The following is a 72,089-nucleotide window of genomic DNA, read 5'->3' as shown; positions in this document are numbered from 1 at the left end:
AAAAAAGACTGAAATATGAAACGCTTAACTAAATATTGAAAGGTTAGAAGTTTGTTTTCAATAACAGCCTCCATTCTATTTCCGAAACAATTACTGTCTTTGCGATTTGGTAACCGCGCCTACTCAAATTGTGATTTTGATTTGAGTGTGACATATTGTACAGACTCTTCTTAAGATAAATATAAAAAGCTATAAGTATTTTTCTTACTCTGCCTCTCAGTTCTGTCCCTGTTAATATGAAGTATTGATAAACTCTCCACTCATTCCCCTACAGCTGTAACATGTGTATATGAAACTGAAAACATACGGGGGATTGATTTGGAGTCGTGAACCTCAATTATTCCCTGGCCTCCACTGGTCGATCATCCCGGTGTGTCCTGTGGGCTTTGGGGATTTGATCAGCAAAATCAGTAGAATCACTGATCCGGTCCAGTCTAGTCCAGCCCGGTGTGATCAGCTGCAGTCTGTGGTCAGATGTCTTCCATAGAGTTTGCACGGTTCACCAGACACCGTTGGGTTTGCATAGATAAACAGGTGAAGAGTTTCAGTCTGTTCTCAGGTCTCACTGTCAGACTGCAGTGTCAGGAAACGGAGAGGAGCCAGCACACTGGGGTTTCAATGTTTTCTGTTTGTTTGTTTGTTTATTGAGCATTTTGAGAATTTTGATAGTAATATGTAATCATTCTCCATAAATTGCTGCTACTACTAGTACTATTAGTACCGTATCACTACTACCACTAGTGACTTTGTAAATATTTACTGCTGCGGTCTTGCTCGGTCAAAGTGTACTACTACTAGTTTTCTACTACTACTACTGCTACTACTACTTCTACCAGTGTGCATTTTGTCCAACATACAGACAAAAGCTCAGGGGAACAGTTAATTTCTTTGGTATTATAATTGTTTCTTTGATTGTTTTTATAATACTACTACTACTGCTACTACTACTGCTACTACTACTACTACTACTACTACTACTACTACTGCTACTGCGACTGTTACTACTACTACTGCTACTACAACTACTAGTAGCATACCACTACTATAACTAGTGTTTTTATTACCTCCGCCAAGGAGGTTATGTTTTGCTGGCGTTTGTCTGTTTGTCTGTTTGTTTGTCTGTTAGCAACATAACTCAAAAAGTTATGGACCGATTTCGATGAAATTTTCAGGATTTGTTGGAAATGTGAAAAGAAAGAACTGATTTCATTTTGGGGGTGATCCGGAAGAAATCCTGGATTCTGGATCACTTTGAAATGTTAGTTAACATTGTGGTAAATGGGGCCAAAACTTTTGTTTCTTTGTTAATTATTGACCAAACCCCATGAAATTTGACTCAGGGATGGACAATGGGATCCTCTTTCATATTCCAAAGGCTGATCCAGATCTGATCCAGAAGACTTTTAATATAAAAAATGGGGGTAGTCCTTGGCGAAGGTCTGCGCTCTCTGAGTGCTTTTCTAGTTTATAATTTTTTACTGCTGCACTTTTGCTCAATAACTGTATTTTGTACTACTACCACTACCACAACTACTACTTCTACTATAACTACTACTACTGCCAGTGTGTAATTTGTGCAAAATACAAATGAAAGCTCAGGGGAGTAGGCCATTTTTTTGGCATTATAAGGGTTTCTTTGATCATTTTATAATAATTATAATGTAACTACTACTATTAATACCACTACTACTACAACTACAATTACTACTACTACTAATAATACTGCTACTACTTCAGTTACTCTGAGCATCCTAATTATTCACCACAATTAGTTCATGAACGCTTCACAACTTTCAGACCCCAGAGTGGAGTTTGCCATCACACTAAAGAGGACAACAACTTTCTGATTCTAGGACAATAAAACGATGCAGACATTCATGCAGCAGACCTATAATTCTTTTTTTTTTTTTTTTGGTAACCTTTTATCCCTCTATATCCCCCTCTCTGTAACTCCTGCTGTTATTTTCCTCATTTTGGTCTTAAAATGTTCGCATTAAACCGCACTCAACTTTGCCCCATAACCTCAAGCCTCGATGAGCTTCATTTGACTGGAGCCGAACGCTGCGGGCGACATCACGCTCCCTTAGTCCACTTTTTTATACAGTTTATGATCTACACCCGTTCAAACCTCTGTCCTCCTTCTCTACACACTTCACCTTCACCGGAACAAAAAAAAAACACAAATCTGAAAGAACTACGCCGCTCTGAGAAATGTACAAACTGACCCGTGCTCCAGGCGACACCGACCTGCTCACTTCCTCTGCTATGATTCATGGTTACAGTGCGACGGGGCTCGTATACAAAGTGGTACATGGTGTGTGTGTGTGTGTGTGTGTGTGTGTACGTGCGTGTGTGTGTGAGAAGGTATGGCCCGGGGAGGTGTGTGAATGTATATTGTTGTTGTGCTCCGGTGAACTGCCTCCTCTGAATGTGAATGAATGTCACGTTTTAGGGACTATATTCTGAGCAGAGGCGCCCCGGGATACGAGATGGTTAATAGTCTGTTAAATACCAGTAGAGGGCAAAGGAAATATATATGAGTAGTATTTGATTATACTCCAACTACAGTATATGAACCATAACTATGGCTTTGAAAATACTATTGGATTAGAATAGGTTCTTTGTCTTTGTGCCTCTCAACTTTTCAATACGGTTGGTATTTTTGTAGTATTTCTGTTTGTAATTGTATGTTAAAAGTACCACTACTACTGCTACTACTATTACAACTGCTCCTACTAATGCTACTACTATTACAATTACAACCACTTCTACTACTACAACTACTACTACACTATAATTTCTTCTACTACTACTCCTACTACAACTGCTACTACCACTATAGGTCATTTTGTAGTATTTGTGTTTGTAATTGTATATTAAAAGTACCACTACTACTACTACTACTACTACTACTACTACTAATAATAATAATAATAATAATAATAATAATAATAATAATAATACTGCTTCTACCACTACTACTACAGCTAGAGGTGCTAGTGCAACTGGTACCACTACTGCTACTACAACAACAACTACTACTACTGCTACTACTACTACTACAACCACTACTATTTCTACAACTGCTACTATGACTGCTACAACTAGAGGTGCTACTGCAGCTGATACTGCTGCTGCTACTGCTACAACAATAACTACCACTACTACTACAACTTCTACAACTACTACTACTTCTACTACTACTACTACTACTACTACTACTACTACTACTACTACTGCTGCTGCTACGACTACTATTAATACTACTACTACTACTACAGTTACTTCTCAATACATTTCTAAATGTTGGAGTATTTTTGTTAGTAATTGTATATTAAGACTACAACAACTACTACTACTACTGCTACCACTACCACTACAACAACTACTACTGAAACAACAACAACAACTACTACTACTACTACTACTACTACTACTACTACTACTACTACTACTACAATTGATTAAAATAGGTTAACTCTTCATGCCTCTCTACTTTTCAGTAGATTTGAAAATGTTGTAGTATTTTTGTTTCTAAATGTGTATTAAAACTACTACTACTACTACTACTACTACTACTACTACTACTACTACTACTACTGCTTCTACAACTGCTAAAACCCCAACTTCTGCAACTGGTACTACTACTGCTACTACTGCCACAATAACAACCATTACTGCTACTGTTACTACTACTACTACTACTAGTACTGCTATTTATTAAAATATGTTACCTCTTCATCACTCTCTACTTTTCAATACATTTCAAAATGTTGTAGTATTTTTGATGGTAAATATATGTTAAAATTACTACTACTAATAATAATAATATGTACATCCTGCATATTATAGTATTATATCACATTTACTTGCAGCTGATGGCCGATATGTAGGGTAGTTCAGTTTATTTAGTTTATTTGACAGGGACCATGTACAGTTTACATGATTTTCCCCAAATTATATAATTTCACTTTACTACAAACACATCTGTAATACCGTTTTACTACAAACTGTGAAACAATTTTCAAATAAAGCTTTACAAATACTCTTTAGTCAGCTAGTTGGCCCAAACAAAAAAAACAAAACAAAAATTACCTCTGTTGGAGACCGAAAGCCAAACCAGACACGCTAAAAAGTGCAAAAAAACGTCAAATAGTTTATCTCCAGTCCTCATCACTCCACTTGTCCATGACCTCTCTGCCCAGACATCTCCACTGTAAACGAAACCACCACTTTAACAAAGCCAGTGTGTGTTTCTATAGGCAGACACTGAATCCTGCAGCCAGAGCTCGGAGCATCTCTCCGCTTTTTCCGTATTGGGGTCGTTTTTCTATCAGATAATTACGGCTCATTAGCTCTAAAAGTGCGCTGCGGACAGGGGACCGGCTACAGCTATGGAACGGTTACTGCAGACTAAGCATACATGGTAGTCTCAATTATAAACTGTATTGTGGTATAATTATCCTTCATTCAAATGCACACACCAGTAGGCAAAACATGAAAACCCAGTCCTGGTTTAGTCCTGGTCTAATCATAGTGTTTGAAATTATTGGAGCGTGAATGGTGTTATTAGAATCCATTTAGAAACAAGAAAAAATATACATTATTTATTTCCCTAACCGCTGGTCCAGGGCCTAAAATCTGACCTAGATTTGTGATATAGTTTGTTTAATTTGCTGTTTGTAACTTTCTGATGCTAGCACACTTTTAAAGCCATATTATGAGACATTTCCAGCAAAGCAACAACATATCCAAAGTTGTTTTTTGTATCATTGATAGGTTTTGTTGTGTCATATTTACGTAGATCTACGTAAAACGTCTAAAACAGATCTACCTCGTCTGTGTTCGATTACAGGTGGTTTTATTGCAAAAAAAAAACCAGAAAAACAAGCATTCTGATTGTGCCACTCCACAGATCTGACCTGTAACTTGGTCTGGTTTGGTCTCTGCTGTATAATGATAGAGGTTTAATGACAATTTTTGTTAGTATTTGTATATTAAAACTACTACTACTACTACTACTGCTAAACTACTACTACAGCAACAACTACTACTACTACTACTACTACAACCAGTAATACCACAACTTCTACAACTAGAAGTGGTCCTGCAACTGGTACTACTTCTGCTACTACTGCAAAAATAACAACAACTATTACTACTATTACTTCCACTACAATGACAACAACAACTACTACTACCACTACAATAACTACTACTACTGCTACTACAACTGGTAAAATCATAACTTCTACAACTAGAGGTGGTCCTCCAACTGGTACTACTACTGCAACAACAACAACTATTACTACTACTACTACCACTACAACAACAACAACTACTAATACTACTACTACTACTGCTATTACGATTACAATTGCTACTACCACTACAACAACAACAACAACTATTATTACTAATACTACTACTATCACAACAATGGCTACTACTACTGTTACTACATATGGTAAAACCACAACTTCTACAACGAGAGGTGGTCTTGCAACTGGTACTACTACTGTAACAACAACAACTATTACTATTACTACAACTACTACCACTACAACAGCTACTACTACTACTACTACTACTACTACTACTACTACAACTACTACACAACAACAACTACTACTGCTGCTACAACTTGTAAAACTACAACTTCTACATCGAGATGTGGTCCTGCAACTGGTACTCCTACTGCTATTACTGCAAAAACAACAACTATTACTACTGCTACTAATACTACTACTACTACTACTACTACTACTACTAATACTAATACTACTACTAATACTAATACTAATACTACTACAATTGATTAAAATAGGTTAACTCAATAGATATAGATAGAATAGATTTCAAAATGTTGCAGTATTTTTGTTTCTAAATGTATATTGAAACTACTACTAGTACTAGTACTACTACTACTACTACTACTACTACTGCTACTACTACTGCTACTGCTACATTATTAAAACACTGTGAAACATTTCGGAGAAAAGCAGATGGAGGACCCCTCATCAGAAAAGACACATTTAAACATTTAAAGCTCACAAAAATCCGTTTTGTGTAATATAACATCTTTAATATCATACCTGATGTACTTCTTGAATGTAAATACTGTTTGGTCACATTTACTTTTACAAACCCAGTGTCAGCCCTGTATGTAGTCAGCAAAAAAAAACAAAAAAACGCATAACTTCTGCTCCTGCTCAAAACAACTGTCAAACCCAATCAGTTCGTCTTAAGGGAAAACACATTCTTTCCTGTTGGAGTAATTAGACAAATAAGTTTTCTTGAATCCTCATTAGTCTTCCCCTTCTCTTAAGCCAGAAGACTTTTAACACCTCATAGTTCATAGATTTTGGCTGGTAGCGTGTCCCGGGCCCCGCAGTGTTCGTGTGTGTGCTAAATAGAATGTGACAGGACTTTTAAGGCCCTGTTTAACTCAAAGCTCACGGCACAGAGCAGAGGTGGGGCCGTGGTTTGGTACATCGCATTAGATCGTCCCTCATCAAAGATTCATGGAGTTCTCTGGGACTTCTTTGTCTCACGTGGCCTGGTTTATTTGGGCAACGTTTTGACATCAGATATGAAAGTACAGACTGTAATTATAGTAAAATGTGGTAATTTAAATGGCCCCGATTACGCATGTTTAACACACAAATCCTGCATACTGAGACTGAATTCTTCTCTCAAACGGAAAACTAACAACATAGGTCTGGTGGTGAGTGCATGGACAATTCTTCTGTCTCCAGTTAATGACAAGAAATACAAACAAACTAAAAATTGCGTTTGCAACACAATGTAAAAGTATTCAAAGATTCAAAATACAGTACTCTTATTGGACCAGATGTAACCGGATATATTACAACATTGTCCTGGTTTAGTCCTGGTTTTAGACCTGGTTTTGTCCTGGTTTATTCTTTGTTTAGTCCTGGTTTTAGACCTGGTTTATTCCTTGTTTAGTCCTGGTTTTAGTCCTGGTTTTAGTCCTGGTTTATTCCTTGTTTAGTCCTGGTTTTAGACCTGGTTTAGTCCTGGTTTATTCTTTGTTTAGTTCTGGTTTAGTCCTGGTTTAGCCCAAAATGTGTAAACAGGAAAATACTGCTATGTAATCCATTTATTTCAACAAAGTAAAAGTAATCCAATTGTAAATTGTACTCTGATTATGTAATCCCGGTACATGTAATCTGTTACTCCCCAACACTGATTACAAGATACATTTTAATGCAGGTACAAGTTTAAAAGTGTTAAATTCACAGTGTTGGTGTTGTTGTTGTTGTGAGTTGAGTGAAGAAACTCCACACGGCAAAAAAAAAAAACTTAAAATGACTTAAATTAAGAACATTTCACTTTATTTGAGTAGATTTAACTTGACAAGTCAAAGTATCTACCGATGGAATAAGTGTGTATTTCTTCATTCAAGCAACTTTAGATTTTGTTTCATATTTTAAGTGCAAAAAGTTGTTGTTTTTCTTATTTCCAGTGCAGCAAGATGTGTTTTCATATTTTAAGTACAAAAAGTCTTGTTCCACTGGCAGATATTTTTACTCTGTCACTTTTCGGTTGGGGGTCTATCACATTCTTGTTTCTGTGGATATGACATTGCTTTGGTAAATAGTGACATTTTTATATAGCGCTTTTGCACCTTCAAGGCACTCTAAGCACTTTACAACAACAAATGTACATTTTAAGCATTCTTCCCATCACTTGTTATTAATAAACAGCCTAAGTTAACATTTGTGTTTTTACCTGTTTGAATATTTCATAGTAAAATACAATGTAATCAATATGAAAATCGGTCTCCTGCCCCCGTCTGGGAGCACGACATCATCGCATTCAAGAATAAACTGCCAATACACCAGGACCATATTTGGGTGGTTTTGAATTGCGTAAGGCCATTAGCGCATGTAGCCTTGCGAGTGCTAAGAGAATGTGTGGTTATGGAAGATCTGGCAGTGTCTTCGTGCTTGTAAATGAGACGAGCGCTTACGTAACCGCCTGTTTTCGTGGCTGCTGATCAAAACTGCAGCACCGTAACGTTTATTTAGAAGACAGCGAGAGGGATCGGAATCGGAATCGCGAGGACATCTCAAAGGCTGTAATTTTTTATCATCGTTTCCTCCGCGAACTGGTGTTGGCACGGTACTAACGTTTCAAACTTTTATCAGTACTAAAGAATTCATACTTTGCAGCTGATGTCATTAACATTTCCTGGGGTTGTGATGCTAACTGGAGGCTCTGCTCTGTCTGTGGCTTTGTTAGACTTTAATCTGTGCTTTATTTGAACATAATTTGACCATTTCATAATTTGATTGATTTGTGCTGTTAAAAATGAAAATGAAAAAAAAAGAAAAAAAAAAAACAAAAAAAGACATGACATGGAAAAAAATAAAAATAAATAAATAAAAATAAATAAAATAAAATTTAATAATAATAATAATAATAATAATAATAATAATAATAATAATAATAATAATAATAACAAACAAAATAAAACAAAAAACTATATCTAGGTAAGTTAAATTACTTAAATTAAAAACACTTTATGTTATTTTAGTAGATTAAACTTGACAAGTAAAATTATTTACCAATGCAGTAACAATTGAAGCAGTATTAAATTTTGGTTTTAGACTAGCTCTGATGAACTCAAATTTTATTCAGTTGTGTGATTTTCTTTTCGATATTGATACTTGCTCAAATACAGTAGGTATCTAGTTTTAATACTACATTTAGTATTAGTTAGAGTTTGATTTCAGATACTTTTGACAACCACAAACAACAAAAGAGCCTGTCTTATTCTTCTTCTGCTGCTAACCCTGTATAGAAGTTTAGATCTGTACTAAAGCTGTGCAATTTTCTATCTATCGATCTATCTATCTGTCTATCTCTCTATCTATCTCTCTATCTATCTATCTATCTATCTATCTATCTATCTATAGTGTTGGGAAGGTGACTTTTAAAATGTATTCCCCTACAGATTACAGATTACATATCCCCAGCACTGTCTGTCTATCTATCTATCTATCTATCTATCTATCTATCTATCTATCTATCTATCTATCTATCTATCTATCTATCTATCTATCTATCTAGAGTAAAACAGCTGGATATATAGTTTATTTTGGATACACTGATGTTTTTCAATGCCTTGTTTCATGTTTAAAATATATTTTACTCATGTTTTAGCGCCAAACTGCTCTAAGGTTCATATTTGTAACCTGAATCTAAACTAAAGTTTAGTGTAAATTATCAATAAAGTGTTTTTTTTTTTTTTTTTTGTTGAGAAAAATGCTGAATAAATGCATTGTATAACTAAAAAATAATCGTTGAATAATCATGATTTCAGTATTGACCAAAATAACTGTGATAATGTTTTTTTTTCCCATAATCGAGCAGCTCTAATCTGTACCATAGACTGTATTTATAAATGATCATAGCTGAATCCAAATAGGAAGTTCACATTCAGGCTCCTCTGGCTCCTTTTGACTCTGGCTCCCATTGACTTACATTAGAATATTGTCGCCCTCTCTGTAACTCATCATTTTGGTCTTAAAATGTTCGTATTAACCCGCTCTATGTGATCCTGTTGTTTTTTTTCATTTCACTATTTTGTCCATAAAATCCTAGGAGGAATTCGCCCCATAACCGCCGGCCTCATGAGCTTCATTTGACTGGTTATTCCACTTCTGTACAAGCTGAGCTGTACAACATATTCTTGTATTCGTTTGTCAGTTCACATTTCAGCTTTTATGTCAGTTCTTCTGGACGTGCTTCAGCTGTGAACTCTGAACAGAATCCTATTATTAAAACATAAATCATAAATCGAACCTCAATGCTTGTCAGAAAAAAATCACACTTCTACTTTTTTTTTCCCCAATTTGTGCAGCCCTACCTGTTTATTTGCTTGTTAGCTTCGTTACCCCGGTGCATCGCCGAGCTTCTCCTCACGGCGCCGACGCTGAGATCTGAAGGTGCCGGTGCGATGGGCTAAAAATAATGAACAGGAACAATTCACCGTGAGACGCGCCAAGAGCAGGTGATACCAAGAGGTGTCAAGATGTTTGCCTTCAAATAGATGAAAGAAAGAAAGTTGTGAGAGGAAGATTGTATTAATTCCACTCACGTTTCGGATCTTCAGTTGGTTCTCAGGTTTTTATCTGTGGTCAAATACTGTTTAGTGCACGTTATAGTCAAGGTCTTGTATTACGCATAACTAACTCTTGAGCTTAAAGGTGCACTACGTAACATTTCTACTGGAGGGTGTGCTACCTGCTGGTCTCCGTGGAAATGTTGTTGCTTTGTCTATATCGGGGTGGGCAATTCTTTTTTCCATGGGGCCTCATGAGAAACAGAAAATATTGTGGAGTGCCGTGCCAAAATGCTTAACGCAATTCCACATAATATTAATTGTATTTCTTTAGAAAAAGCAGTAAATATTATTGTTTTGATGCGCTGGTCATTATGTTATGACTAAGCAGTCGAAAAAGTGAGGTTGCCTTACCTTTACACCTTTAAAGCTTTACGGTTCGATTATCCATCTGACTTGGAGGTCCGAGGATGTTGCCTAGTGACACACTAGTGACACATACTCGCACGGCCCTTTTCCTCGGACGGTGTAACTTGGAAAAGCTCAAAGGAGACCGAGCAAGGATTCCAAGATAGAATCCAAGATGTCTGCACCTAGTGTCACTTTTAAGAATGAAGTATTGTCATTGTATTTGGACGCTTTGGTGGTTTAAATGACAATTTCAGCCACTCGTATTACTGCAATACCTTACTATATCTGTATTACTGTCTGTGGGTTTGGTGGTCGGTTGTTGTGTTGTGGTGAGGCCAATACTGAACACACACTTGTTTTAAATGGGTGTTGCTAACAGAAGATAAACAATAACAATAACAGCTTTCCTGTTGGCATCCATGTTTTTCTTCAAGTTGGTCAAGCGAAACCGAAACAAAGAGGCTAGTGCATTTGCTATGTCCATTCATATATACCATCTGAAACATAATAGGGGATGTGACGTCATGTCAGAGATCCGAGTGAGAGACCGATGGATAATCGAACACACTGTTAGTCCGTGCAATGTAAAATGATAAAATATGTTTATTTTGTAATTCCACATGATCTTAACTCTTCCCCCCTTGGACGCCTACTTGGAACAACCCATACATATATTAGTATGTGTGGGTTGTAGTGGCCCCCACCTTTCACAGCCTCTGATTACATGTGAAAAAACCGAGCCGTTTCTAATGGTCGTCAAATCACGTCTTTAGTGACACAGCGGAGGTGTCAAAAGACGTCATTAAGGAAACAAGGGAGGGTCGTCAAACGTCGTCTTCATGGGGGAAAGAGTTAAACGGGACAGTCAGAGTCAACCAAAGAGCCAATGTCCAGGTCTGGTCTTGAATGTATAGATTAAACCTATAAGCATTTTACAGTACTACGCTACATTACAGTTCAGATCTGTGGAAAGTCGCCCCATTTACAGAAGGAATTATTGTGTTTTTGAGAAACAAAAGCACCCATAATGAATAAATGTAAGATGAATATGTTTAATGTGATGTCATGGAACATTCCAGACAAAGCAATAACATCTCCATGGAGACAAGTACTGAAGAATGCACCTTTAAACCATCTTAGAATGTTCTTACCTCATCAGAAACAGACCTGGAGATGTGTTTTGTTTCATTCACATGTTTGAGTAACTCTTTATTATTAGTCTGTCTACATCTCCAAATCTTAAAATGCTGTGTCCAACCTTGTGATGTCATGAAGTGGTAGTTTTCAAGTTAAAAGCTAGTTCAGTAGAATAAACGGTAAACGGCAAATAATTCTAGCGTGGTATATGGAGTTTATTGTATTACCACGTGACATCACAAGGTGGAATAGAGCGTTTTCTATTTGAGAGATGAACTCAGCCTTAATGTAAAGATTTTTTTTTTTTTTGTGAGAATGAAACGAAAAACACAACTCCAGGTCTGTTTGTGATGAGGAAATAACATTATAACATAGATCAGAACATTGCTCAACATTAAATGAAAAAAATTAAATGTTATTGAGAAACTAAAATGACTGTAGTGTTATGTTAGTAATATATTAGCTGATTATCATATTTGTTTTACATTACTGCATTACTGTACACCTCATTTCATGCACATTTTTGTCTATAAAACCATTAGCTGTTATCGTAACTTTTTTTAAAATAACTGAGAAAGTGACCTCAATATTCAAATCCCCTGCAGGTTAAATCGTGCGTTAAGTTTGTGCGTTACGAGAGATACGAGTCTGCTGCCGGTTGATCCTTCGCTTCCCACAGATTTTATGCAAATGACTCCGCTCCAGGTGCATTCTGGGAGCTGTGACAAGTTTGTTTTTGCTGTCACGTCGAGGCTTGTGCTGTCAATCTCCCCCGCTCGGAAAAGTCAACAAATATGGAGTCAGTGTGTAACTAAAACGTAACAGTATTATGGGTGTAATCACTGCAGATGAAATGATCACAATTACTAGATTACTAATGAACTGGAGGGTGTGATAGAGGTTTAAAGGTGCATTGTGTAACTTTTCTGGTTGAGGGACTTCCACACCACTAGCTTTTGTGCATCAAGATGTCATTGCGTTGTCTGGAATGTTTCACGGTATGGTATTAAACCTTTCTATCTTCATTAGAGGTGTGCACAAATATTGAAACATCGATGATACAGTATCGACATTGTGGGCTGCTCTATCTATTTTTGGTATATTTTATTAAACTATTTTGTGACAGTGCTACAGTTTTGTTGCTTGTTTAGAGGAAGGAAACTCTTTTGAGCGACACTTTTGACATTTTTGTTGATTAAAATGGGCGTGTATGAGCGTTGTATTAATTATATTTTGCACAAGAAGTGGTTTAACAAAGACTTTTAGTGTCACAGCCGTGATTTAACCTTTATTTTTTATTGAACCATACTGAATTGATTTGAAATACATCATATTGAATCACATCACATCAAAAACTCACTGTACCGATATTTGTGTCGTATCTAGGGGTGTGCAAAAATTCGAAATATCAATATAACATATTGTTTAATGTGATGATACAGTATCAGTATCGTGGGCTGCTGTATCGCCAAGAGTATTTTTACCTCTGCCAAGGAGGTTATGTTTTTTCCGGCATTTGTCTGTTTGTTTGTTTGTTTGTTTGTTTGTTTTGATGAAATTTTCAGGATTTGTTGGAAATGTGAAAAGGAAGAACTGATTTCATTTTGGGGGTGATCCGGAAGAAATCCTGGATTCTGGATCACTTTGAAATTTTAGTTAATATTGTGGTAAATGGGGCCAAAAATTTAGTTTCTCAATATCTCGGTTAATTATTGACCAAACCCCATGAAATTTGACTCAGGGATGGACAATGGGATCCTCTTTCATATTCCAAAGGCTGATCCGGATCTGATCCAGAAGACTGATTTTATCGCAATTTATATAAAAAATGGGGGTAGTCCTTGGCGGAGGTCTGCGCTCTCTGAGTGCTTTTCTAGTTTAGTATATTTTATTTCATTGTTTGTTACAGCGCTACAGTTTTGTTGCTTGTTTAGTGAAAGGAAACTTGTTTATGCTGCACATTTGGCATTTTCACTGTTTTGATGATAAAAAAAAGGGCGTGTTTTATATTCACTTTGCACAAGAAATGGTTTAACAAAGACTTTTAGTATCACAGACATGATTTAGCCTTTTTTTTTTTTAGATCATACTGAATCATAAGCTCACTGTATTGAGATATGTATCGTATCATGGCTTATGTATCAAGATATGTATCGTATCGGCAGCTTCTGAATGATACCCAGCTCTAATCTTCACGGAAATCAAACTAGACTAAGTTACAGGTCAGATCTGTGGAGAGGCGACTCTGCTCACAGTCAGAATGCCTCATTTTCTTAGTACGTTTGAGCTGTAAAATCACCTGTAATTGAATAAATGTAAGGTACAGCTGTTTAATGTCATACTGTGGAACATTCCATGCACATCAATGACATCTCCATAGAAACAAAAAGGTGATGAAAGGTGATAATTTTGAAACTTCCTATGTAGTTTTTCATCATGCAATGTTTTTAAAAAATAAGGCATTTTATGTGTGAAATCAGACCAAATTTACCCTATTGAGACATTCAAAACAAAAACATGAAATGTCAGGTTTAAATTTCTTGAGTCTTTTTGTTGACATACTAAAGACGCTGTAAATAGTTAAGATGGTAAAAATATACAGAGGACATTGGGAAATATCTTTTTTAGTATTTGTGTAAACTACATCTGACTGAAAATGTACCTAAAAATTCAAATTTCACCTAATTTTTCGAGTTAAACTTTATTATTCGAGCTTTCCACTGGGTCACCTCCACCGCCCTGTAACACCGCACCATGCCTTGTTAAGTATCCATTTGCTCCGCTTGTCCAGCTCTGAACCCGACCGTCTGGACACCTGAAGGCGTCTAACCCCTCTGCCGCGCTTCACGGGGACAGCACCTGGTCCCCGTCCGCCCCTGTCCGCACCTGTCCGCTCCCGCCTCTCAGATCCACCCGTCCTGCAGGATTAGGGCTCTGCTGTCCATCTGTCTGTGACCAGCTTAAGCCCGGTCATTTCGCAGAGCTCTCTCGAACCAGACGGCACGGGGCGGATTAGTGCGCGGTGAACAGAGACTAACCTAGAGACGGACTCAGAGGCCAACCTTCAGGCTGACCTAGGGGTTAACCTAAAGACATTATAGCTCTGTGAAAGTGATCGCCCTCCAGGAGCAGAGGTCGCGTCCTGCTTTAGAAGGATTTAACCAACGTCTGGCTCCTTCAGGGAATTGGAAACAAAACAAAGACAAACCGATCTGATCCTTTATACGTGTGGATGAACTGGCATTAGTGACTCTATATTCAGTCGAAATATTTTTGAAAGACAGACATTCAAAAACTGTTGGGTGATTGATACTTGGCAATTAATAATAACATTTTTACTGTAGTTGTAGAAGCAATAGTGTCATTTATATTATTGGTTCATGTTAGAGTAGCAATAGCGATAGTAGTAGTAGTAGTAGTAGTAGTAGTAGTAGTAGTAGTAGTAGTAGTAGTAGTAGTACTAGTAGAAGTAGCAGGTCAGAAGACAGGAGGAGATAAAGCAGTGTCTTGTCCTGGGCCCCAGAATTGGACCCTATTCCTATTAACATATATTCATGGGGGCCCTTGTGAGACTCCTTGCCTCCTCCCATCCTTGATAGCAGTAGTAGTAGTAGTAGTAGTAGTAGTAGGAGTGACAGCAGTAGCAGTGATAGCAATAGTAATGATTGTAGTCGTAGTAGTAGTGATAACAGTAGTAGTGATAGCAGTAGTAGTAGTAGTAATAGTGATATCAGTAGTAGAGATAGTAGTAGTAGTAGTAGTATTAGTAGCAGCAGTAGTAGTGATAGTAGCAGTAGTGATAACTGCAGTAGTAGTAGTAGTAGTAGTAGTAGTAGTAGTAGTAGTAGTAGTAGTAGTAGTAGTAGTAGTAGGAGTAGTAGTAAGAGTAGTGAAAGCAGCAGCAGTAGTAGGAGTAGGAGGAGTGATAGCAGTAGTAGTGATAGCAGTAGTAGTAGTAGTAATAGTGATAGCAGTAGTACAAATAGTAGTAGTAGTAGTATTAGTAGCAGCAGTAGTAGTGATAGTAGCAGTAGTGATAACTGTAGTAGTAGTAGTAGTAGTAGTAGTAGTAGTAGTAGTAGTAGTAGTAGTAGTAGTAGTAGTAGTAGTAAGTAGTAAGTAGCAGTAGTAGTAGTAGTAGTAGTAGTGATAGCAGTAGTAGTAGCAGTAGTAGTAGTAGTGTAGCAGTAGTATAGTAGTAGTAGTAGTATAGTAGCAGCAGTAGTAGTGATAGTAGCAGTAGTGATAACTGTAGTAGTAGTAGTAGTAGTAGTAGTAGTAGTAGTAGTAGTAGTAGTAGTAGTAGTAGTAACTGCAGTGTAGTAGTAGTAGTAGTAGTAGTAGTAGTAGTAGTAGTAGTAGTAGTAGTAGTAGTAGTAGTAGTAGTAGTAGTAGTAGTAGTAGTAGTAGTAGTAGTAGTGATAGTAGTGATAGTAGTAGTAGTAGTAGTAGTGATAACTGCAGTGGTAGTAGTAGTAGTAGTAGTAGTAGTAGTAGTAGTAGTAGTAGTAGTAGTAGTAGTAGTAGTAGTAGTAGTAGTAGTAGTGATAGTAGTAGTATAGTAGTAGTAGTAGTAGTAGTAGTAGTAGTAGTAGTAGTAGTAGTAGTAGTAGTAGTAGTAGTAGTAGTAGTAGTAGTAGTAGTAGTAGTAGTAGTAGTAGTAGTAGTAGTAGTAGTAGTAGTAGTAGTAGTAGTAGTAGTAGTAGTAGTAGTAGTAGTAGTAGTAGTAGTAGTAGTAGTAGTAGTAGTAGTAGTAGTAGTAGTAGTAGTAGTAGTAGTAGTAGTAGTAGTAGTAGTAGTAGTAGTAGTAGTAGTAGTAGTAGTAGTAGTAGTAGTAGTAGTAGTAGTAGTAGTAGTAGTAGTAGTAGTAGTAGTAGTAGTAGTGATAGTAGTGATAGTAGTAGTAGCCTAATTGTAGTGGGAAAATGCAGCAATTGTTGAAACAAACGTAATAAAAGTAATATTAGTGTTTATTTTATTTCATAAATAAGGTACATTGATAAATATATTTAAATAGATGAAATCTGCCACTATATGACATCACAAGGTGGTACAGAGCATTGTGAGCTTTGGAAATGCAAACAGACTAATACTAAAACACACAACTCCAGGTCTGTTTTTGAGGAGGTCACAACATTCTAACATGACTTAAAGCTCACAAGAGTCAGTTTTGTATAATCTAGTCTTTTTAAAGCAGTTTGTTTGAGGATACAGTTCACATGGAGCTGGTTCAGTCTCTGGTAGTACATGCTCCCAGTGCTTCCTCAGCTCACAGGTATTTAAACGTGGTATTTATCACACGGCTCTGTCTCTAATGTGTTCTGACAGGGAAACTCAGGCTTAAAGTGATTGTCTTAAGAACGGACAAGTCTAATTACTGTTTTCACTGCAGATGACCCAATGGTGAGTGACAGGCCTCTCTGCACAAAACACGTCCAGGTCCACTTTAAACCACCGCTCTTTTGTATTCTTGAACGTTTTAAGACAGCAGAAATTAAAGGATGCTTTTAAAATAATCGGCAAAGTATCAATACTTCTATTCTAGTGTCAGTACTTGTTTTAGTATACATTCAAAACTGGACATACGTATTCTTAGTAGGGGTGTGCAAAAATATCGGAATATTGATATATCGTATCGTTTAATGCGATGATACAGTATCGATATCCTGGGCTGCTGTATCGATATATCACCAAGAGTAGTTTTAGGTGTGTTTTACAAAATTATTTTGTTACAGTGCTACAGTTTTGTTGCTTTTTGAGTGAAAGGAAACTCATTTATGCGACACATTTGACATTTTGACAGTTTTGATGATTAAAATGTTTGTGTTTCATATGAACTTTGCACAGGAAGTGGTTTAACAAAGACTTTTACTATCACAGCCATGATTTAGCCTTTATTTTTTATTGAACCGTATCGAATCAATTTGAAATATTTGTATCAAATTGAAAGTGCACTGTATCGAGATACGTATCGTATCGTGGCCTGTGTATCTAGGTATGTATCGTATCGGCAATTTCTTAATGATACCCAGCCCTAATTCTTAGTAACCCTCTGTAACTTTTTCATTAGGGTCCGTCATCTTTGACGTGGGGGGCAGACTGTTCCAGAGCTTAGGTTCGGCCAAAAAGAAAGCTTGGTCCCCCCTGGTTTTAAGTCTCGTCTTCAGTCCCACGAGCTGGAGCTGACCCTCCGACCTCAGATCTTGATGAGATGTTAAAAACAAACAATAAAATCTTAAAATCGACTCTAAAATGAACAGGAAGCCAGTGCAAAGACGCAAGAATTGGAGCAATGTGACGGATCCTCCACCAGAAAAGTGACACAATGAACCTGTAAAGATAATCCAGTGTCATTTTAAGCAGCCCTTTCTATTCACACTGTCTGTACACCAATTACAACATTCTATCTCTCTCTCTTATCTTTATATACTTGTTGCCAAATTAACCCTTTAACCCTCTCCAAAACCATTTCAAGTCCTCGTGTAAGCCTGCTGGTCTCTGGGGATTCCTTCTCATTGTTCATTTAATTACGGCCATAAATCCACTGATGAGGAGTGGTCCCTTTGACAGTGATGAAGAGCAGAGAGAGCCTTCCACTTCCTGATATCAAACTACGCTCTTAAGTCTTCAGTTGAGGTTTGACACAGGACCATTAATCTCCCCATTCGCCCAGAGACGCTGTGTTACCCAACCAGATCACCACCATCCACCACGGTTAGACGTTGAAAGGTTCTGTTCTGATTTTTACTATTTTTATTTTATTTTCTATTCCTATATTACACAAAATCGACTCTTGTCAGCTTTAAACTAGCTTTATCTCATCAAAAACAGACCCGGAGTTGTGTTTTGTTTCATTCACACCATGTCTGAGTAATCCTTTATTATTAGTCTGTCTAACATTTCCAAAGCTTGAAATGCCGTGTTCCACCTAGTGATGTCATAAAGTGGAAGTTTTACCTTTTGTTCAACAGAGATGGGCAAGTCCAGAGCTTAAATCATCCAAATGATTCTAGAGAAGGTGTAGGGAGTTAAAAACTAAACAAAACAAAACAAAACAAAACAAAAAACAGTGGAGGACTTCCTGTATCACCCGTGGCAAAAATTGTTATCGTGTCATTAGGCGAGACACTTCACCTACATTGCCTAGTAGTAGTAGCAGTAGTAGTATTGCCTAGTGGAGTGTGCTTGAGTGTTGGCGGTGGTCGGAGGTAGTCAGGTTGGTGTCACCTAGTCCCCCGCTCAATTTCATTTCTCTCCAGCGACTAGGTCAGGAATCAGAATACACTAGACGGTTTGCAGGAACCTCGCAAGTTGTGGAAGATGACGTCAAACTCATCGTGTCTGTCTGCGTCCCTTTTTGTGGTACAGCATAACAGTAAACAAAGCGGTCGAGATGGATGTAGATGAAGACAGACATTCTGTGTTGGCAACGATTCCAGAATTCGAGGATTTAAAGCCGGAACAAAGAAAATGTTTGGTGAATTTTATCAAGGGGAAAGATGTTATTGCCCTTCTTCCTACGGGATTTGGTGCATTACATACGTCACGAACAAATAGCAGCGAGTGATTAAATATTTAAAAAATTACCCGCCTACCGTCGAGCAAACGAAACCTAATGCTGAGAGGTCAGATAGTTTCACTTTGTGGAAACCAGCTGATGAATCAGGCTAGGTCAGAGGGGCCAATGGCACAGATTGGCAGTCTCACTTCCGTCAGTCTCCCCCAGGGCAGTTGTGGCTACAATAGTAGTTTACCACCGCCAAGTGTGGAGTGGATGAATAATGAACTGCAAAGTGCTTTGTGTGTCTCAAAATGCTATGATTAATTCATTAATTAAATGACATCACAAGTTGGAGCAGAGTGTTTTCCATTTGAGAGAAGAACTCAGCCTAAATCTGCAGGATCTGTGTGTTAAACATGTGCGAATGAAACGAAACACGACTCCAGGTCTGTTTGTGATGACGAAACTTTACATTTTAACATAGATCAGAAAAAAGCGTAACATGGACACTTTAAAATGTGAAAAAACAAAACTAATTTTGGGTCCAAAGGGTCCAAAGTTATTCCTTTCTAACCTTATTCACGGCATGGAGTGTTGCTGTGACAGTAACAGTCAACAGCAACTAGCATGCTAACACACACTTCCTGATTATTGACTAAATCCTTTCTAATTCGATGCAGCAGTGTTGTCGCAGTACTAAAAGTGAACAAAAACAACAAAAAAGTGATTCTCAAACTTGTTCTGATGCAGCTCAAGATCATTCTAAAGCTTTTTTCAGTATCGATACCTCCTCAAACGAGTCTCTAGTTTCGGTACTAGTTTTAATATCTTCCAACGTCTGAGTTTTTTTGGACACTTTTGACGCCGCAGACAGCACGCAGCAGACTTACATTGACGTCAAGAGCTGATTATACAATACAATCTATCTGCGCCGGGGTAAATACACGGAAAAACATCAGTACAAAGCCTTTTAAAATAACTGTCTATTACTCAGCCACTATTAAATGAAGTCTGTGAGGAGGCTGTTGATTGAATGAAGGAGCACTGAAGCTGCAGCCTGCAAAACTCTGATAACAACAGATCATTAACCAACAAGAGTGGAGGCTGTTATCCGTGCTTATGTTAATGTGCAGCCACTGTGACTATGTGAAGATACAAGAAAGAGGAATGAGGAGGGACCATATATAGCAACATGTATTTCATTTTTTTAATTCTTTTTACAACAAAGTGATTGAAGATGGTAGCCTTTTTTTTGAAAATTCATTGCTTTCGTACATGGTTGCAGTGATTAAAGAGCACATTTTACGCTGTTTTCTGATCTAAGTTATAGTTTTCTCGTCAAAAACAGACCTGGAGTTGTGTTTTGTTTCATTCGCACACAAATCCTGCATATTTAGGCTGAGTTCTTCTCTCAAACTGAAATGATTCGGTTGCACTTTGTGATGTCATGTGTTAATACAGGAAATGCTCTGCTGTTTTTTTAAACTCCTTACGTCCACACTAGAATCATTCGGATGATTTCAGACTTGGAATTTTCAATTTCTACTGAAGCAAAGATAAAAAGAAGCTGTTAACTTGAAAACTACCTCTTCATGACATCACAAGGTGGAACAGAGCATTTTGAGCTTTGGAGATGTAGACAGACTCATAATAAAGAGAAACGAAACAGAACTCCAGGTCTGATTTTGAGGAGGTAACAACATTCGAACAATGGTTTAAAGCTCACAAAAGTTAATTTTGTATATTATGGGACCTTTAAATAAAAAAAAAAAATAAAAAAATCCACTTTAAATCACAAGAACAGTAAATGGAACTTAAAAAATGACCTTAAAAAAAATCAATCTAGACGTATTTTGGATAAGTTTAAGTAATGACCTGGTTCAGTCCTGATTCAGTTCTGCTTTAGTCCTGCTTTTATTTCTGGTTTAGTCCTGGTTTAGTCAAGGTTTGGTCCAGGTTTGGTCCAGGTGTGGTCCAGGTTTGGTCCAGGTTTGGTCCAGGTTTGGTCCAGGTTTGGTCCAGGTTTGGTTTGGTCCAGGTTTGAGGTTTGGTCCAGGTTTGGTCCAGGTGTGGTCCAGGTTTGGTCCAGGTTTGGTCCAGGTTTGGTTTGGTCCAGGTTTTGGTCAAGGTTTGGTCCAGGTTTGGTCCAGGTTTGGTCCAGGTTTGGTCCAGGTTTTGTCCAGGTTTTTTGTCCAGGTTTCCAGGTTTAGGTTTAGGTTTGGTCCAGGTTTGAGGTTTTGGTCCAGGTTTAGGTTTAAGGTTTGGTCAGGTTTGTGTCTAGGTTTAATCTTTACTGAATCTATTTTTTTCTTACATCCCTACCTCAAGCAAAAAACACCACCTATATTTGCTTTTTAGATGCTTGTCCTCTGATCCGAACGTTGCCGGTTCAAATCCCGCTCTCAACATCTCAAAAACATCATTGGTAGAGCAGATCCACTGAATTGCGAGTTGGTGCGATTCCGGCTCCTATAGATGAATCGTGCATTTATGTCCTTGCTCAAAACACCTATCTTCTCATCTTCAGTGTCTGCAAACACAAATATTATAACTTTCTAAACATCTCCCACCTCAGTCTTATCTTTTACACACACTAGTTCCTTTAGTTTTGCTTTATTACACTGTTGTATCTTGTAATTCCACACTTCTTTACTATAGGCACCGTTTTAAACCGAGCATATCTGATAGAGACAGAAGCAGCTAATCCCATTATAATCCAATTTTATATCAAAATCAATTGGCTTCAGTGTCCCTGAAACTGTCAACACCATCATCAGTGACCTTTGATCCCTGCCGGAATAAAACGCCATTTCGCAATATCTGTCTCGATCTATGTCGGATTACTCTTGAGATTCAATTTTCCGCAGGTTTGGAGTGAAAAAAGAAAGAAATTACTTGTTACCACGCCACTGCAACGTGTCTCGTCTCGCCTCGTCAAAAATAAACGCTTATATAAATTGCGTCACCAAAAAGAAGCCGTTTTGAAAGTAGGACAAACATTATGGGACTTCACTATTGACAGTTATGGGGCAGACGTGTTGCATAAGGCTGGAGTGGGGCGAATTTTAACTAGAGCTAGCTACGCAGAAATAAGCGATGTTCCACAGTATGGGATTTAACTTGTCTATCTCCGTGGAGACAAGCAGGTGACGCCATCAGAGTGAGTTTGATCTGTAGAGAGACAGTAATAATGTATGTTTTTAAAGAGCTTTCTACGTTCTTATAATGTTGTTCCCTCATCAAAAACATTCCTGAAGTGGTATTAGACGTCAGCCAAGCATGTCTGAGTAATTTAGCGATCTTTTTGAATTAATGATCAGCTCACAAACCTATGTCATCAATACACAAGATAATTCTTAATAAATATACAACAGCTTGATTCAAAAGTGTACACAGCAACTTGATGAACCTGATACAATGTGCAGTAGTTTCATTAGTGTGATAGGGTTCTGAAGGGGGAGCGACTTAGAGCAGGAGGCAAGACTCAGCATCAAATACATAAGTGAAACCTGTTAATACATTGTTTTCTGAGAATATTTTTCAAGAAAACTCCCACACACTGGCTTATTCCTGTTTTTTAATTTAATTTTTTCCTTTTATTGATTTTTTTCTTTATTGATGCAACGTTTCGGTCCCTCAGACCTTACTCATATATATATATATATATATATATATATATATATATATATATATATATATATATATATATATATAACATATTCCCCAGGTGTCGTATATGATACTGTCAGGTTGGAAGGGTTAAGGTATTATTGTTCAGTAACAACATACACAATCAATGAAATCATCATGATGACGATCAGGTAGTGTACCCCCGACCAGAAAACTCACACTGTGCTCTTTTTATGAATTTTAATTCAAAGCAAGGCTGGGCCTGGTTGGTACTTGGATGGGAGACCACTGGGAATTCCAGGTGCCACGGGGGGGTGTCGATGTGTCCTTAGGCAAGGCACTTCACCCACATTGCTTAGTATGAAAGTGGAGTGTGTGAGTGTTGGTGGTGGTCCGAGGGGCTGATGGTGCAGATTGTCAGCCTTGCTTCAATCAGTCTGCCCCAGTGCAGCTGTGGCTACAGTAGTAGTTTACCACCACTGAGTGTTGAGTGAATGAATAATGAACTGTAAAGCCCATTGGATGTCTTGAAAGGTGCTATATAAATGCAGTGATTAATTAATTAATTAATTAATTAATTAATTGCTGTATTTTCCAGTTTGTATTTTTACCCATTCAGTTAGTATCCTACAGAAGTAAAACACCCCCTCTTTAAGATGTTCTGTAGTAATACAATATACCTGTAATCAAATAAATGCACATAAATACATTTAAAGCCATACTATGAAACATTCAGGCCCGCTCTTTAAGGTGTTCTTGCGCAATAACAACATATATGATCAATAAAATCACCATGACGACAAACAGGTAATCCACTCCCCCCCACCGGAAAACTCACACAGCGCACCATTCGTTTATTTGAATGGTTGTATAAGTATTTTCCGGTTTGTTTTCTTACCCATTCGATTAGCGGCAAACAGCATTTTAAAGGAGCTGCAAATCAGGTGCTCGGGGTGATGCTCAATTATTCATATGTCATTAGTTTATGAGTTTCTTCCAAGCGAACACCTTGCGCATTTAAATATTCAAATCCAAATATGCAAATGAGCATCACATGTACGCCGCACACTACCAGCTGCCATTAGTCCTCTTTGCATATAAATGAAAATTCCGTAATGATAAAATTAATGGGTAATTGCTTCATTATTGGAGGTCTGGAAGCTTGCTAACAGATGGCAGCAGTGAAATTACATGCAATTTGTTTTCATGTACTGAGGCTCTGTTTTAATGTGCCTGCCAGTGCTGAGGATAACCAGGATTTCAGGAGTTTACTAGTCGAACTGTTATTTCTAATGTACACTGAGAATTTTAAAGGGTCCATGTTACGCGCAATTGACTTTTGTGAGCTTTAAGGCGTTCGTTGATTCGTTCTTCAAAATAAAAACCAAAAATAAGAAACGGAAAGGCAACTATTTTCTTGATTATTTTTCCAGTTTTTGTGATTTAAACTGTGATGCTTAACTTTTGCGTCGCAGACAGACTAAACCAGGACTAAAACAGGACTGAACCAGGACTAAACCAGGATTAAAACAGGACTGAACCAGGACTAAACCAGGATTAAAACAGGACTGAACCAGGACTGAAACAGGACTCAACCAGGACTAGAACAGGACTGAACCAGGACTAAAACAGGACTCAACCAGGACTAGAACAGGACTGAACCAGGACCGAGTGTCAGGACCGGCCCGGAGGTGCACCCACATAGACTGTCAGGTGATCAGGACTGAGACCAGGACCAGACCGGAACTGAGACCAGAACTGAGATCGGGATCAGACCAGGACTGAGATTGGGACGTGGTTCAGTCCTGGTTGAATCCTAGTTCAGTCCCGGTCTGGTCCCCGGTCTCAGTCCTGGTCTCAGTCCCGGTCTGGTCCCCGGTCTCAGTCCTGGTCTCAGTCCCGGTCTGGTCCCGGTCTCAGTCCTGGTCTCAGTCCCGGTCTGGTCCCGGTCTCAGTCCCGGTCACCTGACAGTCTGTCCAGTGGTCTGACGCTCGGTCCTGCTTTAGTCTTGATTTAGTCCTGGCTCAGTCCAAAATCGAAAATTGAAAAAAAACTAATTGTTATCCTTTTTTTTTTTCATTTTGGTTTTGGAGACAAATAATGAAGAAATTAGTTTTTTTTTTTTTTTTTTCTTATTTTTAATTTTATTTTGAAAAATGAATGAACAAATAATACACAGATTTTTTTTTTTTTTTTTGGTTTGGATTTTGGTTGTTTATTGCACCAAAAAACAGAAAACAAACACCCGTCCTTACTGTGATCAGGCTTGCGTCTCATAAACCTGACTCGTATTTGAGGGCCTCATCCTGCTTGTTTCCATGGAGATGTTGTTCTTTTGGCTATAACCTTCCACAGTATGGCATTAAACTTGCTTTTCTCCTTGGACAAAGCTCAGAAGTATGGATTGAACTTTTTATTTCCAGAATCTCACTGAATCATGCATCTCATAAACGTCATTTTCCATAAGTTTTAGCGTGTATAGTCCAGATAATGATTAAGATTATCAAAATACGGCTCTGATTCTGTTGTAAAGTCGACTAGTCATGATTAGCCGTGCTGTTGGCGATGTACTCTGAATATTTGACAGTAAATGAAGGACTGCGTGAGGAGAATGTGAGGAGAACGCGTATCTACTGGCCCTGACACCTCCTCTCTTTGAAAGCATCCTCCTGATAACACGTGGGACCCCTGCCGTGAGAGTTTCAAAAAGAAGCGGATAATTCAAAGGACGGAGAGCAGAGTCAAAGCTCCGTGTTGACATCCTGGACTTGATGCGTAGCTGGTGCGCGTCAATAATTCTAAAATAATGGAATTGGAAATTGACTTTGGTGCGAGGAGCCTTTGAATAGTACACGCATGGAAACTCGATGCAAGCGCCGGTTTTGGCCGTAGCTATTAAAAAAGATAGCGTAGAGTCTTTGATTTGAAGGCTGGCGGTTCGAATCTCGCTCTCGACACGTCACGTTGGCAGTGCGATCCCAGCTCCCGAAGATGCTGTCACTGTGTTCTTGGCAAGACACTTAACCCACCTCGCTCCCAGTGTCTTCGTACAATGTTGTATGAATGCGTGTGGGTGAGTGACTGCTTGATCAGGATTCCCAAGGTCATGGAATTCCTGGAAAAGTCATGGAAATTGAAAATGTCATTTCAAGTCAGGGAATTTTGGAAATTGAATGAAAGTTCTGGAAAAGTCATGCAATTTTAGTATCTCTTTCACGCGACTGGTGTTCTGTTAGGTTCTCATTTGGCTGTTATGATTATTTCCAAACATCTGCGCCTTTTGTTTAAAAGAGATGACAATAAATGCACTGACAGGATTTTGAATGTTATAAACTATAATCCCAAACCATAAAGTGAGTGGAAAGAGTTAACATTTCATATTTAGCCCTAAAAGTCTGATCAACACATGTAGGTGCCATAAAGTTATGGAAAATTCACTTTAGGTCATGGAAAAAGTCATGGAAAAGTTTTGAAATTTTGTCACTGAAAAAGAGTACGAACCCTGTTACTGCAACTGCAAGTACAAATCTTACCACTAACCAGGATTATAATGGGGTTAATGCTACTGTTAATTATACTTCAACTTTACATCATGTTTAAATATGTAATATTTGCATCTTTTTTTTTTTTTTTTTTTTTTTTTTTTTTGAGCAATTAAACTTGCTTAGTTTTTTTTTGGTATTAGTTTAATCTATAACACACGTAGATAACTATTTCACATTTTGTTTTGTAGTCTAATAATTGAAGTGGGATGTAACTGTAACTTTAACTGATAATGTTTATTTCTAATGTTTCCATAAATAATAAATTGCATTATCATACAGTAAATGATAAATTACATATGCAATAATCAACAGATACATAAAAACTATTCTTTTATGTTGCTCATCATAACTATAATATCCACAATAGAAACAGAAAAAATCAAAAATAAAAATCAGTTGTACCGAAAAGGAATGGGGAGAAGCAATGCTAAGGGATCTGTCAAGTAGCAGGTTTTTATTAATTTTGTTTCTCTAAATGTTTATAAAATGTTTGAATAATTGCTAGTAAGTACACAACAAATATCGTCACAATACAAAAATGTCACGCTCCATTTTGATACTAAGCAATTCTACCCTACAAAGGCAAAAGAGCTTAACTCCCCAGAGTGTGAAACTAAGAAAAATGACTTTAAAGTTTCTGTTTTGTCCAGACAAAAGTATAATAGGTAGGGCTTCCAAAATTTGACAGCTCATTGCTATAATGAAGAAATATTTGTATGTGAAAAATATTGAGCTCAAAATTGACCTTTGCCCCTTATGTGTTAGTTCCTGTTCTCTGCCTTTGTAACATCAGCCAAAAATAAGGAGACGTGCAAAGGCAAAAGCCAAAAGGCAGTAACTGTCGTGATCATAATTTGTTTGATTTTCTTGACTTCCATCCATTATAAGAACACGTCACCAAGGTCGCGTCATCATGGGGTTTGTCTGAAATGATACAGAAGAGCTTTGGATTTTGGATTTTAGTGCTGATCAGGATCGTGCGGCGACACTTGCACAGTGAAACAGTTTGACTTTGTAGTATCGTATGTACAGTGTGAATAAATACAGGAAACACCTTCACATTAAGATAATTCAAGTATAATTGAATACAAAGGTATATTTATTATAGGTTTTAGGTTTATTATAAGTTGAGACCCTGTGCCAAGGCCGCAACAAAAAGAAGGAGGCAAAAGGTTGGACTTTAAAACAAAATCACAAACAAAACATACACTGTTACTCATTTTTTCTTTGCACGACTCCTTATTTTTGGCTTTTGGAGTAGAGGAACTGACAAATAAGGGTCAGAGGTCAATTTTGAGCTCAATATTTTTTCACGATATACCCCCAGAATGACACGAGGTTACGGCTGCCTTTGTAGAAAAGAATAGACTCTACACTCAATACCAATTCCAATACCGTGAAGATTCTGTAGACACTTGATGAGGATTCTCGACATTAAATCATAGTACCTTCTTTTATATTCCATGTGGTCTTATATTTCCAAGTAGGTTCCTCTTGTACTTCTGATAAAGCTCAAGATCATTCCAAAACGATTCGAGAAAGGCTCATTTCTGTCCTGTAAATCTGACGTTTTTATTATCGATACCCGCTCAAATGACATCTAGTTCCAGTACTCATTTTAATATCGATTTCTCGATACTTTTGACCGCCCTACTCTGAGCACAAGATCACTCAAACATGCAGAAATCAATCAAAATACAACTTTGGGTTAGCTAATGAGGCAGAATAGATTACAAGCCAATGGAAGTCAATTTTGCATAATGCGTCTCTTGAAATAACTCGAAATACCGCCTGTTATCTGCAGTTATTGAATTTTATCAACGTGTGGAAGAGACAGTCCCAGATGGAATTGGATTATCATGAAAATTCGTATAATTCCTGGCGCAAACTGCATTCATTCAACACGTACGGTATGAGGTTCGCCGGCATTGACTACCATTGATCCTTCGCAAAGTGGTACGGGAGATCCGACCACATACAGGGTACTAAGCTGGATGCGTGTAGATTAGAGGAATTACTGTATACCTTTGATTTTTTTTTTTAACGATTTATGGCTTCTTTACCGTCATAAACCCATTTGAGCGGCTTCGAAATTTCTCCGCGAGGGGAATGAACAATGCAAAATTCATAGCTGTCAGCAGAGTCAAATATGCAGCACATACCTTATCCCTAGTAACCTCCCACCTCTATTCATCTCGCATCGAGGCCATGAATATTGCAGGAATCGTACTCGCAGGTTGTGTAGAAATTGTGTCAGAGCATCTCTTTGCCCCGGTGATTGTCAAACGGGTCCAGCTTGCAAGAAAATGCCCGTAAAGTAGTTTTGAATGAGATCGGCAACGCTCCCTCTCCGGTCGCATATGACATGAATATATTTAACAGAATAATGGAAATTTGAATGTCACTGCGGTTCGGAAATTTTGCTGGCGAAGTACTTTTTGATTTAATTCGCGTTTGTCAGAGAAGAATAGTCGTATGAGCCTAAGAGCTAACCTGGCTTTTTTGGAGAGGTTCTCTGATTATGTGGTTCTGCAATTTTACATTATTTAGCAGGCTGAGTTGACAAAACGGAATATCTTCAAATGATGACGTATTTGCATATCTTGTGTTATATATTAAAATCTCAGACTTGATTTTGATGCTCTTAATCAATATTCGTAACATAAAGAACATATTTTTAGACAGTAGAATGCAGAGGTGGGGGCTTGCAATTCGTGACTTGGATTCGAGTCAGACTTGAGTTACTGTTTTTACTAGACTTGATAAAATGGACTAAGACCTGGGACTCGACTTGGACTTGAAGGTCAGTGACTTGGGACTTGACTCAGACTTGAGACCTGTGACTTCAGAAGACTTTAGAAAACTTCAGAAGCACTTTTAAATCTGAATTTGTTCTATTCTGACTGTAATGATTCACTCTATGATTTTGTTAAGACATATAAAAAAGAAAATAAAAAAAATATTTCTAGAACTCTTATATACTCTACAAATACTCATATATAAATATTCTATGATTTTTATTTATTTATTTTTTTACAGTACAGTTTATCTCAAAATTAATATAAATTGCAAAAATCTAAGTGGTACTTTGGTTTAAAGACTTGAAATGACTTGAAGCTCAAAGCAGACTACTTGGACTTGACTTGAATTTATAAGCCAGTGAATCGAGACTCGAATTCGACTTGCCTGTATTTGACTTGGGACTTGACTTGGACTTGAGGTCAAAGACTTGACACACAAAAAGTAGTAGTGTCTTTATTAATTATCACATGGTCTAATAATGCATGTTCAGTATTGATACTAATAATGAGTATGTATATTGTTAAAGCCCCAGTGTGTAACTTTTTAGCCAATAATATTTTTAGTGATTCAGTCAGTGTTTATTGCACTGAAAAACTTGTATCTTTACTCTGAGTGACCTTGCATCTCCACAAGCCTGACACTTATTTGTCCTGGTGAAGGCCTACTTCAATCTGACATTTTATAGAATAAAACATTTCTATCTCAATGGAGAATGTTCCGAAGTATGGTTTTAAATTTCTGTTTCCATGGAATCATGCAGGTGACATGAAAGTTCTATACTGTACCTTTAAGAAGTACCATATGTTATTTTATATACTTCAGTCGTATTTATACTTCGCATTATTTTTTTTTATTTGGTCATTTTACAGCACTTCAAAACAAAACAAAACAAAGCATAGACTACAAACTCATGGATTATGAACAAAAGGGTTTAGGCTGAAGTAAAAAGTACTTATAACATCAAATCCTATTAAACAATGACAGAATTCCAAGAAAGAAAAGCAGCAAGTTTACATTTAGAATTTCACTGACAACTTACTGTAAATATAAGAGATAAAACATATATTAAAACAAACTACATTTAATGCATAATTCATTCATTCCACTCTTTTTTTTAAAGGCTTCTACAGTGTTAGACTTTTTTTTTTTTTTAAATCATGACTCAGATTGTTCCATATATTCACCCCCAAACAGAAATTCAATCTTTTTTTTTCTTTTTAGTTATTATTTTCATTTTTTTAAAGATGACAGTTTTGTTTTTGTTTATTGGCCTCACAAACCAACAATAATGACAAAGAATGCACAAAATTCATCGTCTAGGATCACACCAAAACAAAAGGCGATGTCAAAGAAAAGCATGTGCCCAGACAATAGTCGTGGTTTACTTGTGAAGACAATATATTTAGTCTTCTAGGTATTTCTGTAAGATTAGATTTTTATATTGTTTTATAAAGTACACCAAGTTAGTCCAGCTTTGATATGGACATTTATGCTGTTCTATAAGTTTACTCCACGTCTAGTAACACATGGTTTTGAGCGTGGTTCAAGAGAATTGTTTTTGTGACATCACGCAGGGATGTCTTACATGTATCTCTATTGGACTGTTCATCAGTTACAAAAAAAAATAAAAAATGTCTGAAAACTCAAGGTCCTGTTTGGGTGTTGTATTTTTCACTAAAATGGTGAGAGTGACTAACTGAAAAACATTTATCATTTATTTTACTTTTTTTTAAAAGCACAAATCATCTAACCTGTTGTAGTTCCAACTAAGTCAGCTCTTTTTGGCCAAATTGTGTTAAAACAAAGCTCATATTAAGTCTGACTTGAATAACAGAGCTTCTAACTGAGTTGTGCTTTCAATTAGTTTCACACCTCCAGGGAATGTTGATGACATCAGCCGCAAAGTATCAATAGTTATTATTAGGTTTGATATTTTTACTATAATACTCACTATTTATTTGAGCGATTGATTTTTAGGTAAAAATTTCAGGTCAAGTGTTTGGTAGACTTGAGACATAATTCGACTAATGTGATTTTTCTCTCTGTGTCTCCTCAGGTAACCGATAAGATGGCAGCCAGGGAAGCGACTGGGCACAGCTACCTGGTGGCTTGCTGGCAGCCCATCCTGATCCTGATGCTGGGCTCTGTGCTGTCCCCGGCCTCCTCCACCGGATGCCCTTCCCGCTGTGAGTGCAACCTCCAGGAAAGCTCCGTACTGTGCCACCGCAAAAAGCTCATGACCGTCCCCGAGGGCATCCCCACGGAAACCAAACTCCTGGATCTGAGCAAGAACCGGATTCGAACCATCAACCCGGACGAGTTCGCCAACTTCCCCAACCTCGAGCAACTGGAGCTGAGCGAGAATACCATTTCCACCATTGAACCGGGGGCTTTTAACAACTTGTATGGTTTACGGACATTGGGGCTTCGTAGCAACAAGCTGAAGCTGATCCAACTTGGCGTATTCACTGGTCTAAGTAATCTTACCCAACTGGACATAAGCGAGAATAAGATTGTGATCCTTTTGGACTACATGTTTAAGGATTTGTACAACCTACGTTCCTTGGAAGTTGGGGATAATGATCTGGTGTTTATTTCCCATCGGGCGTTCCATGGTCTGAGCAGCCTGGAGCATCTGAGTCTGGAAAAGTGCAACCTATCCTCTGTACCTACTGAGGCGTTCACCCACCTGCACAATTTGATAACCCTTCGCTTGCGTCACTTAAACATCAACATTATCCGGGATTATTCCTTCAAGAGGCTGTACCGACTTAAAGTTTTGGAAATAGCCAACTGGCCTTATTTGGATACGATGACCTCGAATTGTTTGTACGGATTAAACCTCACTTCTCTGACCATCGCAAATGCAAATCTGACCACAATTCCCTACGTGGCCTTGCGTCACTTGGTCTACTTGCGTTTCCTCAACCTTTCCTACAACCCGATCCATACCATTGAAGGAAATAAACTCCATGATCTTCTCCGCTTGCAGGAGTTACATTTGGTCGGGGGCAGACTGGCGATGATCGAACCCTACTCTTTCCGTGGGTTGAACTACCTGAAGATTTTAAACGTGTCCGGGAATTCGCTTACCACTTTGGAGGAGTCTGCGTTCCATTCGGTTGGCAATCTTGAGACCTTAGCTTTGTACGACAACCCGCTGGCTTGCGATTGCCGACTTCTGTGGGTGTTCCGTCGACGCTGGAGGCTTAATTTCAACCGGCAACAGCCTACCTGCGCCTCTCCTGAATTCGTCCAAGGAAAAGAGTTCAAGGACTTCCCTGATGTCTTACAGCCGAACTACTTTACGTGTCGCAAATCCAGAATTCGGGATCGCAAACCTCAGCAGAAGTTTGTCGACGAAGGGGCAATTGTTCACTTCTCTTGCCAGGCCGATGGAGACCCTGCTCCGGTGATCATGTGGTTATCCCCTCAGAAAAAGTTCATCACTACCAAAACCATCGGTCGGATTTCGGTGTTGCCAGACGGTACTCTTGAGGTACGCTACGCCCAAATCCAGGACAACGGTACTTACGTGTGCATAGCTAGCAACGCAGGCGGGAACGATACATCTCTGGCCCATTTACACATCCACAGCTACTCCCCCGACTGGCCACACCAACCCAACAAAACTTTCGCCTTCATCTCCAACCAACCAGCCGATACCGGAGTGAACGAAACCCGACCAAATGTCCCCTTCCCCTTTGACATAAAGACGTTGATTATCGCGACCACCATGGGGTTCATATCATTCCTCGGCGTGGTCTTGTTTTGCCTGGTGCTGCTGTTTCTGTGGAGCAGGGGTAAAGGTAACACCAAGCACAATATCGAGATCGAATACGTCCCGCGGAAATCGGACGCTGGGATGAGCAGCACTACGGTGGACGCTCCTCGGAAGTTTAACATGAAGATGATCTAAAAATGGAATATAATCGTTTTCGGACTTGTCGTATAAGAAAAAGAGGAAGGCAAGACTCTATCCTTTCTCTTACAAACCTGTGGATCCTGGTCTGTTAACATAAGAAGTAACTTTTTTCTCCTGACTGAATCACAATAGAGAGGACTACGTTTCTAAAGCAAGAGGGACTGACGGTGCGTTCGATGTTTCAGAGCACAATTTGTTTTATCACGACCCATAATTACATCGAATCAGCTACAGTAATATTATAATGAGCTGTAGCAAAAGCAAATTCGATTCAGTCAACTGGACAAAGGTTTGAAGTTGACTAAATTGAATGTTCTTTTGCTATGGAACCTACCTGGTCAACTAAAGGGTTTACACAGACATTACAAATTTAAAATACTGGAAATGTTTCATGCAGACAAATACGACATTATAATTTGACTGTTTTGCGTCTGTTCATTTCAGTGCATTTTTTTTTTCTTTCTGAGGTTAGATGTCAAGTTTTAAATGAGCTTTCTATGGGCCGATGAGTACACTGATACATGTTGACCCATTTGAAGTACGCAATTATCCGAACACATTAGCGGCACGTTGCGGAGTGTGCTTTGTTATTCCCCTTACGTTTAGTGATGACTGTTCTGTACTTAATGTATTGTTGTTTTACGCAAAGACCATGCCCCAGCAATTAGTCTTAACATGCTAAATGGTATAGCGCAAGAGTTCAACAATGGAATAAATGTACTGACGATAACTGCCTCTATCCTTAAAGTGCATATTACAGGTTAGATTCCACATCACTGAAACATTTTATTACCAATTTTATCATTATTTTATTGTTATTATCAACAATATTGTCTAGTTTTGTTTGAAATTTGACTTCCTGATTGAAGCGCAGCAGTTCTGACATACGTAGAGGTATTTCTGTAACTGTTACCTCGCAACTATAATGTTAAGAAGCACTGAAACCATAGACCATATGTAAATGGACATAGTTAACCCACTAGTCGCCACGTTGCAAATAGGAAGTGAGCATGGAGGCGCATGTGGCTCCATCGAGTCTGGCTCTGGTTGACGTTACATAGAAAGTTGTCGCCCCTATTTCTGTAACTGTAATTTGTAATTTCGGTCTTAAAATGTTCGCATTAAAACGCTTTTTACGATCCTGGTGTTTTTTATTTTGCTCAGTTCCTTTTTCTAATACCGGGCTCCAAATACTACACCATAGCTGCTGCTCTCTGTGAGCTTCATTTGATTGGAGCCCTTAGTCCACTTCTTTATACAGTCTGTAGCTAAAACATGAATAAATTTGATATCTTAGATTGTGTTCTGACTGCAGGGCGCAATGTTCAGTTTGGATTTTTTTTGTGAGGTCATTCACAGTTCCATTTAAATGCAACTTGTGTGTGATCTTCAATGTGAACTTTAAACGCCCAAAAGTGTCCCGCATGCGCATTGGAGATCACAACGACATCACACGAAGCGAGCATGCTCAGTGTTTATGGAAGTCGCCGAAAAAATGGGCTTGTCTCCCAAATTACATCCAGTTCTTGGTAAAATGGACATGTTACACATCCACAGCCGCTTCGTTTGTTTGGGTCTTTAGCCTCCTTGTATTTGGCTCGCAGGTTCTTTATTTTCCATTGACTCTGGAGCCAGAACCGCCTGTAGCCGCACTCAGACATTTCTTCAATCAATTTCAAAAACTGATAAGACCCCTCCAATTTGGCCTGAATACAGAGATCCCCCTAAATATTAATAAACTCGCTAACCTCGCTTTCCCTCCATCGACTAGACTCCTGTCTGACGTGTATTTCGGAATAATGCATCCTGGCCGTTCACTCTGAAGTCGCATGTCAAAAGATCAGATATGTATCGGTTTTAGGAGCACATATCCAAGTGGCCTGGGTCGCATTTGTCATTAAAAGATCAAATACAGGTCGCAAAGGGCCAAAAAATCGAATTTGGGATTTGGTCACTTCAGGCTGCAGTCTGAACATCACCTACATTACACAATGGTTATAATTAGGCTAAAAAATAATGACAACACACTGATTTTGTTAAATTAAGGCTAAAATTCCTTTCATTTTGTGTAAACTGTTTACATTTTTAGATGAAATGTTCCGTGTTGATGGCATAGGTAGAGGTAGGTTTTTTGTTTTGTTTTTTAACTCAGCGCTACTTCATGTATTTTTGTACTTTTTTCAATGAACTATCACTTAACTGATGTAAAACTATGATACATATTTACCAGATACAGTATCACATCAATAACAATTAGAAAAAAAAAAACATGAAAACCTGTCATACGCACTTTAAGTAACTTTGGTAACCTAAGTAACCTAGAGATATATTGTTAAATGTATAGCGGGTTTACATAAGACTCCCTAATGTTTTTCCTGGAAAGGTGCTATATATAATGCATAGCCCCATATCAGATTCCAGTGTCGATGTCACGCATACATTTTCCCTATATAGCCCTGACTATGTGCGAGCTAAGTCAAAGGTGTAATTTGAATGTGAGAAACAGCGATTAAGCTAATGTTACGCCGTTTCCAGACCAGATGTGTCGTGTGGCATGGGTACGTTGATATTGTACAAGGTTATTCCAATATGAGACGCAGTTTTATGATGTAATGGTATTATGTTGTACTGATGGTGGTTGGAGTGATGACACCAAACGTGATCCCCAAGCTGTAGAACACATCAATGTTCATTATCTGCAATTATTTTTGTTTGTTTTTTTTGCGTGGATTCTACCGTCATTCAAATCATCAGAGGTGGGGAGTAGTCAGTTATATTTGCTCCGTTACATAACTTTTTCCAGAAATTGTACTCTTCTGGGTACAGCATGCTTTTACTTCTACTTGAATCATGTTTTTTACTGAAGCAACGGTGCCGTATTTTTTGGACTATAAGGCACAACGGCTTATAAGATGCATTAAGTGGAACAAAACAGTCAGATAAGTCAAACTTTATTCAACTCATTCACAATAACTCTCGACATTGTTCACTTGTAACACATGAAACACAAAACAATACACTATCTTTTTCAGTTCATTCCTCTTCCACAAATCCATCAAATTCTTCATCTTCAGTAGGACTACGATACATTACGATACATACCTCGATAAAGAGACCACGATATGATACACATCTCGATACAGTGCACTTTTGATTCAATACCATATATTTCAAATCAATTTGATGTGGTTCAATAATAAATAAAGGCTAAATCATGGCTGTGATACTAAAAGTCTTTGTAAACCACTTCTTGGGCAAAGTGAATATGAAACACGCCAATTTTAATCATTAAAACAGTGAAAATGTCAAATGTGTTGCATAAACGAGTTTCCGTCCTCTGAACAAGCAACAAAACTGTAGCACTGTAACAAAATAATGCAGTAAAATATACCAAAAAAATACTTTTGGCGATATATAGATACAGCAGTCCCTGATATCAACTTTATCATCACACTAAACAATACGATATGATCGATATTTCAATATTTTTGGACACCCCTAATATTCACTGTCTGGGTTTAACAGTTGAGGGATTTCAACATCAAGCCCGGATCCCTGTTGTCATTATCCGAGTCAGTCTCATTGCTATTACTTCGCTGTTCAGTGATGCTTCGGACGACACTTGATCCCTTAGCCCAGGCGTTCACGATCCATTGGCAGATTGTGGCGTATCTTGCCCGGCATTGCCTCCCTGTCTTGGTGAATGTGGATTGCTCCGCGAGACTCCCGACTATGGTAGTTGTAATACTCCAACAATCCACCAACCGATGCGGTTTCGTAGTTTACCAAAGTTGTACTAAATCCTTTTGACAGATTTTGAGCGTCGTGTACCACACAAAATCAGTTTGAGGTCAGTAAGCACAACCAGAATTAATACATAAGATGCACTGTCGATTTTTGAGAAAATTAAAGGATTAAATTACAGTGTGCCTTATAGTGCGAAAAAAATACGGTACTTTTACTTGAGTAGAAGCTTTGGTTTCTCTTCCCACTGTGAGTAAATCTACAACTGACAAAAGTTTTATGTTGACAATATGAAATGATTTAGACATTTCTTTTTATTTTGAGCAACACTCCTTTAGATATAATGTCGTTTTTTGTTTTTTTTCCCCTCATTTTTGTGTCCTTTTCTCATTCAAATGAACAAATTAACTTCAGGTACAGAGTGTAACTTTTTGGTTGGAGGTCTGTCACCTGCTTGTTTCTACGGAGATGTCATTGCTCTGCACGGAATGTTCCACAGTATGACATTAAACAGTTCTACTTTACATTTATTCAATTACAGGTGATTTTATTGCTCAAAAACACCTAGAAAAACAGACATTCTGACTGTGAGCGGGGTCGCCTCTGCACAGATCTGACCTGTAACTTGGCCTAGTTTGGTCTCCAACAGGTTTAATGCCATACAGTGAAACATTCCAGACAAAGCAATAACGTCTCCATGAAGAAAAGTTATACGATGCACCTACTTGAGTAAAAGTTTTCCCAAATTTGCTCTTATTTGAGTAGTTTCTTGGACCACTGTATTTTTTTATTTATTTTTTTACTCTAACTTGGGTACAATTCCTGACTACTCTCTACCTCTGAAACCACGGATACATTAGCCGGCCCTTCTCCTGGGATCATATTTTTTCCAGCTTACAAGTGAAAATGTGCTGTTTTGACAAGGAAGAGAAATAACGGACTAACTGGGTTTGCTCAGAACGGCCCTGCATATGTATGGGAGGTACACGCAGCCTTTACCACACCTCGGACATCTGGTGCTGGCAGTCTCTCGCTCGGATAAAGGCTAAATAATGTATGATGGATGACATTACAGACAGCGCCGCGTTAATGGGCTGGAAGTGTGGACCAAAAATGCAGATGCGCCGGCGGTACACAGATGGAGCAGCTCGCGAATGAGGACAAAACTCAACAGGAAACAGTGGAAATACTCGGAATGGATTGATCAATGGTTACTCTGGTCCCTCTTGCTGATTTCTGAATGCTCTCTATATGTTCAAGTGTGGCTACTGTACGGCCCCAAGTGAACTCCGGGTTTCTGTTTATTTTTTATTTCCGACCCTTTGGACTATACCAACCATGTAGTCCAAGCCAACTTTTTACAAGAAAAGATATTAAAAAGAAGTCTATGGAAATACATTCAAATTGTTCTGTGCAATAATAATATGCAGATTCTTTTTCTTTTCCTTTTTTTTTTAATTAACAAAATTTTGTTGATGTTAAATTGTTGAGAATATGGTATGTTGTATTAAACAATCTATGGACTTTTTTAAACACACGATGGTCTTATTTTGATTCAGCATGAACACGGACTCATATAAAGGAATTACATTTGTGAGATTATGATTACATTACGCAAATAGAAGCGGAGTGAGCCAATCAGAGTCACACATTACCCATACAAAACATAATTACAACACTGGGTTAGTTATCCTACAACTGCAATACAAATACATAAACACACTTAAAGGTGCACAGTGGTCACGTTTACATGATGTTTTTTTTTTATTCCGAATGAATTGTTCTGAATTAAATAACTCCAAATTAACATATTCTCCTTTGAGTTTACATGGAAATAATAATTCCCAATTGAGGTTTACAAGGAAAACACGTTAAATCACCTTTATTTAATTCCACTCAACGTCTTGGGGTGGAGAAGGGTTCTGATTGGACAGGGACACAAACGAATTTACATCGACCGGAAGAAAACAAACACTTCAGCTGCTACCGGCTTTTTTGTCATCTCAGTTCGGCATTACTCCGAAGTCCAAAGCGAGGACTGGTGGAGCTGGATCGTCTGAATCGCGTCAGAAGGGCGACCCAACGAGCATACACTGAACAACCGGAATTATTTTTAAGAAGAATAAACGTTTACATGATCGAGGAATAAATTAATTTGGCTTTAAAATAAAAGTGTTTGCACAGTGTTTTAAAAGCAGAATTCATTTTTATTCAGATTCTGAATTAATGCTCTCATGTAAACGTGGCAAATCTAACTTTTCTAATGACATTAATGAGATCAGAATCTTTATTTATTTATTATTATTATTATTATTATTATTATTATTATTATTATTATTATTATTTTTTTTTTGTTAAGGAATCACAGTATATTCATAGAAGATCTACAAATATGTATTTATTTATTTATTTATTTATTTTCTTTTACATTTTTCTTATTTTCAAACCACCATCTTACAAATAAGTGTCACATCTAGTTATGAGCTAAAATAAATAAAGGCAAACAATTAAAATATAATAATGAAAAACAAATTCAAAAGGTAAAGAAAGACAGGAGGAGAAAGAGGAGAGAAGAAAGTAGAGGTACGTTTCATATATTTTTATTCATGTGTAAACAGATCTAAATATGTCATTCAGACAACACATCTACACAGACTTTTTTTCATTTTTATGCAGAAAAAATAACTTACAAAACAAATTAACAAAAAAACACAAACCATTCAAACAAACAAACAAATGGTTTATGTTCCCATTCTTGGAGTAGCTAATCTTCTCTACTTTCAAAAAGGACATAACCTCATTAATCCATTGTGGCTGGATGGGCATTTGTTGATTTGCAGTTAAGAGGAGATGGCGTCTTGCAACAAGAGAAGTAAAGACCAAAACCTGCAGCTGTAAAGTTGAAGCGAAATCCGCATACAGAGAAACATTCATTATTTTTGCCAATCCTTTGGACAAAGTATCAAAATAAACCTGCAAAAGGTGGTCAAGGCTGGGCAGAGAAAGAACATGAGTGAGATTACATGGTGATCCACACACCCATCACAAAACTCTGCATTAGTCTAAACAGAACTTTAAACTATCCAAGTCAAACAGGCAGAAATGATACTCTTTTGAATAAGCTGCAATGTGGAGTTCCACCAGTGTCCATCTAAAGGCAGAGTTTTTAATGATTTGCAGTGTTCTATAAACAAACACATTTCTGTTCATTTTTTTTTTTCTTAGTTGCCATAATAAGCGTTTCCAATTCGAGGAGTCCTAAGACATCACGCAACCAGAATCAGTTTCAGTGCCTTTGTCAGTGAAGAACATTTTCAAACCAGGAACTTGCTTTGGCCTTGTGATGAAGCCATGGACTCAGTAGTTTAATGTATAATTGAACAAAGATAACCTGCAGCTACAGCATTCCTACTTGAAAGTAAGCATAGGCACACTTCAGTTCTATTTAATTTATTATTTTCACAATTATATATTACAAACCCACAATAGATACACACATACACGTATACCTAAATATGTACAGGCATTTGGCATTTATTATGTACTGTATGTCAATATGTGAAAAGTGTGAAAAAATACATGGATATTCAAAGAAGCTGGGTGAGCTTATATAACGGAGTCCATCAGATTCAGTTCTCTTTGTATTTAAAAACTGTCCCTGTTTTATAATAAGGTAAAAAATAGGCCTTGATATACAAATACAAAATATACATTAGGGCGGAACAAATGTGCAAATGGATGCATCAACACCTGGAGATGTTTTTGCGTTGCCTGAATTATTCCACAGTTTTGCTGGGTTTGAGATCACGTCACATCATTCATATTTAATACAGATGTGGGGCAATTAAAATGAATCTTGTTAAAATCCAGATTTGTTGTAGTACAGTGAGTTTTTGAGTCTCGTCAAAGAAAATCAGCTTCAACGTTTGTGTGTTTAAGATAATTGGTGCCATCTGCCTCAACCACATATACAGTACACACCACCTCACCCGCATATACACCACCCGCATATACGCCACCACCTCACCCGCATATACACCACCCGCATATACGCCACCCGCATATACACCACCTCACCCACATATACACCACCCGCATATACGCCACCACCTCACCCACATATACACCACCACCTCACATATACACCACCCGCCTCACCCGTGTATACACCACCCCCCTCACCCACATATACACCATCACCCATCACCACATATACACCACCCCCTCACCCGTATATACACCACCCACATATACACCACCCCCTCACCCGCATATACACCACCCCCTCACCTGCATATACACCACCCTCATATACACCATCACCTCACCCACGTATACACCACCCGCCTCACCCGTATATACACCATCACCTCACCCATATATACACCACCACCTCACCCCTATATACACCACCACCTACCCACTATACGCCACCCACATATACGCCACCCACATATACACCACCTGCCACTCACTCAAATATACTACCATGCACTACCCACCTCACCTGCCTGTATACACCACCCGCCTCACCTGCATATACCCCACCCACCTCACCCTCCTATACACCACCCGCCTCACCCACAAAGCCATCACTACTCTGAGTGATGCAAGTCGCCCGACAAAACAATCTGTTCCTGCACCACCAGACTCACTTCATCCACAAGGCTGTTAGGATGCTGAACTCTCTTCCCCCTCTAACCACCAGGCGACCAGGAAGCAGGAATCTGTGTCTCCCAAAAGAAAAACATTGGACTTTTCCTTTTATTTTATTATTATTTCATTTCGAAGATTGAGAGTGAGAACATAGTTTAAATTTTTCACATGTTCATATGGAAATTTGACAACAAACTTTTTGAATTGAATTAAAATAATTCCATATTTTGGGATTTACAAGACAAGCAAGTGATGGGCACGCTACCAGAAAAGTTACATAGTGCATCTTTAATGTTAATCTGATCATTTTCTCCCAAAATTTCTCTGAAATTAATGTACTAAGAACCAAAAATTTGTTCTACTGGAAATGTTATGCAGTGCATCTTTAAGCCACTGGACAACACAGCATCTCCTAAACTATTACATTATTACCATAACATTTAATAACAACCAAATGAAACTTAAATGAAAATGAATTGATAGAAATAATGCTGGAGTTTGACTTGATGAAACCATAAAAGCTGAAATACTGCGGCCCGTGAGATAATTGTACTCCTTCAGCTCCAGCATTAATGGCGTGTTTACGGGGACGCGCTCTCCTCTTCTCTCTCTTAGTGGCTTTTAAACATGAATTAACCGCCATTAGTGTGGGCTCACAGACAAAAGAGTAACACAATCATATTATTAGTAATGCATCGAGCACATCTGAACAAAACAAGAACACATCGGAGTTAAAAACAATGGAAAATATGGAACCATTGTCCTTTGCTAATATGTTTCGTAGAAAATGATCTCTTGTAGGTGGTCCATCACCTGCTTCTCTCCAGGGAGATGTTGCCTGGAATGTCCCACAGTACAACATTATAGTTGTTTATCTCTATGAAGTTACATGTCATTTCTGTGGAGAGGCAAGCCCACTCACACTCACAGTATCAATGCCAGTTTTCAGGTCAATAAAAACCCTTGTTACTGAGCAGTGGTGGATGAAGTACTGCAAAATCCGACTATAGAGTGCACCCGAATATAAGCCGCATTGACAAAATTTCAACAAAATTTAAAAATCGTACATATATAGACCGCACCTGAACATAAGCCGCTGGTATCTACATCTTCAAGAACATTATTAGGTTTGGGCTAGGGGTGTCCAAACTTTTTTCATCAAGGGCCACATATCTAAACACAGACAAAGCAGAGGGCCGATCAAGGGCCATAGACTGATGCTCAATACAGTGAATAATTGAAATATGTGCATGTTTAACACATTAGAATGAGCCATCAGTCCTTTATTCATGCTAAGATCCTTAAAACCACACACTAAATTATTAAATATTGGCTTTTTCAAGGTAGATAAAAAACGGACCATAGTTTGGACATGCCTGGTTTGGGCTATCTGCTTTTATCGCCTCTGAAAGTTTTTGTCATCTTTCTGCATTGAGTCAGCTCCGTCGCCAAAATCTCACCATCGACTCACTCATACCGAGCTCACGTGCAGCAGCTCTGTTTCCTTCTTCAACAGTCACATCAGTCGCCTTTAACTTAAAAGCTGCATCATCTGCATTTCTTCGTGTGTTTTCCATGAGGAGGGCCGAGGGTGTTTGTATGAAGCACAAAATAACTGTTCAAAATGCAGTCAAACTAGAATCTTCCTCGGCGCATCACCCCCGTCTCTCTACTGCGCATGTCTCCTGCAGAAAGAGCCTCTGTCCTGCCTGTATCATGTCAGCGTCTTGGAGGATTTCAGCAGATTTCAGACTCTCTCGGAGACGGGGCTAGTTCTATCAATCAAGTCTGAGTGGATGTTCGGCTACTGACGTTTTGACGTTTCTTCTCGTCATTTGCGCATACGGGTAAGACGTATCCCCCTCACTAATGTTCATTTAGTATCGTAACTTATTTTGTCACACAGCGATAAACTATTTGAGTGCACTGACAATATCGCGAGCTAGTGTAGCAACTTCATGTTAACCCTAGATCTATGTGTTAACGCACAGACAGCGACATTTTCTGCACTCAGGCTGCGTGTATCTGTTGCGTCGCCAAACCATAGACTGTATATATGAATGGACAATGTGCCAACACAGAATCTGTCCATATATTTGCTGCATCGTTTTATTAGCTGCAGGATTCAGAGTGTAAGAACAAAGTAGCGGCTTATAGTCCGGAATTTACGCTCAACTTTGTTACTTAAGTAAAAGTACATATACAAGGGGAAAAGCTTACTGATGTAAACATAAAAGTATTACAAGTGAAACTATTAAAGTACCTGTTTAAAAATGTGCTTTAAGAGTAAAAAGAAAAAAGCACTTTGACATTTTTTGAATAATTAAAGCCTCAATTGTAGTTAATTTGACCAAGGATTTAGCTGATTTTAAGTGATTCAAATGATTTCTTAATTTTTGTAGCAGTTTTTTTTGTGTGTTTTTGGTTTTCTCAAAGTTGGGATGTTAACTCTTACATTTTACTTTTCAGTCCAAATATAAAATGTGGTAGAGTAAAAAAGTACAAATACCTACTCTCAAACATAATGAAGTAAAAGTAAAAAAGTATCCACTGGAAAATGTACTTAAGTAAAGAACAGATACTAGGGATGTAACAACAACCGAAATATTGTGATATCGTATCGCCAGAAGTCTCACAATAATACCTTGGGGCATCACAATATATTGAATTACAACTTCCTTTGCTTAAATGTTTTTTTGTTTTTTTTTTTTTAATAGTAGCAAATGCTAATAAATATCAGGCACTACATATCCCATGATTCATTTCAGTGCAGACAACATGAGGTTCACACCAAACTCTTGTCAAGGTATTTTAAATGCAAAAAGATGTCCTATCTACAATTATACTAGCTTCTCCAAAATATCACAATAAATATCGTACCGTGAGATGCATATCGTGATAATATCGTACCAAGAGATGTGGATATCGTTACATCTCTTATCAATACCTATAAATTGTATGTAGGTATTGTACATTTACTTTTGTACTTTGTTATCTTCCACCACTGCTATTGAGTAAATGTGAGATGGATATGTTTAATGCCATACTGGGACATTCCAGACAAAGCAACAAGATCTCCATGGAGACAAGCATTTGATGAACCCTCCACCTGAAAATGTTACACAATGCACCTTTAACTCTAAGTATTTTTTCCCACTATCTCTAGTGAAAAAAATATATTAAAAACTCAGTTTGAAGATGCTGTGTCTAATTTTAATCCAAATCTAAATCCAGTTTAATATAAAGCACTATTAAAAATAATACAATTGACCAAAGTGCTGTATACAAAGATAACATGTATAATGAAATGAAAAATGATATGTACAACTATTATTGAGCAGTAAAAGACAAAGTAAAAACTAGTTAAAAGAAAATAAGTGTGTTTTAAGAAGTGATTTAAAAGCAAGAAGAGAATCAGTTTATTTTATGTGAATAGGCAACTTCTTCCGTAATTTAGGCCCAAAAACAGAAAATGCTCTGTCTCCTCTGAGCTTCTTCCTGGACTGTGGAACAAGAGCAGAGCCTTGTCCGCAGATCTGAGGGAGTGCACTGGAGAGTGTGGCACCAGCAGGTCTGCAAGGCACTGCGGGGTAAGGTCATGTAGACATTTAAAGACAGCTAAAAGTATTTTTAAATCTACTCTGAAACAAACAGGGAGCCAGTGAAGATCAGACAGAACTGAGGACACGTGGTCGAACTCCGTGAACCAGTTAAAAGACGAGCAGAGTAGTAGTAATCCAGTAATGCAGTAATCCAGTCTTGTCGTGACAAAAGCGTGGATCAAAATGTCAAAATAGTGTCTCGAAAGTGAAGGCTTTATCTTTGCCAGTTGCCTCAATTGTAAAGTTTAAAGTTTTGATCAATTTCACTCCCAGGTTTGTGACAGTGGGTTTTAAATCCATGTATCATTTGTTCATTCATTTTTCAATATAAAACCAAATATAAGAAATGATAATAATTGTTTTCTTCATTATTTGTCTCCAAAATCAGTTTTCTAAAAGAAACGGATAAGAGCTGTTTTCCCGTCTCTGTCTTAAACTGCAATGTCAGACTTTTGCGCCTCATATGGACTGAACCAGGACTGAAACAGGATTAAACCAGGACTAAACCATTTTCAGTTCTGGTCTGGTTCAGGTCTGGTCCCGGTCTCAGTCCCTGTCTCAGTTCTGGTCCTGTTCCTGTTTGCAGTCCTGGTCTCAGTTCTGGTTTGGTCCCGATCTCAGTCCTGGTCTCAGTCCTGGTCTCAGTTTTGGTCTCAGTTCTGGTCTCAGTTCTGGTCTCAGTTCTGGTCTCAGTCCTGGTCTCAGTCCTGGTCCGGTCCCAGTCAAGTCCTAGTTTCAGTCCCAGTCTGGTTCCAGTCTGGACGGACCTGGTTCAGTCCGGCATTGCAGTTTAAGTCACGCAAACGGGCTGTTAACCATTTTTTCCCATTATTCATTGAAACACAAAATTGAAAACTAAAAAAGCGAATCATTATCCGCTTTTTCATTTTGGTTTTGGAGACAAAATAATGAAGAAAACACTTATTTTTTTTGTTTTCTTATTTTTGGTTTTCTATTGAAAAATGAATTAATGAATGATACACGGATTGTTTTAATAAAAGATCTTAGTCTAACTGGAACATAACTACCAGCACAACTTGAACCAACTTCAGTTTTTTGATCATTAAAATACAAAAAAAAAAAAAATCATTAAAATTAAAAGTTCTTCCTCACTTACCTTATGCATTTCAATATCTTAATAATTCACCAAGATGACTTTAGAAGCACTTTTCAAAACTTTCAGAGACCAGAGCTGAGTTTTGCAGTCAAGATTTATCTTAAAACAACTAGGAAACAAACATGCACTTCCTGATTATCTGCCATTAAAGCGCTTTACAATTAGACACAGGCGGATACAGTACAGCCGACATATTTTGATCTCAAGAGCAGAAAGACGCAAGTACAGGGCCTTTAACTGCAGCACATTCTAGAATACGGTGCACACACGGATCGGCCATTTTGTTGTATTTTGCCCGACAATAAACTACATTCTGAGTCTGAACCAGCAGAGTGTGAATATGTGAAGAAAAGTGAAGACCAGCGGGACCACATGAAGCTCTCTATGAAGGAAGTGGAGATGTGTGCAAATGCAGCGGTTCAAAATTCAAGTGGAAATATTCACACTGAGGGATTGTAGGGATCTTTTGTAGTTCTTTTCTTCCTTTCTTTTGTAGTAACTGTTTTCTTTTTTGTAGCAGGAGCACAGTAGGCAGCATGTAGACTCTTACAGTTTTCTAAAAAGTAACACATCTCAACTGAACCTGAGTCGCCAGAGCCTTAACCTGCAGAAAAAGGCACATCCAAGTTTGTCTCATTCTCAGTGTATGGACAGACTCATGTGAAAGATCAGAAGCTCCAGAATTCAGAGGCTGCACTAGCTCTGATTCAGGACGTTTTCAGCTCAGAGTGAGACATTTTAGACCCAAATGAGACTCTCACACTCATTCTGCCTTCTGATTTAATGATCACCTAGGAAACATCAGAAGAGTTCAAAAGTTTGTTGTGATTCTGCGGCTTTGCCATCGGGACACGTAAGAAACCATCAGAGCAAAATCAGACCTAAACCAGGACTAAAACAGGTCTAAACCAGGACTAAACCAGGACTAAACCAGGTCCTAACCAGGACTAAACCAGGACTAAACCATGTCTAAACCAGGAATAAATCAGGTGTCAACTGGGACAAAACCAGATCCAAGACTAAACTAAGTCTAAACCAGGTCTAAATCAGGCCTAAATCAAGACTAAACCAGGTCTAAACCAGGTTTAAACTAGGACTAACCCAGGAGTAAACCAAGACTAAACCAGGATTACACCAGGTCTTAACCAGAACCAAACCATGTCTACACCAGGTATAAATCAGGTCTAAACCAGGACTAAACCAGGATTTAACCAGGACTAAACCAGGTCTAAACCAGGAGTAAAACAGGATTAAACCAGGTCTAAACCAGGTCTAAACCAAGACTAAACCAGGTCTAAAACCAGGTCTAAAACAGGACTAAACCAGGCCTAAACCAGGACTTAACCAGGCCTAAACAGGACTAAACCAGGTCTAAACCAGGACTAAAACAGGACTAAACCAAGACTAAAATGGGACTAAACCAGGACTAAACCAGGTCTTAACCAGAACCAAACCATGTCTAAAACCAGCTATAAATCGGGTCTAAATCAGGTCTAAACCAGGACTAAACCAGATCTAAAACAGGACTAAACCAGGGCTAAAATTGGACTAATCCAGGACTAAACCAGAACCAAACCATGTCTAAACCAGGACTAAATCAGGACTTAACTGGGACTAAACCAGGTCTTAACCAGATCTAAAACAGGACTAAACCAGATCTAAAACACGACTAAACCAAGACTAAATCAGGTCTAAAACCAGGTATAAATTGGGTCTAAATCAGGCTTAAACCAGTACTAAACCAGGACTAAAACAGGACTAAACCAGGACTAAACCAGGACTAAACCAGGACTAAACCAGGTCTAAACTGGGACTAAACTAGGTAGACAACCTCAGACAGATCATGCCTCCAGTTAGCACACACCTCCAGGGAATGAGCTGCAACGTATCGATTTAAACGCTCAATCTTTCACCATAATATTTAGTTTTAGAGCCGATTACAAGTCTATTACGCCTGAAGCAGCGCCGCGCGTCTTCACACTCGGTTTACGGCGATGTTTTAGTTAAAGCTTTCAGGGTTGGGGCCATTTCCTGTTCGCTGGAAGAGGTCGACGCGGCGTACAGTGTCATATCCATCAACCGGGCTCCTGACCTAGAATCCGAAGCACCTCTAATACCTGAGCCCTTAAAACAATACCTGCCTCTCCATTACTCCCCGAGGCTCCTTCTCTCTTTCGCTTTCTCTCTCTTCCTCCAGAATAGCACCTCTCCTCCGCCGCTCAGCTCTGTCGCTTTTTTAAGGCCGATGATAAATGCGTGGGCTTTGATACGGATTCTGGATAAAAGGAAAGTCAGAATTCCCGGCGGAGGGCCCGAACCGGAGTGGTACAAAGAGGACGGAGACAGAGATCCAAACGCGATGTGAGGAGAGATGCGGGGCGTACAAGTCCGACTCTGGTCACTTCCTCTCTGTTTCAAAGCAGGTGGAGTTATCTGAAAGACACTTCAAACAGCTAAAGGTACTATATCCTTCATTTACATTTAAAAGTGAACTGTGGATTCTCGGTCTGGTAGGACTTGCCAGGTTCCAGAAACAGAAAACGCTCTTTTCCACCTTGTGATGCCATGTGGTGATACAGGAAGTGCTCCAAACTCTATACACCTTCACTGGAATCACATGGATGAGTTCAACCCTGGAAATGTTGATCTTTTTGCAATTAAACGGAAAAGGTAGCTGTTAACTTCATGACATTGCAAGGTGGAACAGAGCATTTTGATCTTTGGAGGTGTTAGGTCTCTCGTTTTGGGTGGGCTGTATATGGGCTACATCTTAAGATTCATTATATATAGAGACAGTGTTGGGGAGTAACAGATTACATGTACCAGAGTTATGTAATCCGAGTACAAATTATGAGTAACTGTATTCAGTTACAGTTACAGTTTCAATGAGTGGTAACTGGATTACAGTTACTTTGTTGAAATAAATGGATTACACGGTGGTATTTTCCTGTTTTCACATTTTGGGCTATATCCCCCCGCCCCCCCCTCGCTAATTCTACTCCTTGCCAGAAGCTAAACCAGGACTAAACCAGGACTAAACCAGGACTAAACCAGGACTAAAACAGGATTTAACAGGACTAAATCATGCTGTGCGGACCGTGTCTCCTTGTCTTCTATCAATAATATTTTTAATTTGGTTAAGTAAAGTCTGGGCTTTTTATTTTCTTTTAACAGACAAAACTTCTTATGTTATGATTTCCTCGTCTTTGCTTCTCTACAGCAAATCAAAGTATTCAGATTACATTACTCACTTTAAGTAATTTAATGGATTACGTTACAAACTACATTTTGAGGTTTGTAACCTGTAATCTGTAATCTGTAAGGGAATACATTTTAAAAGTAACCTTCCCAACACTGTGTATATATATATATAGATGTGTATATGGCACGACAGCATTATTTTATAGTTGGATGTAAATATTCTATGTCAATATGTATCCAGAAATTCTTCTTATTTTTCTATTATTATTCTATGATTGTTGTATGGTGATTACTATAGGCGAGTTTCAGCTGACGTCATTATTATTAAAAGCGCACGTTGCATGCTGGGAAACATTTGGTCGGAGGCAAGAAACACGATAGCGGTCAAACACAGTGCGTAACCTCGCGTATTTATCCCCGATAATGGTAAATTCCTGCTGCATTATCGGATGCACAAATAGAAGCACGGAAGAAGGAAAATGTCTTTTTCGTATTCTGAGTGAAAAGAACCGCTAACGGTGAATTAAATGGCTTTCAAACATCCGCAGAGCAAACGTAGAAGATCCTAACAAACCGTGGACTCCAACAAGTTCAACAACACATCGAGACTCTTGGAGACTTTCATCTTTTCTGCTGTGAATGGCCCAGGAGTTTCCACCAAGTCATTGTGGATTTCGCCGAAGTGAATATTTGTCCAGGTAGTTGGCAATTCTGACCAGAAATTTGGTTTGGTCCACCTTTTGTCGGGGTTGAAAAGGGTGATTTGGCTCCATCAATGCTGTCGATCAATGGTCTTGGGTCCTCTGCCGTTAGAGTGGATAAATAACCGGGATCAATACCCTTTACGTGCTTTCTCGCTCCGTCCGTCATGTTGAATTAGTGTTTCTTGCCGCCGACCAAAATAATTCCCAGCATGCAACGCGCACTTTTGTCAACAATGAAACTCGCCTATTTCATTATTATTATTTGTATTATTATTACACTGTATGTTGATTGTCTTTGTTTTTTGAATTACGAACTGTTTCTTTACGACCTGTCACCCTTGGGTGCTTGCCACACCCTATTTAAGATGGCCACCTGAGCTCTCATTCTGTTTACCTGACGAAGGCCTAGTGCCGAAACGTTGCACGGTTTGTCCAAATAAATTTCACAATTTGCAAGTAAGACGGTGTGCGGGATTTTTCTCCATGATCTTTGGAGGCGTCAAATCTGGTCACGTGATCGTCTGTGAGCTGGAGACATTTGTCATGGACACTCCTGCTCCTCCACTGCACCAGACTATAGAGCGACAGATAATACTCCCTACAACTGTACAACAACTCACCCTAATGTCACAGATAATACTCCCTACAACTGTACAACAACTCACCCTAATGTCACAGATAATACTCCCTACAACTGTACAACAACTCACCCTAATGTCACAGATAATACTCCCTACAACTGTACAACAACTCACCCTAATGTCACAGATAATACTCCCTACAACTGTACAACTCACCTTATGTAACAGATAATACTCCCTACAACTGTACAACTCACTCTTATGTAACAGATAATACTCCCTACAACTGTACAACAACTCACTCTTATGTAACAGATAATACTCCCTACAACTGTACAACTCACTCTTATGTAACAGATAATACTCCCTACAACTGTACAACTCACTCTTATGTAACAGATAATACTCCCTACAACTGTACAACAACTCACCTTATGTCACAGATAATACTCCCTACAACTGTACAACAACTCACCCTAATGTCAAGATAATACTCCCTACAACTGTACAACAACTCACTCTTATGTCACAGATAATACTCCCTACAACTGTACAACTCACTCTTATGTAACAGATAATACTCCCTACAACTGTACAACTCACTCTTATGTAACAGATAATACTCCCTACAACTGTGCAACAACTCACCCTAATGCACCAGATAATACTCCCTACAACTGTACAACAACTCACTCTTATGTAACAGATAATACTCCCTACAACTGTACAACAACTCACCTTATGTAACAGATAATACTCCCTACAACTGTACAACAACTCACCCTTATGTCACAGATAATACTCCCTACAACTGTACAACAACTCACCCTTATGTAACAGATAATACTCCCTACAACTGTACAACTCACTCTTATGTAACAGATAATACTCCCTACAACTGTACAACTCACTCTTATGTAACAGATAATACTCCCTACAACTGTACAACAACTCACTCTTATGTAACAGATAATACTCCCTACAACTGTACAACAACTCACCCTTATGTCACAGATAATACTCCCTACAACTGTACAACTCACTCTTATGTAACAGATAATACTCCCTACAACTGTGCAACAACTCGCTCTAATGCAACAGATAATACTCCCTACAAGTGCACAACAACTCACCCTTATGGAACAGATAATACTCCCTACAACTGTACAACAACTCACCCTTATGGCACAGATAATACTCCCTACAAGTGCACAACAACTCACCCTTATGGAACAGATAACCCTATGTCCTGTCAATCATCGTATGGAATGTTCCACAGCGCGATCAAAACTCAACTAATCTACATTTCTTTTATTCAGCTACATGCCAAAAATCAATCACCTACTTGTTTCCTTGGAGATTTTCACAGGTTTTCACACCATTTTGGTATTTCATATCTCTAAAAATAAAATGTGGACTCTTCGCCTGACAATGTATCTACAGATTTCAGAATGATGACAACTTGGCACTTTTACCTTCTTTTAAAACTTCATATTAGCGTTTTTGAATGGTGAAATCTGTTCAAAATAAGTCTTATAACCGGAATTGTTAATTACCATGACAACAATGCCAATTTCCATCACTCTAGAACCCACAGATAAAATAAATGCCTTCACAAATACTTGAAAACTGCCCATGTGAGCTTTTTTTTACACAAACTTGAGAAAATTTTGTATTGCTCTAACACAGATAAACTGCATAACCAATCCACTAATCAGGAAGTGTGTGTTAGTATAAGACTCATAGTAATGTGTTAAAAGGGCTAAAACAGCTAAAATGAAGTAATGCATTCCCTACGTTAATGTCAGTAATTAAAAAACAGACACCCTCTATTTTTATTTTTTTAATGATATCATCTGTGGAGTGCCGCTAGGGGGCGCACCGGTAGAAGGAGTTAGGAATCCAAGGGACAGCGCTGCAGAATAAACCCTCCTGAGACGCGAAAGACAAATCATCTGTCCCTTGGATTCCTTTTCCAGGTTAGTAAAAAGTAATTTGTGTCACACCCAAACAGTACAGTGTTGAGATAAAACCGCTAATATGTATCTGTGTAAATGTGAAAACTGGTTGAACCGAAGTTGTGTGTAAAACGCATTTTGAAGCGATAGCTAGCATAAACTGGGCTAGCGCGGGCTAGGCTAGCGCCGTGGGGAGACAGCGCGGGTGTATTTTGAGTTCATTATTAGACACGGGGTGAGCCATTCATAAACTCTAAGCTTTTTACTGTGTTTCAGCGCGGAATGTACATGTTAAAGTTGCAGTTCATGTGCAAGTGCAGCGCCAGTGTAATTGTTGATGTCACGAGGTGGTCGCCATTAGGGATGGGCATGATTAGTCGATTAATCGATAATTGATCATTAAGAATTTCATCGATTACGTAAATTTTAATCGACAAATCGATTGCAGGTTGCTGTGTGTAGCGTGACCAAACAGGGGTCTGTACATGTGTCTCTCTGCACTCAGAAGGAGCGAGACACAAACACAGACAGTCAGTCAGCCTGCAACGTACCGAAGTGCATATGCATATTTAACGATGACTTGTACAAGAAATTCCACACTTTCTGTTCCGGTCGGGACAAGTGTGAGTCCATGTGCACAGTGTATAAAGCAGGAACATATGTTTCAGTGTCCAGTGGGAAAAAGCTTTGCCAGGTGAGAGTCGCTCAATGTCGATGACCTTGTCCCCACCTCCCACCCCGTTTTGGTTTTGACAAACGCAAATCTGGTCACTCTAACCTGTATTCCACTGAGTCATGTCTTTTAATCCAACAGACGTTGACCGCATCAGCGACACAAGAGCTGTAGTTTTATCTTCGCTTAGTTTATGCAAATTAGCGATGCGGTTTTAAGTTTCGTTTCTGTGAGAGTTGCGCAAAACTGAATTAAACACATTATAATAAACGGGCTGATGTGGCTCTAGAGTCGTTACGGTTTATTTGTCGTAAAGTTGAATTTATTTATGCAGATTAGGAGTGCATATAGTAATAATAATGATGTTCATTTTAATATAAAAACGTTAATGATTAATCGATAATCGATCGTTAATTCTCTCGACGATCGATTAAGAAAATTTCATCGAATGCCCATCCCTAGTCGCCATGTTAAGTTGTCGCAGCTAAGTTAGTTACATAATTAGTAATTAATTAGATTTTAATGGTACAGTTTTGTTTGGTCTTTAATGAATGTATAAATGTAAAACTTTAAACATGTATCATTAAGTTCTGTAAGATGCCATGGAAATGTTGTATAATTGAGTTGTGTAGCCACATGGAAATTATTTGTTATAGCAGAATAAACCCTGCAGGTCCTGAGATGCGAAAGACAAATCATCTGTCCCTTGTATTCCTTTTCCAGGGTTTACCTTCACACCCCTCTCGAGCACAGGAGGGGCAACATTAGCATGCTGGTTTGTTGTTCGCTTTATCATGACAGCAGAACTACACTCTGGTTTCTGAAAGTCGTAAAGTAAAAATAATGTTGGATGATCAGGAAAAGAAGAAGAAGCTTTGGACCACTGGAAACTGTTTAAAATGAACGAATTCTGTTTTCCGCATTTTAAGACGGCAAAAATCAGGCGCAGTAATTAATTAATTGAACGCACAAACCGATGACGTCGACATTCTCCGTCTGAGTCACTCCAGACTTCTGCTTAAGTTAATTCATTTAGCTCAAATGTAAGAAGCCCGCGCATTAATCAAAGACTGTCGCCGGGTGTAATAGAAACGCCATGCACCAGGGCCCATATCCCAATCATTTTAATTAAACCTTATCAAACATCACGCGCAGATCTGTCTTGTGCGATACGTCGTCTTAACGCCGTGTGGATGGCGTGGTGCATGCAGAGGAGGAGGAAGAGGAACCTTGAGATTTTAAATGAGGAATACACACTCAGGGCGACCGTTGGGTTTTAATGAGCTTTGCCTGGATAATAAAGTCTAAGAGAAATGATTTCTATAATTAAAAACATATGAAATGATCGTGTCTGAATACAGGCAATTATAAGGACAGAAATCGTCACGCTTAATGACCTGGTATGTTTGCAAGAATAATAATATGCTTAAGAATCTGTGTGTCGTTTGTTCGGTTTTCAATGTAAAACCAAAAATAAGAAAATGAAAAAAAGGAAAAAAAAAAAACATAAATAAATAAATAATAATAACTGTTTTCTTCATTATTTGTCTCCAAAACCAAAATGAAAATACAGATAAGGATATGGTTTTTTCAGTTTTCAATTTTGTGTTTAAATGAAAAATGGGAAAAAAATTGATAATGGACGTTTGTCGTTTTAGTGACTTGAATTGTGATGCTGAACTGAACCAGGACTGAACCAGGACTTAGACCGGGACTGAGACCAGGACCGGACCGGGACCAGACCAGGACCAGACCGTGATTGAGACCACGACTGAGACCGGGACCAGAACGGGACCAGACCGGGACCAGACCGGGACCAGACCATGATTGGGACTAGGACCAGACCGGGAAAAGACTGGGACAAGATCAGGACTGAGACCGGGACCAGACCAGAACCAGACCGGAACCAGACTGGGACTGAGACCAGGACCAGACCGTGATTGAGACCGGGACCAGACCGTGATTGAGACCGGGACCAGATGATTGAGACCGGGACTGAGACTGGGACCAGACCAGGACTAAAAATGGTTTGGTCCTGGTTCAGTCCGTATGCGGTGCAGAAGTTCAGCATCGCAGTTCAAGTCACGGAAACACGAAAACCATTATGGTTTTTTGTTACGTTTTTTTTTTTTTTTTCCATTATTCATTTAAACACAAAATCGAAAACTGAAAAAAACAAAACAAAACAAAAATTATCTTATTTTTGGCTTTATATTGATAAACGAATGAACAAATGATACACAAATTCTTAAGGTCCAATGTTATATAAAACAGACTGTTGCTTTGAAGGTAGACTGTGTAACTTTTTGGTTGAGGGTTCAACACCTGCTTGTGTCTATGGATATGCTATTTGCCATGTTTACATGAGAGGTTTAATTCCAAGTAAAAATAATTTCATTTGGAATAAAAATGTATTCCAAAATAAAATGTGTTAACACTTAATTAGTAATGATCATTCACAATTAAACTGATTCGGAATTAAAATTGAATCTGAATTAAGTGGGTGGCTTATTCCGATTTTAAAGATGAATTAAGTAAATTGTCGATCATGGAAATGTTTATTTTTCTTAAAAATAATTCCGGTCGTGCGTGTTGGGTTGCCCTTCTGACGCACTGCAAGATAAAAAGATTTTCCTGCTAGCTGACGTGCCAAAAATGATATGAATGATATTCTACTATTTATACTGAATTCTTCCTCAAGGTTGTGCAGTTGAATTGTCCATGTTTTCCTCTCCACGAAACATAATAAAATGGTTGAAGCGAGGACGTGAAAAAAAAAAAAAAAAACTTAAATATATATGAATATAGCCTATACATTAAAAAAAAAAAAAAAAACTATATGAGCTTTAAAGGCCCTGTACCCATTTTTTCCCCCCACAACCTTGAGAAAAGTACATTATACGCAGTCCACTAATCAAAAATAAGCAACTTCTTACTATCAACTAAAATGAAACCGTGAAACCAAACGTCCACGCTTGTTGTGGTGAATGAACGCAGCAGTCAGCCCAGAGGAGTCCTTCTGCTCGTATATGATTCTGGTTGAGACAAATCAAAGGGTCGGTGGGAGAAGAGAGAGACAGGAGAGGAGAGAGGAGAGGGTCCGGAGAGTCTGCCGTTCAGAGCTGACGGAGAAAAGCAGACATGACGTGTGATTTGGTTTGAGCGTTTCAGCTGAAGTGGCAGCTCAGGTCCACATGAGAAGAAGTGCTCAGGCTACAGCACATTGCATCAGCGTGGAGAGAAGAGAAGAGCCTGCCACTCACAAACACACACCGAGAAAACGTGTGGTCAGAAGAACGCAGTTTGGTCACGACTCGCTGTTTAGAACACACTAATTAAAGGTGTTTGGTGAAACCTTTCTGCAAGTTATGTCACTGCTGTCACTGTGTTATCATTTAAATCGCGATATTCGTCTAAAATGGTTTAATAAAAGAAACAAGGCCATTGACTTCTGTGTTAGAAAACTGTGGTGTCCAGTGGGAGCTCATGTTGCCGTAAACGTCGTCACATTATTGTAAGTACGTTAAAGTTGGTGTATGTTGTTGGAGTCGTCTTGAAATTAAGCGATTCAAGATTGCTCAAACATGCACAAATCATCAGAAAATACAACTTCAGGTGAGCAAATGGTGAAGGGAAGCTACTATAACATGGTGAAAAGCTGTGACAACACGTCTGCTTTAACATCTAAATGATTTTTATCTAAGCCTCAGACAGAACAGAGCCTACAGTTAGAATCACACTTCCAGGAAATGTCGTTGACTAGTCGACTTTTGTATTTGTCATTAACCTCCTAAGACACAAACTCTTGCATGGTTTCATTGATTTCTGCTTGTTATTTGAGCTGATGAATGCAAAAACAAAGAATTATATATGTTTTTTTTTTTTTTTTTAGATGTTCACATATGATTTATAAACCATTCATTTTATGTTTTAATCATTTTGATGGAAGACAATAAAATCACAATAACAAAATTGGAGCACTACACTGGATCAAAAAAACTTATGCATACAGGTGCTGATCAAACTGGAGGGCTTAGATCAGGGGTGTCAAACTCATTTTGGTCCAGGGGCCGTATCCAACAGACTTTGATCCCAAAGGGGCTGGATCAGAAAACTCATGGCATATGAACCCCAAAATAACAATAAGTTCAAATATTTGTGCAGAGAAACACAAATCTACTACAGAAATCTTTTTTAATTGATGAACTCTTTCTTTTACAAAATATTATAATATTATGAACAACCTGAAACTTTAAGAAAAATACAATTTCAACACAATGTTTTAACATGACCTTGTTTAAAATTAACTTGTAGAAATAGGAATAAGTAAATTTTTGTTGTAAAATCCTGCACTCGGCTCTTGCTGATGAGGGTGTCATGGTTAAGAGTCAAAACGATCGTCCTTTAAGAGCGTTTGGAAAGAGACAAGTCTTCATTTGTGCTGCTCTGGTGGGAGGGGCCACGTACAGAGACGCTAGAGACGCTGCTGTGATAAACACCACAGAAAATTTACAAGATTTTAATCAAAAAAATAGAATTAGAAAATCAGCCGAGGGCCAGATTAAAGGTCTTGGAGGGCCGGATCTGGACCCCGGGCCGCATGTTTGACACCTGTGGCTTAGATTCTCTTAAAGAAAAAAGGATGGCAGAGGCACTCTGATTTGCGGTGAATTTATTAATAATCACGCCAATGAGTCACAAGCAGTCGCAACTCAGAGTGCCTTGGCCATCCTTTTTTCTATTTTACAATAAAATCACAATTGAATAATGATTTGCAAAAAAAACAACAAAACTATTAACTGCCTGAACAACCCAAAATGTGTTCTACATATACGCCCACATATGTACGCGCCAGGTCCTAGGAGGTTACACAGAAGTTTTTTTATTTTTTTATTTTAGATGTGTCTTTAGATGTTTAGATGGAGGAGTTCAAGTATCTCAGGGTCTTTTTCATGAGTGAGGGGAGGACGGAACGTGAGAATTGACAGTCGGATTGGTGCAGCATCGGCAGTGATGCGGTCGCTGTATCGGAACGTTGTAGTGAAGAGCTCTCGATTTACCGGTCAAACTTCCACACAGACACACCTCGACTCAACCCTTCAGGGACCAGATAATTATAATGATAATATTGTAAAACAGTAGAATTTTTGTTGTTACGAGTGCTCCTGACTGTTCGTAGGATTTGTTCTGCCAGAAGAACATTTTCAGTTAAGAAAAAGTTTTGTGAATACCAAAAATGTCCGTAAGAATGCCTTAGGTACACATTTGCTCATAAGAATGTTTCATGAATGAGGCTCTTCATTACCTTACATTTCTTTATTTCATTCAAGGTAAAGGTGGTTAAATTTTAATACAACGAGAATAAAAGATCATAGTTCGCAACAGTATCTTTTGAGCAGACTTCATTTTAATTTTTTCTTCATTTTCATCACGAAACCATCTTGCATTTTATTTATTTAGGCGTTCTCTGTGGTTTTCCTTCTTCTGTATACTCCACTTTAGACTCACTGGCATTAGTCTGAAAATATGCATCATTAACTTTCTAGGAATATTTAAAATAAATAAATAAATGCAATGAAGGCTTGTATTCCCTGTGCACACACGTATACAGGCTCGTTAGTGTGAGTGGATGGAGCAGGATCTCCCGCGGACGCCATCTCGACGCGTGAGCTAATATTTAGAGGAGGCATGTTTGTCGGCGCTGGTTTTAGGCGGATGCTGGATGGGACTTTGAAGAAGATCGCACAGGGTTTAAGTCTGGTGTTGATCCCAGGAGGAAACTTAGAGGCGGCTTTGAAGTTACGCACGCGCACACACACACACACACACACACGTACAGATGCACAAACACACAAATATACACACAGATGCACAGACACATACGCAAACATATACATAAATGCACATACGCAAACACACAGATGCACACAGACACACATACACACACATACACAGATGTACAAACACACACACAGACAAATGCACACAGATGTACAGACACACACACACACACACACACGTACAGATGCACAAACACACACACAGATGCACAGACACATACGCAAACATATACATGAATGCACATACACAAACACACAGATGCACACAGACACACATACACACACGTACAGACACACGCAGAGCCACATACACACACATACACAGATGTACAAACACACACACAGACAAATGCACACAGATGTACAACACACACACAGACAAATGCACACAGATGTACAGACACACACACACACACAAATGTGCAGACACAAACAGAGATACATACACAAACACACACACACACACAGGTGTATAGACACACACAGAGACACATACACACACAGATGCACACATAGAGACACACACACACACACATGTACAGACACACACATACACACACACTGTTACGACCCAGCTCATTTGGGGGTGAGGGAAGTAACAAAAAAATAAAACCAAGATGTAAAATGGAATAAATTAAATAATGTTTAATTAACAGGAATGTAAAGGTAAATTAACAAAAGACTAAAATATACAGAAAATAACCAAACTAAGAAACAAAACTACAGACAACGGGTTTTGTGCCACAAAAGGGGTCACGCAGACTTACACAATAACGAGTGGTAAAATTAAGGGACACACACCAAACCAAAACACAAGTTCCCCAAATTAAAGCACATAAGCCCACAAACAGAATCGAGTGACCAAATCAAAAAAGGCACAAAACAGAACTAAACTGAACACACACATGAACACAAAACCTAAACTACACACACAAACAAACACAAATTGGCATACTGGCCACCAAGGTCAGCTGGTAATCTCCTTAAATAGGGGGCGGTGGCTACAGGTGAGGTGGGCGTAGACTTGCCCCACCAATCACGGACCAGGGCTCCTGCAGCAGGAATCAAGAGAACTCAGCAAAAATCACACCAACAAATTAGAACTAAGGCCTGGGGCAGTAACACACACACACACACACACATACAGACAAATACACACAGATGTACAGACACACACACACAGATGAACACATAGACACACACACACACATACACACACACATACAGACAAATACACACAGATGCACCGACACATGCACACACACATACAGGAATATGCACACACAAATGCACAGACACATACACACATACACAAACGTAAGACACAGAGACACATACACAGATGCACTTACACAAACATATAGAGACACATACACAAACATATAGAGACACATACACACACACAGATGCAGATACACACAGGGCACCAGGCTTTAAGGGGCTTTCACACCTTGACGATTTAGCCAGCTTATGGCAAAGTATGAAAAATTTGGCAAAAACGCTGGCGTACATCAAATAAGTTACAGGTAAGTTTTGTATAAGTTATTAGCATGTTAAAGCACAAAAAAAAATAAAAAATAAATTGAGCATGCTGAAAATTTCTCGAAGCGTATACATCCTGAATACGTGGGCCATAAGTTGTAGGTAAGTTATGTGATCGTTGACACACGTTCACACAAGTTAATTGTAAGTTACTAGTGCAAATATGTTGAAATGTCTAGCGTACCTCATCGAACTTCCCTCCAACGCATATTGACGTATGCAGATGTATTTGACATGTCCCAGACGACCACAGAACTCACTGAACGTGTTTCTAACTTACAGCTACCTGTAACGCAAATTTGTCAGGGTTAGGGGCAGACTACGGCCACAAAGGCTGCATCAGAAGATTGTCCTTTTAGGAGCCTGAGTGTGAATGAAGAGACAGACAGGAATTTGAAGTTTGGGTGAAGTGTATTGAAAAGAAATGTTTTACAAAGCACAACAACAAAACAAAATAGAAAATAAAAAACAGTCCAGTTAATCGGTATATTGATTCAAGTTAATCTAAGTTCAGGTTCTGGGTAAGCTCGCCATCAATCGGTTTCAAGTTGAGTTGAGAATTTCTGAGAAGCTGGAGTTCAATCAGTCCATAGAAAAAAAAACTGACCTAAAAGGCTAAAAAAACCAAATTAATATCATTTAAATACATTAATAGGTCTTAAATAACCCAAAATAAATTCAATGTATGCATAAACATACAAGCATAAGTGAATAGTTCATATTCAATTAATCAATACATTCAAAATATCAATTCATTAATCAGAATACACATTAATAATAATTAAATAAATTAATTAATTAATTAAATGTAGTCATTGAGTAATGACCCAAAAAGTTCATAAGGGTTAACCATACCATCAACTGATTAATTACAATTAGTCACAATTAATATTCAGTTCAATTCAGTAAGTGAATTCAAGTCAGTAAGTGAATAAATCAATATCAATTCAATAAGTCATTAAGTTTATCACAATTAAATTAATCATTATTAAGTCCACTTAAATCAAAAGGTTATCAAACATGCCCAAGCAGAGGCCGATAAACTCAAAGTTTTGCACAATATCACTGTTTCAAACTAAAGTGTGTAGCTACACTCAATTCAATAGATGAACTCCACCGGAGTTTTAGCAAACACAGGAAACTGTGCTAAAACTGCACAAAGCAAACAAAGTCGCACAAAACAAACTTTGCGACTAAGTTAGTTAATCTGTTACGTTCATTTCGGCTTTCTTATTGTTACAAAAGGAAAATCAGGAACCTTTGAATTTCAGGTTGTGATCTTCTCTCCACACACGGCCCGGTTTATATGAATGTGTATGGAGGCTCTATGGGAATCGGAGACGTGGCATTAGAGATTTTGACAGAATTAAGTAGTTTAGCGGAAATGTTAAAAGTGATAATTAAATCAGCAGTGTTCTAATAATGCGGCAAAACACTCACCTAAATGTGGATGTTGTAGGATTCGTAGTTTATAAGTTTATTGGAATAGTTTGCCGACGCCCAGACCACAGCCACAGCCACAGCGGAGCGGAGGAGGAGGAAGTGACACGTGACCCCGCAACTTAAAGGAAGTGGGGGAGATCGGTAATGCGGAATTGACCCGCAACAATAAAAGTGCCTCAAATGCGGGTTACATACCGTATAATGGAATATTGGCAGCGTGTAGGGAAATTGGTATAAAAATGGGGAAACCGTCAGTACTCCTCCAGAAGTGGATTAATGTTGCTACTGTGATGTCTAGTGCAGTTAAGAATTGCTGAGCGGCGGCCTTTTCATAGGCGTCTGCGATATGCTGCTGTGCGCTATGCATAAATTAAACTGTCATTGGGCATAAGTTGTACATTATGTATACGTCCAACTTGTTACGAATACGCTATGTATACGCCCAAAATTCTAAACATTGATACTTCAGCATATGTCAGCGTTTTAGGGAAATTACCTCGGCACACACTGGATAAACCATCAAGTTGTGACAGGACCAATACAATGGAAGCATTCTGTTTAGATCCACTGGAAGGGCATTCAGGATGTAGAGACAAACAACACCTTCCTCTTTCTTCATTCTAAACATATATTTTGATTTGAAACCCTTGAGTAACACCTTCCTCTTTTGTTGTACGGTTTTGGCCGAGGTGGATCTTCGAGACCATTGCCAGGAGAGTGTACACAGGCGCTAAAAAGGAGGCCTGTTTGTGACTGGGACAAATGCCACCTCCTGTCTGTGTGCAGGCCACTCACTCTCCCTCTTTATTTATTCAGAAGCCCCATAAAAGAGTCAGAAGTGTCCAATTTACAAACAGCCAAAGCACGGCATCTGGCTGTCCACAACTCGCAACCTCCTGGCAACCTCCACTGCTCACGTAGGCACAGTACTAATGAAGATGTTAGGCTACTTGTACATTAAAGGTCCCGTATTACTCTATTTTCTGATCTCTGTTTGTTTCATTCATACATTTAACACACAAACCCTGCATATTTAGACTGAGTGCTTCTCTCAAACAGAAAACATTAATACAGGAAGTGCTCAATACACCTTCACAATCATTTAGAAGATTTCAGCTCTGGAATTGCCAGTCTCTACTAAAAAAAAAGTACCCCAGTGACATAAAAGGATGGGTCAAATGCAAAGGACAATAAAGTGTAAAGTCTCACTTGAGTATGTTAGAAATGCATATACATTTATACATAGTGCAAATTATTACTTATTACTTATTGCAAATAAATGGTAAATGGTCTATAGTGCTTTTCCACCTTCAAGGCACTCAAAGCGCTTTACAACAAGGAACCACTCACCCATTCACTCACCCATTCACACACCAGTGTACACAGACACTGTGGGCAAGGTGGGTTAAGTGTCTTGCCCAAGGACACAAGGGCAGCATTCATCTGTGTGAACTGGAATCACACCAGCCAACCTGTGGGTCAGTGGATCTGACCACTCAACCTGTGATGTTTATGTCAAGAGCTGGAATCGAACCACCGACCTTCAGATCAGTGGGCGAATGCTCTACCAACTGAGCTACTGCAGGTCGTACGAGTGCAGATTGTACGTGTGCAGGTTTAGCGCAGTTCTTAATTTTACAGTCATTTCACTCGTTTGGTCACTTTATTTATGTTGGTCAATTTATTTATGTCACTACTGTTGTGGTGAAAGGCTGGAAAGTGTCTTTTGGACGCATGCGCACTCAACTTTATGTTGCAGTAACCGGGATACTGCGTATACATGCCACAAGTAACCCGGTTACTATCAGAATAAACCAGCTACAGTAACCCGGTTTCTAATAACCGGGATACTGCCATAACCGGGTTACTGAAACCGGGTTACTGCGTATACATGCACCATCAAGAAACCGGGATACTCAAAAAACCCGATCATAACCGGGTTATAGATGTGCATATATACACACTCACTGACTCTTGTGGGCTTTTTTGTTGTTGTTGTTGTTGTTGTTGTTGTTTGTTTTTCTTTTTTTCTGGGGACCCATATTTTAAAAGTCACAAACCTTCGCGACCCAAGTCAATAGACATCATTCATAAATCACAAAATAAAGGTGGATTTGAGCATTATTGAACATTAATGAGGATATTTTATTGTTGACTAAGTGAATGATTAGTATTACTCAAGTTTTAAACAATGAAAAACAGTCACTGAAGGAGCAATAAAAGGATTCATAAGTCGCCTATTTGGACATTAAATGTAGCCCATTTCTTTTTCTCTTCAACATTCAATTGAACCAGCGATATTGGAACAAAATAGTCTGTAGAACTGTAAACAGACCTACATGCAGATCGTGACAAGGTGACCCAAAAAAATCTCTTGCGACCCACTTAAGGGTCAATGGGAAACAATGCTTTAAGCCATGTTATAATGTTGTTACCTCCTCAAAAACACACCAGGCGTTGTGTATTTGTTTCATTCACATGTTTAAGTAATCCTTTATTATTATTATTATCTCTACATCTCCAAAGATCAAAATGCTCTGTTCCACCTTGTGATGTCATGTAGTGGTAGTTTTCAAGTTAAAAGCTATTTTCTTATCTTTTCTTTAGTAGAGATCTGCAATTACAGGGTTAAGCTTATCCAAATGATTCTAGTGAAGGTGTATGGAGTTTAAAAGTACAGTGGAGCACTTTTTTTTATGATTATGCAATTGGTAAGCACTAGGGAGGGGACAAGAGCTTGTGCCACAAGATCTCCCAAGACAAAATAAAATTCCTACAAGATTGTGTGCTCCTGAGGAAAATGATCACAAGAGACTTTGTCCCCTCTTAATATTTATATTTGCCTTTAATTAAAAAAAGGGGGTTAACGTTGTTGAGGCTACATTTACAAAAGCTGGGTATGTTAAGAAATGGATATTTCCCTCCCTCCATTTTCCAAAATAACATCCTGCACACAACATTGTTTTTTTAAAAAAATTTTTCGTTTGCATCAACCCACATAAATCAGTCATCAAGCGTCGTCATGACTACACCAAGCCTCTGGGCGGCTCCTGGATTAGATTCAAACCTGTAGCATTTATTTCATTACATACATACATACATACATACATAAGTATTACTCAAAAATACGTTGAAAAATGTACATTAGTGAGCGGGCTCGCCTCTCCACAGATCTGTTATAGAAGTGGTAAAATTGCTGACCTCCGAGCTTCATTGGTCTCTGGTCATGGGTAAGATACATCAGCTGTGTGTGCAAATGCAAACACATGAAAAGTGTTTTTTGCACCAGAAGAAATGTGACTGCTGCTCTGAATGTTTCATCATCATCATCATCATCAGAGCAAAAGGTAAACACTGGTAACACTTTTTTTTTTTTTTTTCTGAATCTTCACTCTAGCCCGATTTTTTAGAAAGTTTTGTTTTCAGATGTGAATTTGCCTTTTGCGTGTAAAAGATGGCTACAAACGAAGAGAAATGTTTTTAAAAATTCTCATGTGGGTGTAAACGGGGCCTGAGAAGCTGTAATACCAAAAAGCAGAGCTGCAACGATGGCCAAACTGTACGATTAAACAAAGCAAAAATTGTGAACTGAATGGCACAATTTATTTATTAAAATGATATCAAAATCTCGTCTTGTCTCATTGTTGTCTCATCTCGTAGAAATTGTGCCTCTTCCCGTCCCTCGTAAGCACATATTGGACATTACAGTTGTCACTTAACTTGGCAATAATACAGAAACTATTCTTCCGTTCTATTGTGGTAATCAATTTTCACTGTTTTTCTCCTCAGCCCTTTTGTCTGTTGGGCCCAGCGCCTCTGCCTCTGTGTCTGAATGGCGCGTCTCCGCTGGTGTGTGACTGTTCAAACACTGGTGCTCTATGACCTTTACAGAGGCGGGGGGTATCTGATTTTGAGTTAACCCTGGCCTAAAATAGACTGCCAATAGCACACATGTCAATAACAGATCAATGTCATGCAATGAATTAATAATAACAGCATTTCACATTCCAGGTCGTCGTCACCTTCTCAAATCTCCACAAATGTCTGATTAGAGGGGGACTAACCTCTACGCAGCGGCTGACGATCACAGGCCTATGGTTGCTGTAAAAAGGCTGAAAGCAGGAACAGTGAGAAAGACTTTCACACTACACTGTTAGTTTCAATTTCAGCCTTTAATAGTCAAATATTTGAAATTTGGGCAAAATAAGGCCTCTAAGGTTTGGCTTTCTTTGGTGAATTTGATAAAGCCTCAGTGAGATTGCACCCGGTCCAGCCTTGACTGCTCCTCTACTGTTGAATCCATCGTCTTTAAAAAGTTGAGTGAGACCACAAGTTCACGTGATAGTTATTCATTTATTAAGAAAAAAGGCTGCAGTCGGCTGATGCAACATTTCCACTGCGCTTCTCAGTGGTCTTTGTGTCACAGTCAAAGGGCTCAGGGCAGTTTATCAGGAGGACTGGTCAGGGATGGTGAGCAGATCCTGTGGAAGAGCCAAAAGTGTCTCTCCTCTGTGACCTGAAGGATCACAGCAGTGTCCAGTGGGACCCAGGTGAATAACAGGAAAAGCCTCACTCCTCCATTTGAAGAGGTGATCAAATGGTTCATTCCCTTTAAGTATTTCTTCTGGAATGTCTCGGAGTATTTCATCTGGAAGGTCTTGGGCCACATTTGCAGTTTGTCTAAAGGTAGCTCCTTAGATAGCCTCTTGCATGGTCTCAGTGGGTGTGGGGAAAACAAACTGTTAATTTCAGGCAATCCAACAGTCTCTTGTGTTCCCTCAAAGTACAGGGTGTCCCAAAAAAATGGACATCATTTTAAAAGCAATTATCTTGAAAACTACTAAGTCTAGCTCAGGTTAGGTATTGAACATCATAAGTTTATTATGGAACTTTGTTTGCCAGTTGGTGAAGTTTTTCCAAATTTTGGATTGAAGGCACGCTGCACTAGCCTGATTCATCAGCTGGTTTCACGTCATGGAAACCGTCTGACCTCGCAGCATTAGGATTTGTTCGCTCAACGGTAGGCGGGTACATTTTTAATTTAACCAATCACTGCTATTTGGTCGTGATGTATGTAATGCGCCAAATCCCATAGGAAGAAGGGCAATAACGTCTTTTCCCTTGATAAAATTCACCAAATATTCTCTTTGTTCCGGCTTTAAATCTTCAATCTCGGGAATCATTGCCAACACAGAATGTCTGTCTTCGTCTACATCCATCTCGATCGCTTTGTTTACTGTTGTGCTGTACCACAAAAGGGACCCAGACAGGCGCTTGAGTTTGATGTCACGGCTTCACAGCTCTTTGCTGATTGGCTGGTGTGCAGTCTACAACTTCCGGGGTTCTGGGAAACCGCCTAGTGTATTCTGATTCCTGACCTAGTCGCTGGAGAGAAATTAAATTAAAAGGAGGCAGTAGGTGGCGTGAGTCTAACTAACACTGCACAGTCTTGGGTGACTGTTTGCGGATCATTTTCCAAAACACAAAATGACTTCTCTTTAGGAAGTGAACAGCTCAATCTGAAAACAGAACAAAAAATAAAACATTAAATATAAAATCTTGATCTTTTTCTATACATTCTGTGAAGATTTGAGGTTATTTCTAGAAAAATTGCCAAAATTATTGACCTGCAAAATGATGTCAACTTTTTTGGGACTCCCTGTATTTCCTCTGGAAGGTCTCACGTATGTATTTAGTTACCTAACAACACTGTGTAAATCATATGTATGTATATGTTCATTCAGCGAGGTAAACGCTTTATTTTTTGCTGTGAACCTAGGAAAAAATAATGTATAATTCACTAAACTGTTCACAAAGCTGTTGTAAGATTTTCATTTTCCATTGAAACCACAATATTAAACCTTTGTATGCCATGTATTGAACAGACAGCACTTGAAGCTATAAACTATATAAAAGAATTCACTACAAATACTACACGACATTACGTCTGCTTCTGCCTTCTCTCCGCATGTAGTGTTTTGTATAGTATTTCCAGCCCAGCACTTGAGCGTCTGCTGCGGTCTGTGCAGGCCACAATGAGATGAACCCAGATAGCGTCTGATAAGAGGCTGAAAAACTACCCCGCACTGGCCCAAACACAACAGCCATCAGCGGGAAAAATGAACCCGGCTCTCCTCGCTCCGATCTGGGAACAATGCTGACAGATGAACGCCGCCGCTCTCATCTGACGCCCTATCTCACCCCTGCACCTGTCTGCTCGCTCGCCCATCACATCTCGGCGCCGTGTCCTTGGGCTGGAGAGCCGGGGCCGAATCACACCGCGACAGGGAAAGCGTTTCAAGGTGAGTCGAGAATTCTCAATTATGTGCGATGGCATATTTGGGGCGTACACCGGGGATTTGAATGTAGCGCACACTTTTAGGATGGATAAACTAGAGCTCTTATTTACCACCTCACCTATTTAACTAAAGTGATTTATGCAGGTTTGGCTGGCGTACCTACTTCTGCATATTTTGGCGAAGATGGTGTCACCGGACGTGAAAATCTAAAACTTTATGGATAAATTGTGCTTTTTTTTTTTTCCAGGTACCGGGTATTAGAGGTCCTATATTATGTGAAATGGACCCTTTTGAGCATTAAAGTTGTACAGCGCAACTTTTCTGGTGGAGAGTCCATCATGTGTTTGTTCATGAAGATGTTACCGTTTTTCCTGGAATGTTCCACAGTATGACATTAAACGAATCGATCTAGCATTAATTATTAATTTCAGGTAGGGCTGGGTATCATTAAGAAGTTGCCGATACATAGGTCAGGATACGATATGTTTTTCGATTCAATACGATTCAATATATTTCAAAACGATTCAGTGGAAAACAAAGCTAAATTCTGGCTGTGACACTAAAAGCCTACTAAGTCCATTAAGTTCACTGAGTTTGTGCAGAGGTAATACAAAAAACTCTAATTTTACTCAAAACTGTGAAAATGTCAACACAATTGTAGCTCTTACACAAAATAATTTAGTAGAATATAACTTGTTAATATATCGATGCAATAGCCCATGATATTGATACTGTATCAACAAATTAAACAATACAATATATTGCTATTTCAGTATTTTTTGCACAGCCGTAATTATGGGTGTTTCTATTACTCAAAAATACAAGAATAGTTAAAGGGACAGTTCAGAATTTTGGACATGGGGCCTCATTTCCTAGTGAGGTCACTGGTGCTAGGCTAGTGCATGTCAATGGCCATAGTTATCCTGCCAATAAAAACAGTCTTACCCACTCCACAAAACACCCAAAGTAAATCTATTATTACACCACACTGTCCATGTAAATGTCTGTGTTGATAGAATAATTTTAGAAGTAAAACCAACCTTGTATTTGAAGGATTTATGTGTGAGCAGCAGCAGCGAGTTGTACTTCCTGATAGAAAGCTTGGCAGCGGCGGACTGATGTAAGAGAAAATAGTCCCTCAACATGTGACGATTCATGTGATGCAGGGTTAGTTTTATTTCAAACATTATTCTATCGACACAGACATTTACATGGACAGTCTGGGTTAATAATAGTTTTGTTTTGGGTGTTTTGTGGAGTGGGTAAGACTGTTTTTAGTGGCATGATAACTATGGCCATTGACATGCACTAGCCTAGCACCAGTGACCTCTGCAAATACAAGGACTGGATGGAATTTTTTTTTTAAAAAAGTGTCTCCATACATCTCTGGCTCTCAAAGAAATGAGGCCCCATGTCCAAAGTTCCAGACTGTCCCTTTAATAATAGTTGTCTTCCTTGAGATAGCTGTAATCTTTACCATGGAACATTCTAGACAAAGCAATAACATCTCCATGGAGACAAGCAGATAGTGGACCCTCCACCAAAAAAAATTTACACAGTGCAGCTTTAAGTCATGTTAGAAAGTTGTTTCCTCCTCAAAACATAACTAGAGTTGTGTTTTGTTTCATTCAGACATCTTTTATAGACCCTTTATTATTAGTCTGACCACATCTCCAAAGATCAAAATGCTCTGTTCCAAGTTGTGATGTCATTAAGCGTTACCTTTAGTTCAGTAAAGATTGGCAATTCCAGGGTTGAAAACATCCAAATGATTCTAGTGAAGATATATGCAGTTTTAAAACACAGTGGAGCACTTCCTGTATTACCACATGACATTACAAAGTAGAACAATTTTCCGTTCAAGAAAATAAGTCAACGTAAATATGCAGTGTTTGTAAGTTAAACGTGTGAATGAAACAAAACACATCATCTGTTAAGAGGAAACAGCTTTATAACATAGATCAGAAAATAGGCTCTGGTCACACTTACGTCACAAACCAGGAAGACGTTTGGAAAGATACGATTACAACTTCCCAGACTTAGTTTTCTTCAGCTCCATGTCATTATATTGTTCCATTATGTTTCAGCTAATCAACAGTTACAACCATACCTCAGTTTTCATCATTTCCTCACTGGGTACATGCGATTAGAAGAGATGAGGCACCAAATTCCAGATGATTCCAAACAGCACATACGTCTGCAGTCTTCATTTTATCGCTGATCACATTTACTTCAGTGGGTTTGATCACAGTCGGTCAGAGAGCTCAGTGTCGGGAACTACACCAGAAGTTGTCATTGCATGTTTCCAAACGTCTTACTGGTTTGTGACGTAAGTGTGAATAGAGTCTTTTATGTAGCATTGGCCCTTTAAACTAAAACGTACAGTTTCTTTGTGTAATGGCGGAGCCTCGTCATCAAAGGTCCCTGGGCCCGGTGTCCCTGGCTCCATGTGACTGTGGTTGTTGTTCAGGCTCCTCTCCACAGGATGCTGAATCAACCATGTCTTTCAGTATGTTGTGTCTCTTGAGTGATGGGCCATAACACTTAGGCTACGTTCAGATTGCAGGGCTTAACGCTCAATTCCGATTTTTTTGTGAAATCTGATGTTTTTTGCGAGGTCGTTCACATTTCTAATTAAATGTTACTTGAATGTGATCTCCAGTGTGAACATTAAAAGGCCCAAAAGTGTCCCGCATGTGCACTGGAGACACGACGACGTCAACCGCAGCGAGCGTGCTCTGTGTTTACGGAAGTTGTCCAAACATGGACACGAGCAATGATCACCTGGCAATTTAAAATTTTCTCTCGTACCAGAGCCAGAACATGTACAACTTACTTGTTTTAAGGAGGAGATTGAGAAGGAGAAGGACGAGTTTTTTGGCCTTGGTGTTTTGTAGGACAGCAGCAGCGACGTCTGTTGAAAGGAACGTGTGGATGTGGAGACGTAGCCGAGAGTGGTGAGTGGTGATGTGCTTCACTTCAGTGACACAGAGTTCATTAACAATTTCGCCTACTTCAGCGCAGAAGAGTGACGTTTGTGGCTTGTTGATAACGTGTAGGTCGGATGAATGCACTTTGACCGTTCAAACTGAAGTCGCATGTCAAAAGATCGGATATGTATCGGTTTTAGGAGCACATATCCAAGTGTCCTGGGTCACATTTGAAAAAATTAAATCTGTGTTGTTCAGACTGTCATTAAAAGATCAGATACAGGTCACATAGGGGCCAAAAAAATCGGATTTGGGTCACTTCAGGCTGCAGTCTGAACGTAGCCTTAGTTTTACACTGAGTTCACTGTCAACCACAATGTTGATCCACTCACTTCCTGTTGAAAACTGCAGAACTAAAAGCAGGGTCAGGCCTGGTTAGTACTTGGATGGGAGACCACTAAGAAAATCAGGTGCCACAGGAGGACGCCAGTCACATAAACTGTCGTTGCGTCCTTAGGCAAAACACTTCACCCACATTGCCTTGTATGAGAGTGGAGTGTGTGTGTGAGTGTTGGTTGGAGGGGCCGATGGTGCAGATTGGCAGCTGCGCTTCTGTTAGTCTGCTCCAGAGCAGCTGTGGATACAGTCATAGTTTACCATCACTGAGTGTGGAGTAAATGAATAATGATCTGTAAACCATCTTTGAGTGTCCAGAAAAAGTGCTATATAAAACTGATCCATTATTATAATAGGC

At 38.7% G+C, this 72,089-nt stretch overlaps 1 protein-coding gene across 1 annotated transcript; it reads left to right on the top strand.

Annotated features, from left to right (window-relative positions):
- Positions 1-31,170: 31,170 nt before the first annotated feature.
- On the top strand, positions 31,171-33,039 carry lingo1a (leucine rich repeat and Ig domain containing 1a). The gene has a single exon (XM_020916991.2). The coding sequence runs from the start codon at positions 31,189-31,191 to the stop codon at positions 33,037-33,039; it is 1,851 nt and encodes a 616-aa protein (XP_020772650.1). The 5' UTR covers positions 31,171-31,188.
- The last annotated feature ends 39,050 nt before the right edge of the window (positions 33,040-72,089 follow it).

Source organism: Boleophthalmus pectinirostris, unplaced genomic scaffold (genome assembly GCF_026225935.1).
Source record: "Boleophthalmus pectinirostris isolate CB_2022bp ecotype Guang Dong unplaced genomic scaffold, ASM2622593v1 HiC_scaffold_2, whole genome shotgun sequence".
Classification (NCBI taxonomy): domain Eukaryota; kingdom Metazoa; phylum Chordata; class Actinopteri; order Gobiiformes; family Gobiidae; genus Boleophthalmus; species Boleophthalmus pectinirostris.
The sequence above is the reverse complement of the archived record's forward strand: the minus strand, read 5'-3'. Positions and strand labels throughout refer to the sequence as shown.

What these genes read in the sequence shown, in the direction of transcription:
- lingo1a (XM_020916991.2), top strand. Translation starts at nt 31,189, where the DNA reads ATGGCAGCCAGGGAAGCGACTGGGCACAGCTACCTGGTGGCTTGCTGG.